The following is a 72,089-nucleotide window of genomic DNA, read 5'->3' as shown; positions in this document are numbered from 1 at the left end:
GGTTGGCCCCAGGCATGGGAGCACCCACTTGTTTCAGACATTGGAAAGTGGGTCAAATCACCTATGTAGCTGTTTGAGAAGCACAAGTCTTCTACAGCTGACAAACCCCAAAGCCCACAGGGTCACACACACTGTCAACACAGTCCTGCCCTGTGAGTGCACCCTGACCCCCTGAAGTGGACCCAATTGCCCCAATACAGAGGCTCACACACTCCACTCCACACACTCTGCCTACTTCTTGTGCATGCTCTGACTCACAGAGTCAGACCCACTTGCTGCAGAAGATCCACGCACCTTGCCTATGCAGGCCCACAAGTTGCCGGAGGGCTTGCTATTGGTTAGGGCCAGTCCCTAGAGCAGGCTGCCTGCCCTAGCTGAGCTGGATTAAATCTGTTCTCTTGTTGGTGGGACAGACCCTGGGCTAACAGGTCAGGGGAAGAACTCCAATGGTGTCTGCCAATGTCTGTGTCAGCACACCTGTACTAGGTCACCATAATGGCTGCTGTTAATGTCTCAGTCCCTGGCTAGGTGTCACCCCTCACCAAGATGCACCCAGAGCCTATCAGGTAAGTCTCTTTTCACCAAAGGACAGTGTACCTTTCTTTCTGGTGATTTTAGATTGCTTTCCAAAATGGATGAACCAGCCTTTAAGAGGCAGTTTTATTTTCCCTTATGTCTGATAGCCTTTCTGGGGATGTTCCCCATTGTTATTAGTAGCCAGCAAAGCAAGATATTATGACACTTATCTCGATTGTGCTGGGTCAAAAGGATGCTTATAGCAGAAACTCTCCCCCGCTCAGATCCCCCATTCCTCTAGGGAAGGCTGCATACTTGAGGATTTCTCCCTGCCAGCTGCAAAGTGCCGTGGCTTGTGTAGATGGCATTTTTTCTCTCTGGAAAGGAATTTCTGCCTCTTCCACCTCAGTCAGGACTGTCCCTTATTGCAAGGATTCTTTTTATCCAGTTTTCAGTTCTCTTTCAGGGGTAATTGTTTGCAGAGCAGTTGTAAATTTGTTGTATTATGGGAGGAGGTGAGTTCAGAGTCAGCCTATACCACCATCTTGACCTGCGTTCCAACATTTTTTCTTAATTATAGAGGTTAGATGTAGTAAGAACAAAGAATTTTGTGAAGTACAACAAACTATAAAAAAATCAACTGCAAAAAATTTTGAGCACTAGAGATTTTGATGTAGTTTTATACTACTCTCCATGCCTATTAATTTATTACATTGTTGAAATCATGTTTTATCTTTCTCTTTAAATGTCAGTCATTTAAAAGACATATGTTATTAAATATTATTATTAAATATAATTTTAATGACCAAAGATTCTTTCATGTTGATTTACTCTAATTTAGTCATTCAACCATTCCATTATTGTAAATATTTAATACACCCAGCTTATTTAATACTATGATTACTAAAAATGTAATTATCTGTATGCATTACTGTATCTCTATATTTTATACTGTTGTTTTAAGATAGACTCTTAGAAGCAGGGTTATTAAGAAGTAGAAACACTCAAAATTAACTTTTGAGGTACAATTAGCATATAATATAAATGTGCATAACTTGCTGACTTTTGATACCCATGTTATCACTACTACCTTCAATATTTAGAAAATGCCTATCACTTCAAAAGTTCACTTGATCTCTTTGTAGTCAACTCTCCTCTCCATTGCCAAGAAGACACTGCCCTGCTCCCTGTCACTGTGAATTATTTTTACCAGTTCTAGACCTTCATATAAATGGAATCACACACTGCATTCTCTTCTCATACAACTTCTTTAGCACATCAAAATGATTTTGAGATTTAGCCCTGCTTTTGTGTGTATCAATAGTCTCTTCACTTTCATTGCTGAGTAATCCTTTGTTTTAAACATATCATCATTTGTTTATTAATTAATGTTTAGTGGAAATTTGTTTTTCAACCCAGTTTATGGTTATTATGAATAAAGTTTCTCTGAATAGTTCAATAAAAGTCTTTTGATAGATGTATCTTTTTACTTCCCTTGGGTGACAGCCTAGGAGTGGAATTGCTGAGTGACATGTTCATTGTGTGTTTTTCTTTACAAAAAGCTGTTAAATCTTTTCTAATGTAGTTATAGCATTCTACACTCCATATACATGGTACACAGTTCCAGTGGCTCCACATTTTTTGTAACATTTAGTTATTAGTCATTTTAATTTTAGCTGTACTTTAGTGTGTGTGTAGTGATATTTGATTTTCTTTTATTTGCATTTCTCACAGACAACTTAAGATTTTGAATATATTTTTAAATTATAATTTGGAATATCTTTTACATGTATTTATTAGCTATCCACACATCTTCTCTTATGAAATGTCTGTTAAATATTTAGCAATGAATTCTTGCAGCTTTTATTTTATCTGAAAGTGTCTTTATTTTTTAAAGATCTAGATATTATTTCCTTTCAACTATTCAAATTTATTTCACTGTCTTCTGACTTTCACTATTTCTCTTGAGAAGTCTACTGTCACACTTATTTACTTTCATGTAATATGTCTCTTTACCATGAGTACTTCAAAGGTTTTCCCTTTATCACTTTTTTCCACTGAAGTTATTATCTTATCCCATGGTGTAGCTTTCTTTCTGTTTATCCTGTTTAAATTTTTCTTAGTTTCTTGGATCCATGGGTGTATAATTTGCATCAAATTCTGGAAATAAATCAGTCATTTTATCAAATATATATTTTTGTACACCTATCTCTGGGACTTCTATTAAAGGAGCTTAGTTCCTACAAGCTTTGAGTTTCTGCTTCTTCTTTTTTTTTTTTTTTTTTTGGTCTTTTAAACTCTGTCCTTCAATTTGTATAATTTATGTTGCTATTTCATCAGAATTATTATATATATTTTCTTGAAGAGTTTAATATGCTACAAAAACTGTTAAATAAATTATTTCAGATAATGTTTTTTTCATTTCTACAAGTACTATTTGTTTCATTGCTTTAATTTTCTCACTATGTTTATATTTTCATTTATATCCTTAAAATATTTATAATAATCTTTTAAATATGTCCATTAATTCTATTGTATTTTTCTTTTTTTAATCTGAATTTCCCCCATCTTGATATGGTTCAAATTTGCCTGCTTCTTCACACGTCTAAATGATTTTGCTTGGATACTTCTCATTGTGATATCGTGTTGAATAGTGCATAGACGCTCTTGAGTTTCTCTGATGAGTCTTGTGTTTTGTTTTGGCCTGCAGTTAAGGTATTTTTCAATGAGTATTATCATTTCAAGGCTTGTTTTTTGTGCTTTTAAGAAGACGCGTCTGATAGTAGCCTTTACAATAACGTTAGTTTAATCATTATATGATAACATGACTGTGTGGTTTCTACTGAATACCCTGGATATTTAAAAAAGTTTCTCCTGTCTGGCTCCTCAGAACTCAAATGCCAATTGACCCTGCCCGAACTATAAAAAATATTCAGTTTATGCTGCCTGGTAGTTGTTCTTGATCCAGTAAGTGGTCTCTGCCTGATCTTGGAGAATCATTCTCTATGAATGGTAAACTCAGCCAAAATGTAAGTGGACCTCCACCTCATTTAGAGTTTAAAGACATGTAGGCAGAGATATTGGTGGAGCCTGTGTTGAAATTCTGAAAATAATTTTCTGTGTATCTTTCTCCTCTCAGTACTCTATCCTACAGATTCCTGCTGCCTCAGTTTCCTCAAACTCTCAGTAAAAACACTGGGATTTGTTTGTGTTGGCCATTCATGAGGCACAGCTAGAAAAATATCCTTAGTCAGAAGGCTAAAGCGGTTGCTAAGCTCACTTAGTTTGTTTCCTCTCTTGCAGGGATCACCATAGTGTGCTACCTGTTATCTAATATCTGAAAACAGAATTTCCTTTTAGATATTTTTCCAGTTTTCTAGTTGTTCACAGTGAGAAAGTATGTCTGATACCAGATACTTTGTCACAAGCAATAGCAGAAATATGTGTAGTTTTTAAATGTTTTTAAAATAAAAGTAATGTACAAAATTTTGAAACAGAATAGTATGGAAAAAATATACAAATCTCAGATAATTACACTGCTCACAGATAAGCACCTTTTACATTTTGATGCATATCATTTAAGGTTATATTGTCATGCATACAGTACTTTTATCTATGTGTGCATTTATAAAAGATTCTGTGCTGGGTTGAATATTGTCCCTCCAAATTAATGTCCTTCCAGCAGCTGTGACTGTGACCTTATTTGGAAAGTCTTTGCAGATGTAATCAAGTTAAGATGAGGTCATATTGAGTTAGTGTGGGCCTTAACTATAATGACTAGCTTTCCTTTAAGAAGAGGAGAATTTGGATATAAAGATGCAAGAAGTAAGATGTCTATGTAAAAATAGAGGCAAAACTGGAATAATGCAACTACAAACCAAGGAATGCCAGGGATTGCCAGCAACCTCCAGAAGCTAGAAGATGTGCATGGAATAGATTCTCCTTCAGAGCTCCCAAAACAAACCAAACTTCGATTTCAAACTTCTGGGTTTCAGACTGTGAAAGAATACATTTCTGTAGATTTAAGCCAGATAGTTGGTAATAATTTGTTACGGTAGCCCTAGAAAGGTAATACACATGATATTGAGTATAATATGTAAAATACATACTATATATAACCATATTTTATAAAATAGATTTTATAATCATTTATAACCTTTTTTCAGACAATGAATATTTAGTCATTGTCTCAATTATATGCTATCATATGATATTTACTTGTTTGAGAGTAATTGACTATATAGACTCTAACTTTAAAAGAGTAATTCATTCTATTATCAGTCACTTATTATTAGATGTTTGGATAGCTTTCAGTTCTTCTCTTATCATAACCTACTAACCAACACAAACTACAATCCCTTATATTATACTTTGCTGCTTTGATAATTGAATGATAAAAATGAAAAGTCACTATTGCTTTGTCATGCATTTCTTTGATTACTAATGAGACTTAACATTTTTATGTGCTTTAGTGCAATTTCTGTTTCTATATGTCTGATTTATGTCGTTCTTTTACTGAAAATTTGCGTATTGGGTAATTATTATTATTAATTTGTATTATGAAAAGTTTTCTTTTTTCAATGTTGGAAATTATGCTCTTTTGATCATTGGAGTGCAAAGGTATAACAATATTCTTTTTAAATTGGTAGACTTTCTACTAAATGTGGTGGCAAATTTAACACAATTCAAGACTTAAAAGCACGAACAATGATTATATTAATTCCATTTTTATTTTTTGTTTAATCTTGAATTCCAAATCATAAGTTCACAAAAGTGTTTAAAGCTATATTTCAACCTTCAGAGATTGTTTGTGTATGTCTTTGAGATATTATGTGTTTCTCTGTGTAAATATACATACACATATATATATGCATGTATGTAATTGACAGTAGAAATATCGATAAAAATGGAAAATGCACCAATTACTAGACAAGAAAAAGTCATCTAGTCACATTCAAGACAGTGAAGTCAATTTAAGGTTCAGGATGATTTCCCTTGAGATCCATTTTGATTTGGATTACTTTGAGTGTATAGTATTCAGCCATATTCAGACATTTTCCATAGCCAAGGCAGTGTTGTATGTGTATGCAGATTGATTGATTAGAACAATTTTATTTTCAAATTTCCATTTGAGGCTAAATAGACTCAAGAGAAATATGGAATACTGATGCACTCATATTAATTGTTAGCTAACAAATGAGTTCTGCATAATATTTTAAGGATACATTCACATGAGGTTGTGTACAGAAAGCTTATGCTAATGGAATATGTATAAGAATGATAACAATCCTCAAGTGTGCCAAGTTTAACTTTTGCTCTGGGGAAACAAATGAAAACTACAAGTTTGGGGTAGCCTAAAACAATAGAAAAAAACGAAAAACAAAATTAGGTCTTCTACTAAGTTTAGTAACTGATGTAATATACAAACTGCTGCATTTGTATATTCATTGCGTTAATCATATCATATCTACAGATATTCAGAGGATTAAAGTATCTTCTATAGGGCTCTTTTAAAGAGTTCTATAAATCTGTATCATATGTACAGATTGTCATTAGTCCAAGACAGTCCTCAGACACCATGCAGTTTCAAGACATTTGTGTTGGTTTATATACTATAAGGAGCTCAGTGTGTTCTACTACGCCCATTCTCATGCTATATTCATATCACAAAGGTTGAAGACAATTCCGAGACTATGTGTACATTTTAAACTATGAATACTGAGTGTTTTTGTCCAGACAATAAAAGAAATAAGCTCAAAATTCATAAATTTGGAGTTCCTTGGTAGTATGTGAATTTCTTTTGAACTACCATCTAAGAAATAGACATTCTCACTATACGCATGGGCCTAAGTATGAAATTCACAATTTATTATGTACCTCATGTTTATGCTCTCCAAGAAAGTCATTATATTTTTGGAAAAAATGCTATGATTTATCATCTTATATTCATAAGATAAAAAAGGAAGAAGGATGTTAAATCAGCAAGGCTAATGTTAATTTAAATTTGTAGCTTCTACATTGTCTCTACAACAAAAGAAATATATGACCTTTTATAAAGTAGGAGAAAGTATATCAGGCCCATAATTCTAATTGAGACAGTTATTAAGAGACCATACGGTAAAGAATATCTTAAATTAGTAGTACTGTGAGTCTAAATGGCAAAAATCTAAGTCTTCCAAGTGGGAAAACTTAGGACAAATTTTTGAGCTTTCTTTTTATGTACCACAACTGATGAAAACTTACTGAATTATTCATTAAGTAAAACCCAAGGGTTATGGAGAAGCACATTTTGAAATTTTACATGTGTAATTTTGTAAATTAGATTGGAATAAAAAGGTAAAGCATGTGTCAACTCTATATTGAAATATGTGTCCATATATAATAAAAAATAAAAAATATTATCATAGCCAATGTATATTAAAGACTTACCATTGTTCAAGACAATGTTTAAAGAATTTTTCTTGGATTATGACATTTAATCCTCACGGTGAACTATGAAGTAGCCCCATTTATCCTCCCTGTTTTACAGGCAGCTAGTAAATTATAGACTTGGGACTTAAACAGAAGCAATCTGACCCCAGGACTTGCACACTTAATCATGAATACATGAGGAGATATTCACACAATTTCATATAACAGTCTCAGGAGAGAGTGTAGATGCAAAGCTAGCAGGTCCTGCTTTGATTCCATGTGAGAAAATCGGACTGGAGTCATTGGGGGTGGGCCAGATAGCATGTGTCTAAGTGTGGAGCAGAGAGAGCACTGTAAAATGAGACCTCTCATCTTGGGGCTGTGTGCCATTACATACCAAAGGCTTGGCACTATACCTAGCATATTAAAATGCACAATCTGTCCACATCCTATTCTCCATGATCTTTCAGTTGGTCTTCCCATACAACATAGAGGTCTGTCCTTTTCTTGCTTTCTTGTTTCCTCATTTTCTTTGCCAAATCGAAGAAAACTTTCTTTTTCCTCTAATAGGTTCTCATCTGCTTTTTCATTCTTGGCTTAAAATAAATTCTTTAGGGGCCAGCCGCATGGTCGAGTGGTTATGTTCGCACACTCCAATTTGGCGACCCAGGGTTTCACGGGTTCATATCCTGGGTTGGGGACATGGCACCGCTTGTCAGGCCATGCTGAGGCAGCGTCTCACATGCCACAACTAGAAGGACCCGCAACTAAAATATTCAACTATGTACTTGGGGGATTTGGGGAGAAAAAGCAGAAAAAAAAAAGATTGGCAACAGTTGTTAGCTCAGGTTCCAATCTTTAAAAAATAATAAAATAAAATACATTTTTTATTTATATTTAATCATACAACAAAAATATTTCAATATCCTGCCTTGCACACCCAATAGGAGATATTGTATGTAACATTAACTTATATTTACTCATGTGTTCCACACTCACCCAATCCCTTGGCCTCTCTCTAGATTAGATGAAGTAACAAGCATCCTGAATCTTGTTATCAAGTGTCTTTTAAAAAGGCAATAGTTTCTACTCTGATTACTAAGGTAAAAGAGAACAGATTGACCTACAGACTCTTGAACACTTGATATTGTTAGATTCCTTATTTTTTGCCCAAAATTTTAACAATACCAATAATTGTGGCAATGATATATATTTCCCTAATCATTAATAAGGTATATATTTAAATATTTATTGTCCACACATGTTACCTACTCTGCAAAATGTCCTTCAGGTCTTTTATCCCTTTTTCTTCTATTGGATTCCCTCCCTAAGTAATTCTGTAGCATATTGTCAACAAATATCCTGTTATGATTAAACAACTTACAGAAAGGCTGCTATAGTGTAGTAGTAAAAAGTTTGTGTGACATCACACTGTCTAGATACAGAACACAGCTCTGTCTAGACCATGCATGTTTGAGTTGGACAGATTATTAGCCTATCAGTATCTTCTTTCTTCCCCTATAAAGTTGGGATGATTATAGTATACAACTTCTAAAGTTGTTACAAGTGTTAAAAAAGATACTTCATGCACATGCTTAGCATATAACTGGCACATTTTAAGCAATCAATACATGTTGGTTATTATTATTATTGTTAGCATGTAAAGTAGCGGGAGTTACTGTAAGATTATTGTCGAAGATCTTAGATGACAGTTAAATGTACCTTACTTATTTGAATCTAGGAACAGGTGAATTATCATTTATTGTCTTATCCTTCCTCAATTCCCGAACAAAGTCACTGTTACCTATCAATATTACGGCAGCTAACCCAACATTTGTGTTGGATACTGTCTGATAGGATGTTATTGATATAATGCCAAACATTTGCTTGTAAGTTGAAAGCCAGGTCCTGCTTAGATAATATACCAGGTTAAATGGGAGGAGAATCCCACCTAGCAAATTTGGAATTCAAACTTTAGGAGGGATTTTCTTCATAAAATGCCATGAGGATATTTCCTAGTTTTAGGATGTTTCTTGAAATTACTTCTCTAGGAATGTGATTGGTTTCAGTGGACCTGGTTTGAATTCCTAAAAAGTATTTATCTTTCAGCCTGCATGTATTATCACTCTAAGAAAGTCTCAATTCTAGAAATTAAGAGTGGGGATGAGGTACATCTAAATAGAGGAGGGAAAGACATGCATTCACATAGTTAGCTCTTGGAAACTAAAAGCCATTCCAAAAATATGTACCTGATGAGGATGCACACATCTAGTGAACAAATAAAACAAGCAATGAAGGTCAGTGGGCATAACCGGACTCAGTCTATAAAACCCAACAAAAGCATGAAGAACCAAGATGCATAAGCTGTCAAAATGAGGTCTCTGTATATTTTTTGGATAAATATTTTAGCACTAGTCTATTTCCCCATATGATAAACAACAAACATTTGAAAATATAAAGACTATTTGCTTGTATTATCAAGAGATTCGCAGGTAAGGGTACTATACAATAATTGGGGATTAATCAGTTTGCCAAGTGTTTCTTCTTCACACTGTTTTTATGAGATCTGGGCTAAGGGATATTCTCTTTTCTTTAGCAGATGGTTTTCAAGGTCAACGTTCCAGCTAGAAGTGGAAATGAGTACAGAAAACCACAAAGGAAGCTTTTATGGGTTAAGTCTCAATTAATGCATAATAATCCTTTCTCATTCTATTGCCTAAAATTCTGTTAGATGGCCACAGTCAACTAAAGGAGAACTAGGAAATATCACATCCAAGAAGAGAACATGGATTTTGTTGAGCAGTTGACAATTAGCTAAGTGTGTGGTATATTTTGAGAGATATTGAGTGTGATTTCTTTCCAAAATATCCCCTCCTATTATTATCAGAAGCCACTATTCATCTTTTAAGTATTAAAGATTTAGGAAACCACAAGAGTATCTTATTAAGTATCTGGAGAAGATATCGTTATCAACTGATAACACTTATCACATCTTTCCATAAAAGAAAGTTACAAAAATTGAAGACTATGATGGACAAGAAAACTTTTTCTACTGTAAAATTTGTGTAGGGACCTGAGTAATAAACTAATATGGTAATTACAAATTATCCATTATTTAAGAGAAGTCTCCAAGCAGCTTTTATATTCTAACATTTGGTAGCCTCATTGGAGAAATGACATACCTTTACAAAACATTAATCTTCACGTTGTTCAAAGGGTTTAAAATTCTAAAATCTAAAAATTTATGCTGGCCTTTACTGTACTGGAACTGATTAAGGAAGATTTTGCATAACTGTTATTTGCAGTTCACAGTTGAGTATGTTGACATGCAAAAAGGTGAAATAATTTTCTTCAATTTGTAGATTATAGATAGAAAATCCTCAAATCCCAGAACAACTGAATAATTTTAGTTTAAATTAGTGTACTGGGGTCATGCTGTGTTTTCATAATGAGCATAGGCATACTCACTTCTACCAAATGTGTAAGGTAGGGAAATCAAAGTTCTAGGGTTGTTTTATTATTAAAGAAATGTTTTAGATAAGAATGCATCAAAATTATTATAAGTATTGCAGTTAATATACTACATCTCAAAGGCCAGTGTAAATTGAATATTACTTTTTAATAGTAATTTTTCTTAGATATTTGCAAATATAGGTACCACTTTATCAACATTCCATTTACTGAATCTTGCAATCTTTCTCTCATGCTACTTCACAGATGATAGCATACCTCATTTCCCACTCTGGAATTATAAATATCAAATAGTTCCTTATCTACCATGACGAATAAGGATAGAGTACTCAACTCAATTTAAACTAATTATTAAATTTTGAGATCCTACCTTGTGTTAGGATTTGAGGAGAGTGTCATGAGTAAAATAAAACATTTCTTCTCAAGAATCACACCAGTTGAAGAGGAGAAAAACATATCCACTAATAGTTAGGATATGGCATAATGCTGTATTTATGACGGCAGTGAGTTTTCAAGCAAAAATTTGGACACGTGGTCAGATGATAGAACGGAATATTTGTAATACTGTTGTCCTGAAAATCCAGGATATATAGGTGTATAAGTTATAATAGGTTTTAATATACCAAGAAATAAGAGAGAAATTTTATTTGCTTCCTGTGTGAACAGACTGAGCTGGAAAAAGGAATGTAATTTAAACAGGTTTTGAAGAATGGAAAGGAGTTTGCTGGTGAGCCAGAGAAGCCTTACAGGAATGGGGTGAAGGCGTAAAAAAAAAAATTCTTTTTGTTTTCTTAAAGATTGGCACCTGAGCTAACAACTGTTGTCAAGCTTCTTTTTTTTTTTTTTAATTCTTCTCCCCAAAGCCCCCCAGTACATAGTTGTAGATTCTAGCTGTGAGTGCCTCTAGTTGTGGCATGTGGGACACTGCCTCAGCGTGGCCTGATGAGTGGTGTCATGTCCGCACCCAGGATGCAAACTGGCAAACCCTGGGCCGCTGAAGCAGAGCATGGGAACTTAACCGCTCAGCCAAGGGACTGGTCCCCCCAAAAATTCTTGATGCAAAACATGTAGCTTGAAAAACGTCAGTAGAGTAAAATTTGGCAAGTGGTAAAGGGAGTGACTCTGGAAGCAACCTACTTGGTGCAAACCCTCAGTCTAAGACTTTCTTGCTGTGTGTCCATGAGCAAGCTATTTAACTCCTCCAAAATATAGTTTCCTAACTTACAAAATCAGAAAAACAGAAGTCACTAACTCAAGGAGTTGTCGAGATGATGGAAATTTGTTAAAACATTTAAAGTGTTTAACATAGTGTCTGGAACACAGTAAATGTCAACATACAATTATTATAAAATCATGACATATACATTTGGAAAATACAAAACATTTGCATCAGACAGAGCCTAGGTTTAGGTAGGTAGAAGAAAGGGATGGGGAGTAAGGAAGTAACAAGAGAAATGGAAAAGGTAAAATTTAAGCCAGATTGTGAAGTATGTTTCCTTCTGTCCTAAAGACTTTTGATATTATATTGAAAAGAGCACAATTTATATACATATGTTTTTGAATGTGAAGTGATATGATGTTTTAGTAAAATAATTTAGGTGCTAATGTGTTGTAGCATATACTTGAGATAGGAAAAGAATATGGAAAACCTGTAGATCAAAAGGAGAAGATTTATGAGAAAAAGTTTTAGAGTTTGGTTACTGTTTCAACATGGGAATGGACAGTGGAGGGAGCAGGTAGGGGAGGTGGTGGCTAGTAGGAATTCAAGGATGATTCTGAAATTTCTGTTTTAAATTTGTAGATGCTTAGTGATGCTGTTAACGGGTGTAGAGATTGAAGCAAGACGAGAGATTACTAAATCATTTTTATACATCTTCCACTTTAATGTTGGCAGGACGTTAGGATGATTTCTCATGAGTCTTTAAAAACACAGGTGTGGAGCCCAGAGAATTTTTTGAAAAGTCTCCATTAGTGTGAAGGTGATAGTTAAATCAATAGGCACACGAGAGATGGCAATCAGACAGTATGTATGGAATGAGAAGAAAAGAGGACAGTTCTAATGAAAAGATTATTATACTTGGAGTTGAAAAGTTTCTAGTTTCCATTTTACCATTTGTGTTTTGTAATGAGCAAATTATTCAATATCTGTCTGAACCTCAGCCCACTTATTGAAAATGCTTCTGTGGATTCATCCTCACGGAGTTATTTTAGGAATCAAATGAAGTAAAAACGATGAAAAGTACATCGCAAAATGTAAATTTCCCAACAAACCTTACTTGTTAAAAGCAGTGTGTGATAAGTATGGATGCCTCAGATAACCAATGCTGTTGGCAGGCATGGAACAAGGAATTGTTTCTTTTGGCACACTCTCTTTTTACTTTACTTTGAGTATATCCATGAGCAGCCATGGGTGCTGTGTCTTACTTCTAATAGGAGAAAAAAGTCAATTTTATGCACAAATTACCAGAATTTAGCTACTAATAATCAGTATGGTATTTAAATATTTATGTTATGAGTTGAATTTTGTCTGTCCAAAAAAGTTATGTTGAAGTCTTTATCCTCAGAATGTGATCTTATTTGCAAATAGGGTGGTTGCAGTTGTAATTAGATAAAATGAGGTCATATTGGAATAGGCTGGGCCTCTAATCCAACATGATTTGTGTCCTTATAAGAAATTGGCCCTGTGAAGACAGAGAGACACAAGGAGAATGCCATACAAAGGTAGACGATTGGGGTGACACACCTATAAGCCTGAGAATGCCAAAGATTGCTAGCACGCCACCGGAAGCTAGCAAGAGCAGGGAAAGATTCTTATACATGTTTCAGAGGGCGCATGGTGCTGCTGATACCTTGATTTTGGACTTTTAGCTCCAGAACCGTGAGATGATAAATTTTGGTTGTTTTAATCTACACAGTTTTTAGTACCATCATATGGCAGCTCTAGGACACTAATACAATTTATAAGGCACTTTCCAGACTACAGAATGTTTTTGTGTTTGATCATCATAGGAATGAAAATAGTACTACTCACAAAAAGGAACTAAAGTCATGCAAAAGCACACAGTAGATAGGAAACCAAAAAGGCCAAGTCATGTTTTATGATTCTGAGCCCAGTTTTCTTTGAACTAATAACATGAAATGATATCACAAAACAGGCATTTGTGGGCTTGTCTAAGTACCTAGCCATAGTTTATCTAGGCAATTTTCTTCTGAATCCAAACTATGGTTTTTCAATTAGGCTTTTCAATAAAACTAGTTTGGTAATTCTGGATTACCCATGTCCTGGTCCTTGATTCTAGATCTACAGAACAAAACAAAAACAAAAACAATACAAGCAAAATACACTCATAGGTAAACAGGCTAATGCTTATCTTTCCTTCCTATTTATTCTCAAATGCAGGAGAAAAAAGATAAGGAACAACATTGAAACAGCGCTTAATACCACCCATTCTAGCTTCTGTTGGTGCATAAAATAGAGATTAACACAAATAAAGCGCTCAATGAACTTCTGCTGAATGAATGAATGCCCTATCCTGTTACCCCTGGATCTGTACTTACACTGGCTTAGAAAAGGCAAAAATGAACTCTCTCTAAATGCTTTGGAAACAGAGCAAATGCAATTCAGAAGAAAACGAGCAGGAATGAATATATGGCATATCTATGCGTTTTTTTTTTGTTTTGGAAAGGCATATTTTAAAAACGGAATATGAGATGTTTTCCGCTATATATCAGTGAGTTCTAGTTATGTAGATGACAGGAAAAGTAAAATGAGTACTAGAAGAGGAAATAGAAACACTTTTATGTGGGAGTTTATGTTCTGTTTTGTGTCTATAGTTGTTGTCAGATCTCTTAATAAACCAAGTCAGTGTGTATCCACATTTTCCCATCATGCCATTTAACATAAAAAGCCACAGACACATGTTCAGGAAGGCCACCTACTTTCCAAAGCTGCTAGTATGAATATATGAAAGACGAGTAAGAGCAGAACCTTCTCTGGGGTCATAGGAGTATTAATTCCAGCATAACGATTGTGGCTGGTATTCACCAGTTAGAAATGCTTTTATATGCAAATTCCTAGCACATATTCAATATTTGGAATTGGAGCATCCATGACTGCTCAATTGAAAGCAGAACTCTATTTCCAGTAGATCTAATATCTCCAACTAAGCATATATAGAAAAGGGGTAAATCAAAATGACACTTGAAGAAAAGTTTCAGTTGCCCTTTTTCTCTTCTTCAGTAACTGTTTTACGCCATGACCTCAGTATTACAAAAAATAACTGAGCAGAACACTGGTTGCAAGACATTGTCATGATACTTCCTATGTGCAGTGGCTAGGCAGGAAATTTTCATTTCATAGACCATTTGAGCCTAGCTGACGTGATTTCACAGAAGTCAGCAGGCTTTGAAAAGTTAATGATAAAGAAAAGCATTTGTTTTTGTTATTTTAAGAAAATGCTTGAGTGTTTAAAACTAGAACCTATGGAGGTTGATTAGCCATGGGGAAATGCAGATTCATTTCATTTTATTTGGCAGTGCTTATATTTATATCACATCCAGAAGAAAGAAGTACCACTAAAACAATAATATCACAATGGAAATTGTATCAAGAATGATATTAATAAAAATATAAAATATGAACAAAATATATGATATATAATGATTCATATATCACTTATAAATAACATATATTAAACATAGTCTACTTATAGCCATTTAATATAACAGCCATTTATTTTTTGCATGTAAATGCATAAAATTTGCTGTCAAGTTTCTTTATCTATCCAGTCATTCTAAAGATGTTTATTAATAGCTTGTTTCAAGAATAGGAAATATTTGAACAATGGAAAACACAAATAGAGCTGTAATTTATAAAATTATGTTACATAATGGGTAGTACCCTTGGAGATTGTTTCTATATTACCTGAAGAAATGTTCTTGCTGCTGTTTTTAATTAGAAGGCCATAGAAATATGAGTTAAGAACCCAGTTTTGATATTCTAACTTTGACTTAAAAACTAAAACTGGCGATTGTTTATTACCAGTTTTATGTCCTAAATGGATGTCCTCAATATGAACTGTGCCACTGCCTTGGTCAGACCACAGTCGCTTTCTTCTTGACTCTTGCTACACCCTGACAATGTCCTTGCATTCATTTCCTCTTTTCTCCTGACCTTCCCCACTCCCAGGTTTTCAGAGACATTATCCTCTAAAGAAAAATAAAGTACTCTTTCCTAACTGAGGTCTGCATTAGCACCAGCTTTCCCATAGAATGACACTTCTCCTCCTTACTTGGTCTAGTTTTTCACAGCCACGCCATTTAGCATCGTCTTCTGTCACTCTCACTCCTTATACCCTACCTTACACTCATCAAGTCCTTTAGGTTCTCCAAACACATTCATGAAAGTCCTCAACACTCTTTGTACTCTATTCCCATACACATGCTTTCTCGTCTTTTTAGAATTTTACCCCCTTTTCTCTAGAAAGTTCCTATTCATTATTTAACACCCAGGTCAAATGCAAGATCCTCTGTGAAACATTCTCAAATTCTCCAAAAAGGAGGCATTCTGCTTTCTGCTTACTGATAAAGTTTTGCATCTATCTCTAAAGTATCCTTGATCATACCATGCTATGTTTAACTTTCTCAGTTTTTCCTCTCTATTAGCGGCACTGCCCTATTTTACTTTGTATCCACATGCAGCAGCTAAGATGAAAGCCGTAAAAGAAATTTTTTCATTTCACTAAACAATTTTCTTCTATATTTAGTGAAATCACCAAACCCATTTTTATTTCATCTTTCTCTTATTTATTCTATAACCAAAACTGTCACATTAATAACTACTGCATAATTAATATTGTGGCACATACATTTCATGGTTAATCTTTTGTTTTTCAGTGCCAATTTAATTGTGTGTAACTACATGCATTTGATATAAGACAGCATTGATGTTTCCAAATATGCAACTGTATTTATAACAGACACATGTTACTAAATTGATTTTCCCATTAAGCAGATTGAACAATTTGGCAATGACACTCCTTTTTCTTCTTTCATCTGAAAGATTATCACAATTTTAATATTTTCACATTATCTTCTCTGTTGTGGGTGGAACTGAGTGATGGCAACAGATATTGATTAAAAAAACAAACGAGATCACATAAATGTAAATTTCAGAAGGTCAGTACTGTGAAGGAAATTGGCATGAGTTGGAGAAGATGGAGTTGGCATGAGCAAATCTAATTAGATTTGGTAACTAAGAGAAGGTCATACCAAAAAGATGAGTTTCAAATTAATAACCCAAATAAGACATGGAGCCAAGGTAATGCATTTGCTCCAGGAATTTTCAGATTTCAGGAAGAGCAAGCCAAAAGATATACGTGGGTGAATTTGACCAATTAATATCTGCTTTTATTATATATTTTCTGGGTAATCTCTTTCTGGAACTCTAATAATTTGAATACTAAACTTTCTAAAATGATTCTTTCTCTCTAGAAGACAATTACAAATTTAAATTAATTTACATATTGCCCAATTAAATTTCTCTGAAATAGGCAATTTTAAGGACTAGTTTCTGATTTTTTTGCTATCACTTTCTAGACTGTCTTAAATTGTAATAGAAATAACTTTTTCCTAGTTCATCATTTAGTTGCAAATGCATTCTAAGTTTTTTAAAGCTATTTTTGAACAGGCTAATTATGTGTTGAAGCACATTTAAGATTGTGATAAGTGCTTAGGTGGGAAGTGTTCCTATATGGTGGAAAGAGAAATACTAATGGGGCTAAAGTTGAGAATGCTAAAGTGAGAAAGACAGAAGCTAAGATGGGGGAAATCTCTCTTTTAGGTAATTAACATATGTTAAGAACTACTGAAATTAAACCATTAGCTCATACCGATGTAAAAGATGATATTGCCACTTTCCCTTTCTTAACTCCTACACATTAAGTTGGTTGGTGGGAGACATGGAGTTGGGAGCAAGAAATCATAAACTTCTTCTGGGAAAGTGATAGCAAACCTGAAGTGATTTCGCTCACCCATTGCGCAGCAGGCAAATCTCTGACATTAGGTGTGGTGGAAGAAAGTAGGAATTTTGTTTTTGCACAGCGCTGAGCAAGGAGAGAGGGTAGCTAACACTGAAATCCCAAACTCCCCGAAAAGCTAAAAGTAAGGGTTTTTATTGGGGGTTTTAGGTAGAGGAGGGGGAGCATATGGCCTTGCTGGTCGGAGCTTTCCCACCAGCCTGTCTTTGGCCTTGAGACTACTTGCAGAGAGGAGGGAGCCTGTGACCTTGCTGGTCAGTAGCTTTCCCACCACCCTGCATGTCTTTGTGGGGAGGAGATAATCCAGGTGCTTGTCTTTGATGGTGTCTGTCTCCATGGAGGATAGTGGATTCTGGAGCCAGGAAGCCAGAGAGTAAGCAGGGAATGAGTGTTTTGGTTTTAACCCCATATATGCTGGGTTTAATGTGGGGAAACTGATATCAGGATTGATATCAAAAGGTCTCTATCAGCAGTAATCTATTAATGAATATGGTTTATGGGAAATCTAACATCATAGAGTAAGAGTATAGTGAGGTGTTTATGGAGGAGTTAGGGGAAATGAGTAAAAGGTTGTTTTGTGAAAAATTCAGTTAGTAACCTTTTTTTCTAATTACACAGATATCTGTCAAAAGATGTAAATATATATGATGAGGATAATTGATGACTAACTAAATATTTCCTGGACCCAAAGAGTTATTGAAATGCAGAAAAGGGCTTATGTTCTCAAAAAGATTGAACATTATTATGGTTACTAGAGAAATTATTCAGTTTCAATGTTACAGAATAAAATAGTTTTAAAAAATTTTGTTAGATCTGAAATTTTGTATGTTTATGAGAAGCAAGTATCCATGATCGTAAGTTACTACCACTTCATCATACTAGCTGCTACCAAGGAGCTTTATGATATTAGCTACAATGGGATTAAGTGTTTCCCAAAGTGATAGTGGGTCTTGGTTTTTGTTTTTAATCTGTGGTTATTTTTAACAGGGAGTTTGCCATAAGTACAAAATTATTGATAGCAATTTTAATGATTGATCACAACATTCATGCAAAGAATTCATGCATTGATCCAGGCCAAAAACTAAGGTAGTAGAAAATGAAATTTATTTTACAATAATAGCCATACAGCGATGACACTAAGGCTGTACATGGCTAGTTGCTACAACTCCTGGAAAAAGAAATTTGTTCTTAGGTACTCACCATCTCCCTTTTAGCTGCCCATTACTCTCATCCTAAAATGTTCATTTAACTGCCACATGGCCTGGAAACACCATTTCTATTTTTCTCCTTGTAAGGACTTGAATATTCTTGAAAAATAAATGACTTGCTTCCTTTTTGTTTCTTACTTAATAGTTTACCTGAGGGAAAGATAGTGATATGTATGCAGTTAGAGTTGACTGGAGGTCAAATATTCATATGAAAAGTTCAATAATTATATAATACACTTGAATCTCTTAATATGTGGATGCAAACTTGTTTAATTGAAAGAAAAGTATTGTTTTTATACCATATGCTCATTTAATTACATTTTACATTGTATTTCATTTGGTTCCTTACAAATATTTTCCCAGAGAGCAATCTTCTCTTTGTATTATTGAGAATAAATTTCTTTCATGTTTCACATTTGGTATAAAATGATTGAGTATAGTAATATGCTACAAGTTTTAAGAAAATAGTTTGCTTTTGCAGTTTCTGGTTTCACAGACTTTACATAGAAAATCACAGTGGATTTACTTCTTACTTATGAAAATACTAAATTTAACAGTGTGCAAACAATTATACGCACTGTGCTTAATATTTGGAGTGACATGAATTTTTGCTTTATTGTATCCATATACAATGTCATTAAAAGTGTCATTTTGCACTTCTATCTCAGGAAGTTGGTTCCATTTCCATGATTTTGGCAAGCTTTTAATGAGAACTAATAAATAACAAACAAGGGCACTTTCAGAAGAACATGAATTCATGAGGTGCTAGCTGGACTTCCAAAGGGCAAAATTATGTTAATGTTTAACAATGAAGTTGAAATAAAGAGAAGGATTTAAATATCTAATTCAAAGGATCAAAATCTTTATGCCGAAAGACACAGTCCAATATTGTTGATGATGATGAAAATAAAAAGACTATTTTAAGTACTCAATATGCAGCGCATGCATGATGACTCATTAGGCAGAGAAAATTATTACTGCCCATTAAAGAATTAGCTTTCACATAAATGGAAAAGTTGATTAGTGCACCTCAGAGTGGCTGGTTTCTAAAATTGTAAAATTAATGAATGTATGAAATATTTAATTTCACACATAAATATCTGTGAAGAGAAATTAATTGTTTCATACAATAAAAGTCATTTATTTTACATGCAGGATCAACTATTAAATCTGAAATCATAATATACTTTTTGACAGTATTTGTTCATGCCAATTTTGTAGCAGAGATTATAATATTCCTCTGGATTTTCAGAAATTATTTTAAGTGGAAAACATAATACTGATGGGCGTATTGCTATTAAACTAATAATTTTTGTACCTAGTAATTGTATGCTGAAGATATTTTTGAGGTTCACATGGTCAAAGACTTTGGGTTAGATATCCCAAATTTGTATTGTAGAATTATATAAGAAGACAGATAATAAAATATGCTGATTAGATTTAAGTACATTGTATTAGATGATAGCCAAAATTATAGAATGTTTAAGTAAATAAATTCAGTAAACCACACATATTTTATCCATTGTATACCATAGCATACAGTATAAAATAACACTTATCAGAATGCAAAGACTTTAATCTTCTAAATTGGAATGACCACACCTGGGCTTAATATAATGTGTCATCATGGAATGCTTCCTTGCATTTAACAGCGAAGTCCAAGGGCAGGATTTTGCGTCATAGCATCTATACCAGTGAAAGTTCCATAATGCAAAGACGATTTGAAATGCCGGAAACATCATTAGTTATTGAAGTACAAATTTGTGTTTTGACAAGTTAAAGCCACTTCAGTTTATTCTGTAAATTAGAAATAAAAATTCTTATCTCACAGAGAGGAAATGAAATATCTTAAGAGAAAGCCTTGAGGAGTTGCTTGAGTATATATAGAAAGATCGACATATGCTATATATATAAAACAATCTATCTACATATCTATCTATAGAACATATAGAGAGACATCTATCTATCTATATATACTATATATAAAAAGTATATAATACATATGGTACATTCTACATTCTATTCAGATATATACTATATATATAAAACTATCTATAGATCTATCTTTCTATAGTACATATAGAGAGATATCTATCTGTATATGCTATATTTATAGTACACATATACTATATATAAAAAGCATATAATATATATGGTTTATTCTATATATAGATAAATGGTTTATGTGTATGTGTGTGTAATAATTATAGTATTTACTTACCATAGATTACTTACCAAGATTATTTTCTTACCATATCAATGTCAAAAGTTCTACCCAGTTAAGTGGTTTCTATGTCCCCATGAGATCATTTTGGGATAATTGGGTCTTTCTTGAGCAACTCTCATTAGATCAGCCTTGGAACCGAGCTGATTAAGCCACCTCAAATCCTTCTGCAAACTGATGACAGAATAAATTGCATTCAGTCTGATCCTATCCTATTATGTCACCTTGAGAATTTAACCAGTTTCTATGTACTCATGAATTATGAAGTTATAACATAAAATGATGGAATACATGGAAGCATTATAGATAATGATCCCTTATTAACCACTATATAAAATAAAACAAACAAAACAAAAACCTAAAGAACCTTTCTTACAAGTTTAAGCAAGTAATAAATCATGAAAGAATTCTCTTATTGGAGCATGTTGGCAGTACAGATGAAACTGAGACTCAAAATTCTGTCCAGAAAACTGGTACTGACATTCTGTTTAGTTTCCCAATGGATAAAACAAAGCTTAATGGGTCAATGTTTTCACTAATATGGAGGGACCATGAAGGAAGATCATACAGATTGTTAGGAAGTGAGAGACATTCTCTACGCAAAATATCAGGTAAAGAAGGCACCCAACGTGATGCGTTAAACTTACTATACTCAGTGCAAAGAAGAAAGACTCACTTCCTTTCAGTAAAAATGATGGGAACTTGGCTCTTTTTGGATATCCTCTGTATATTGTTGTCTTTCTCAAAGTATAATTCTAAAAGAAAATAGGTGAGAAGAGACAAAGGGATGAGACTATTAGTTTTCCAGGGCCGCATTACTGGATTACTGCTTCCATTACATACAGAGGAGAATAAAAGGAAAAGTCACACCTTAGTTGACTTATTTTTCCAAACATAACATACTGAATAAATAATAATATATACACTAAAACTTTTTTATTCCTAAAGAAAAAGCAGACAATGATAAAAGTACAATATTACAATTTTTTTATTGTGACACAATCTCCATCCAAGAAAAAATTATTTAAGATTATCCTTCAAATGGAATCTTTATAGAGAAATTTTTATTAATTGGCAAGACATATACTTACATATATGCATTGACATACTCATATATAACATATTTGATAGAGATACAATCTTTTAGCCTTAGAATGTTCATTTGATATGAATATAAAAATAGGATTCATCTTCCTTAAAAAGGTGATTGTCTATGACTGTGACAAATATCCAAAACTAATTGCTGCATAAAATTGAAGGATGTTAACTAATCCATCTATTATGAAAATACTATCTTTTTATCATTTTCCAGAATGTACTAAAACAAAAAAGTAAGAAAAAAGATTCCAAACACAGTAACGTATATTTTGAACAGATATTCAATAATATCAGGAGTTACTCTTTTCTATGGTAAATATGCTATTTAAAAAAAATTTGCTGATGACTAAATTTTGGATGATACATTCACAGACCACATATGCTTTCTGAGAGTGGTGGATTTGCACTGATTTCTGAGAAAGAATTGCCAGCTGAGAAGGAATTGCCATTCTTTCCTCTGAGTTTTAAGTAAAGAATCTGAATAATGCTTGAAATTTTCAAAAGAATGTAAATAAAACAAAGCTGGCTTAGAGGTAATATGCTTACAGCCAAAATAGAAAATAAACTGACTCAGTGATGAAAATCTATGTTCATTTCCACCTAACATGGGATTTATCAGATAAAATTTTAAAAAGCAAATTACAGAGAAATTCATATATATATAATACATATAAAAACTATGCCCATATTGTAGGGTTATTGAGACCAACTTGAGGTTATTGAGTTTCAAATACAAGGAAAACGTGTGCACCTTCATTCTTCTTTCTTGCACAGAGGTGCCTCTGCCCATTTTAACCTTTTATTTCTTTCTCACTTTTTTCTGTTTGTATGATTATTGTAGGACTGAGGTTCTATGCCATTCAGTATTAAAGTAAAAAAAGTAGGAAAAGGAAAGAAAGAGAGAGAGGCAGAGACAGAGAGAGGAGAAAGAAAAATGGAAAAGTAAGATTTCTTCCTTTCAATATTTTATGACATTTATATTTTACTAAATAATAATTCTTTTTTTCTTGCTTACTTGCTACCCGAGGAAACATCATTTATTGGATAAATGCTTCAAAGTAAACGTCTTAAGATGGAAATTGTTAAAAATGATGGTACCAGGGCAGTGTACTGGAGCACTACATCAAACATCCTGCTTTTAACACCCCTCAAGAATGAATTGCCATATTGAAATTAATGCGCAAAACAAATGCTAAATAATTCCAAGGAATTATTGTGCCTACATTATAACTTTGTGTTTTAATACAATGCTCAACCGAGTATTTTTTTTCCCTGTTCACATATCACATTCACTATATTAACTAACGAGGTGGGGATAGGGTTTTCCTCAACTGCTAACATTTCACAAAACTTTCTAATGATCAGGCAGAATAGCATTTCCCACTTATTTAAAACTTTTTAATGATCATTTTTTCCCTCAATGCTTAGCAAAACAGCTGTTTTTCCCTGAGACTAAGGCTTATGCCAAGTTTAAAATGTTAATGTTGTTGAACCATGTGCTCAAGCATTAAGTATCTCCAATTTCTAAACTGAACCATCTTGGCAGGTCTCACTCACTAAATAAACTCAGAAAGAGACGTATAACACTAGAGGAGAGAAAAAGAATCCAGCCATTTCTTTTCCTCGACTTTGTGACCTCCCTAAATGGCCAACAATACTAAGGATCCTTTTAATAATAATTTAAAATTAGTGGAGTATTGATTATAGTAGTTGGCCTAGATGGTTGGTTTTTAAATTAACAAAATTAGATTACTGAGCAGGATGAAAAGAATGGACAATTATAAATAAGAATGCACAATACCAAAATGAGATAAGTAATATTATAAAAATAAGTAATGGTTTCAAATAAGTTCAAGTTTCTTAATTTTGATAATTTTGTGTAAGCTATAAGATAGTCTTTCATATTTGAAGATTACTATAATTTGCACAAAATTCTTCTCATTTCCAGGAAAAAAATCCCCAGCCTCTTTGATGGTTATCTTACACTTGTTGTGTCTTCAAGTTTTTTTTCAATTATCATATTTTAAAATTTACATTTTGGCATATTTTTGTATGAATTGTAACACATGTATAGATTTGTTAACCAACTGGCACAATAACGATACAAAATAGTTCCATCACCCCAAAAAGACCTCCTCTGTGTTACCCCTTTAAGATCACATCTCCCTCAACCTAGTCAAAGACTGGATTTTGGGTGATAGAGCAAAAGATGGATAGAGGTGTCATTTAGAGAATGTCATATAAATACATCAACGTCATATAATATGTAACCTTACAAGACTGGCTTCTTTCACTCAGTATAAGGCCTTGAAGGTGAATTTAAGTTGTTACAGATATCAATTTTGTTTTTAAAGATTGTCACCTGAGCTGACATCTGTTGCCAATTTATTTTCCTTCTTCTTCTTCTCCCCAAAGCCCCCTAGTACATAGTTGTACACTATAGTTGTAGGTTCTTCTGGCTCTGCTATGTAGGACATCACCTCAACATGGCTTCATGAGCGGTGCCATGTCTGCACCCAGGATCTAAACCAGTGAAACCCTTGCCACTGAAGCGGACTTTGGGAACTTAACCACTTGGCCATGGGGCTGGCCCTCATATATCAATATTTTATTCTGTTTTGCTGAATAGTATTCCATTGTATGGACATACCAAAGATTGTTTATCACTTGTTGAAGGACATTTGGGATCTTTCCAGTTTTTGTTGATTGTAAATAGAGTTGCTATAAAGATTGAAGAATAGGTGTTTTTATGAACATACATTTTCATTTCTGTACGGGAAATAACAGGAGTGGAATTATGTCACATGGTTAAAAAGAAAAAACTTACTGGGTAATCCCAAAAGCAGGACGGAAATGACAGAGGAAATGAGTCAGAAAAACGATTGAGAAAAATTCGGAATAAAATTACTTACATCAGAGATGAAGAATTCAAAGAAAATGTTTGAGATGTTGTTGCACCTGACAAGTAGAAAGATCTCAAAAAATGTTAGTTTCTACTGACACATGACAAGTGCAAGATATTAATGTTAACAAAAGCTATTAAAAACAATGATTTCTCTAATTCTCACAGGTTCAAAAAAAATCAAAATGTCTCTAAAGGAATTTAAGATAATATATTCAGTTCTCACCTATGTATAATTTTAACTTATTTTTATTTTGTTTCAGACAAAGGGGGGATTTTGGGGTCATCATTCTTAGATTCTCTAAGGCAGTTTAGACACCAAATGTGAGAGACTCTATTTCTATAAATTTGATATTTACCAACGTGAATTTTGGCAAGTAAACAATCTAATATTAGATATCTTTATTTTTGAAAACAAGATAGTCATTTTTAGTTCATAGATAAACTTTATTACTATTTTTGAGGGTTTTTTAATACCCTAGTTTAACGGAGTTCTAACTTCTTACATGTATTTCACCTTTCCCTCTGTTACCACAAAGGCACTAAGTTTTGTTCCAATGCTATTTTCTGAAAACATAGTAGCACATATAACATGTCTGAAAATCCCTTGTTAATGTGTGCTGATTTTATAAATGGACAGTCTTTCTTTATAAATATGCTTTTTAAGTAAATTTTACCGGTGTTTTGAACGGTTGTGGGAAACTTGGCCAGAGCGCTTTTGAGACCAACAATATCGCCGAAGGAACTGTCCACTTGGAAACAGGAACCAAACCTGGCTTCCTGTGCATCAGCATTGTTTGAGAAGGCTTTCTCACCGCTAACATTTGCATGATAAATTTATGGATTCTGGCTCTACCAGCTTGATTGAACACATTGCATTTTGCTAAGAACAGCATGTCAACGAGCACAGTCAGCATCCATATACATCTGGGAAAACTGCAACTGTTAGAATTGTACCATGGGACTGAAGACAAAAAAAGCTTTGTCAGCTGTCAGTTCCACATTTTCCCACACTCTTTTACAGGTGATGAATGAAAAGTGTTGCTAATATTCAACGCAGTATTTCATATATTTCTCCTTGGACTCTAAATGCTCCAGAGGTAAAGAGAGGGGTCAAAAAAAGGCACAGGAATAGGAGATATACTCACTTTTAGTCCTAATACCTGAGGAGATAAGAAACAAAAAAAAATTATGAGCATAAAAAGTGAGTCTGAGAAAGGAGCTAGAGGTTGGTTGACAGGGAGCAATGCAATATGGCAATGATTCACTTTAGAAAAGATCATTAGTTCCTCTGTCATTTCCAAAAAAACAGAGACAGGATATTTCTTAACAACGAATTTTTGCATTATGCGAAATAGTGGAGTGATCTCAACGCAGTTTTGAAGAGTTCAGGGGTTTGTCCACAGGTAATTCAGTTTAAGAATTAACTTTATTATCCATGTAATTTAGACCGGAAATTTTGTCTAAATGATCAAAAACATTGACTTTTCAACTTAATTTTGCATGGTAGAGACAGCATTCACACTTAAAATATGAGATTAGTGGTCACAATGACTGGAAATGAGAATATAAACTTTGTTAAAACAAATGAAAGAGAAAGCAAATGAAAAGAAAATTAAGCATGTCTATTCCAGAAAGTGATTAAGAGGGCGAATTGGGTATGTGATTTTGAATAGCTATTTTGCAGTTTGATGTGGCCATTGTGACACCACTGATTTTGTTCCTGGATGTTTCAATGCAATCTACAAAGGAAGACCTTAATGCTTTAAGTCCTTAGTACCAGTGACTAGCTGTACTGCCTTAGAATGGAATGGGACAAGAGCATGGGGTAGCGCTCAGGAACATGTAGATACTGAAATATGTAGTTGGGTTAAGAGAAGGCACAAAGCTCAGTGATGGTATGGAATTTCGATTTGCAGTCATGTCAGAAGTGCCTGATATATGTTTGCTTATTAAATAAAACATTTTTCATCCATGGTGTTGCTCTTTTAACACAGGCATCACAGATTTCTTTACACTGTATAACTCTTTATGTTGTAGAACAACTACACAACTGACAAGTGTATATATTTCCCCTGTGTTCTCATGAACACTTTTGGAAAGGAATTCACTCACTAATCATGAGACCAGCTCACTTATATTTGTATTCTCCTAGAATAAAAGAGACATATAAACCCAGTGAAATGTCTCCCACTGAAGACGAATAAAACAGTTGTAGACTTAGAGGGAGAGCACTATGCCCAGTTGTCAAATCAACATTTGAGTGTAGTTCTGTCAAAATCCTTATCAGAAAGGGGAAAAGAAAGCTTCTAGAAAGCAACCCAGTGAATATGTTAACAAAGTCAAATCAAGAATCAATGTTTGGAGAAAAAATCCAAATTGACATAGTATTGAAAACAAAGCAGAAAGAAAAGGAAGGCCTTTGACCCAGGTATCCAGATGTCAAATTGCATGAGAATAGGATAAGGATGCTTTAGATTGGCTCCAAAGACTAGTTCTGTGACACTTTCTTGCCAGGTCACGCGTCTTGTACAAGCCTATTCTTCCCTTCCTAAAGTTTTGTCTTGCTGTACACTGAAGCAAATACATTGCTGGTTTGTAGAGTTACATGCCATCCTTGACTTCTTAGGGATGGTATATTTGTATAATGTTAGAGGTCCTTTTCCACTGTTTTCAGGAAGTAGGTTGCTAGTAACCAAAATATATTTACAAACTTTTAGAATAAAGTCATCATGAGGCATCATGGGTGAATTTTTATTTGAAGAAAGGAAATCACTGTAAATATTAGTTTCTAAACATTTATTCCACCTCTTTCTCTCTCTCTCTCTCCTTCTTCCTCTTCTCTTTCTCTCTGTCTCTGTTGAAATCACAATTCAAATTTAGCCTTTCTTTAAGATACACAATCTCTGAGACTCTTCACTTTTGGAGTGATTTGTTAGTGAATCCTCTTCCTGCTGTGGATGCAAAGGGGACAGGAGATTTCTCTTATTTAGGTAGCATGGCTCTTCAAAGCTCATGCAACCTGCAGCCCAGTACACTGGAGTAGCAAATCACATCGGAGTTGAAGGGAAAGACCTCACTTGCAATAACAAGAACATTTGCCTGGAATACCCCTTGAGATATATAGCTAATGCTTAAAATGGTAGATGTCAAATATTTTTCACAGCAGTAGGAGTATTATTATTTCCTCATTTGATAGATGCTGACTCCTGAGTCTATATTAGTGAGCACAAAATTACCCAGACAGATTTAGACTCCGGCACTGGGTTTCTAAGTCCATTCTTTTATTTTCCATGCTCCGCTGTCCAATTTTCATTTAATAGTTATTGGCTGTCTTGCATTGTTCTCAACATTTTTACATGTATTAACAATTCAAATCTTCACAGAACCCTAGCAAATAGGTGTTATTAATATTCCCATTTTATAGATAAGTAGACTAAAACATATATCTAATATGCAATAGATATGGGATACCAGCCAAGAGAGTTTGGCTCAAGAGTCTTGAATACCTCAGCCTTTAGGAGGCTGGTATTTAACAGTGGAATTTAGCTTTTGAACAAATGAGAATACATCTAATATGTACTTGGCATGGAAAACTTAAATAAAGTCATATAATCCCTGACTTTAAGGGATTTATAGCCTACTAAAAACAATTGTTATAGAGAACATTTGGAAAAAGTGTTAGATGGGATAAATCAGTCTTGAAATTTGTATACACACTCTAGAAGGGATAGTTGAGAACAAAGTTAGAATTTAGTAGTTAGGAAAATATCTTTGCCAACATTTGCCCTTTTACATTTAAAATTAAAGTGCTATGTCTCAAATATTTTTAATCCCACTCCAAAATTCTTTGTTTTAACAAGAAACTTCAAAGTATGAGGAGATGTTGAAACAAGTGCTCTAAGAGTTGAAAATATTGGATTAATCATTACTCTTATTTAAAAAGGAAGGTGAAGAAAAGAGTGAATTTTTTAAATTAATATTCATAAAGTTTGCTACTTTTATACTTATGCTCTCTCCTGTCATTTAAAAAGTTGAGTTTATATCTTAATCTATTTACTAAAGAGGCAAATACCTTTCTCACTTTATTAAAATGATATTTTAGTATCTCCACGGACCGTTGTTTGGTCACTTTGAGGCTATTATGCCTATAATAAGAGATTTCATTTGTTAGAGTGTTATTTTTACTTAAAAATTCTTCACTTAAAGGTATAAGTCATTGCAATTTTTAAAATAATTAGTCAGTTGACTATAACTTTAAGGATCTGGCTCCACTTAACTCAAAAAACTTAAATATTCCCTTAAAATTAGATGGATATATAAAATTGCTATTCTCCCTTGTTAAAAATAAGTAAAATGAAAAATTGACCCAGAATCACAATCAGAAACTTGATTTTCCACAATATTTTCAACTGGCAGTGACCATTGTTAGACTTCACTTCAGTGTGATAGGGCTAAAAAGTACTGAAGGGTTAACCAGCTTCATGCTCCTGATGTATCAGCTCAGAGATTAATAGTCAGTTAGAACTTGTATCTTTGAGAGAGAACTCCTCATTGAGTGGTACAAATCCCAGTGATTTCTGAAGCCACTATAATTTAAGAGCTACTGTTATGTGTTCCCCACAGGACATCATCTAAGTAAAAGATATTACTCCTACATGCAGGCTGGCTCTTCCTAAAGAATGCGTCTATTCAATTAACTATATTTCTATTTATTAATGTGGCTTAGTGCTGGTATATATTTCTGTATTAACACCTTAAAATGATTACTCAACCTGCTTCAGCTAACTTAAAGTTCCTGAGAACCAATGATAAAAAGCTAATATACATTTCAGGGCCTTTGATGTTCCACATGAGTTGGATGAATTACCTCTGCTCCCCAAACTACCTAGCTAGGTGAGAAACCTAAGACAGGCAGGGAAGGAAATAACCAGTCATTGTTATTTTCCTTTTTTGTTTTTGTTTTTGATGAGGAAGATTGGCACAGATGTTAGCTCAGGGCCAACCTTCCTCTATTTTGTATGTGGAACACTACCACAGCATGGCTTAATGAGCAGTGCGTAGGTCTGCACCCGGGATTTGAACCTGCGAACCCCAGGCCTCCAAAGCAGAGTGTGTGAACTTAACCACTAAGCCACCAGGCCAGCCCCTGAGTCACTGGGGTTTTAATCCAACTCTCTTTAGGAGAAAGCCTTTAGGAGGCTGTAACTTGACATCTTATTGCTGCTCATAAAAAGGAGATATAATTTGCTTATCTCTTGTCTTAATTGAAGTTATTAGAAAATAGATTAATCCCATAAAGCTGCTTTTCAGATTTCACAGAAATGTGTGAATACTAAAATGGAGAGAATACACACACATACTCACCTTTCAGATTTACTTCAATTCTTGGAAATGCCAATTTTCTCAAATAAATTTATACTCTTTCTTTGGAATAACAAAGTATTAAAAGAGATACAAATATTACATAAAATAAAGTTACACCAGTCCTAAAATATGTCCCTCTACAAAGAGAAATTGATTGCTAAACTATGTGTTAAAGCTAGAAGAATATTGACATGTAGGTTGTTTTTGTGTTTCGATGCTGGTATATTGAAATATTAAGCTATACTCTAATAAGCCCATAATGTTAATAAGATACCCAGCTTTCAGTCCTGCCTTTACCATAAATTATGTGATTAGACAAGTCATTTAATTTCCCCAGACCTCAAGTTCATCACCTATAAAATGAAACACTTGATTAGATGATTTGAAGCTCACTTTTATCTTGGAAAATCTCTGATTTTATTAGAATAATTACTAGTGGGTATTTGGATCCATGTACAAAGTATCTATTCAGTGAGACCAAAAGTGGTGAATCCTGGCTTGAAACCATTTTCACTATTTGTAATATATTTATTATTTGGATTGCACATTCAGTTGCAGAAATCTCTTAACAGATGCCCGAGTCAGCCTTGCATAAGACAATTACTGACTGTCTTCAGGGAAGGAGATTGCCAGGAACAGGATCTTTGAATCCACAACACTTCCTATGGCCACAAGTTTCCAAGGGTTTTATGCACAGAGGACATACCAGATTCTTTTTATGACTAGCTAGAGTTTGGTCATTACAGCACAATGACAGAGATGGCAAACTTAGATGCATTCAGGGACAGGCAGATGATGAAGGGACCAAATGCAGAACATTTGGAAGTGGAAGGCTTATGGCTAACCAGGAAATACATGCTCCAAGAAGATATTAAATATAAAGTTTAAAATCTTGTGCCATTCAAATAAATTTCTTCTGCCATCTTTAGTTTTCTCCAAGGAGCTTTTCCATCACAGCTCTTTCTATATGTGAAATACTAAACTTGAGGACTTTCTGAATTTAGAGGGAGATTTAAGTCTTACTTTTGCATTCCAGTTTTTAGACATTGTGAAAAGTCTACTCAACCTCTTTTTCCTAGACCTATAAAATTGGCTATGTGAATTTTACCCCAACAACTTAAATGACAGAGAGAGAGAGAAAGGGAGAGGGAGAGAGAGAGAAGAAAATGAGCCTAAGCCACACAGGAGAAAGAGACATAGAAAAAACATTTGTCTCCCTAAGTTTGCACAAAACCCTACTATATATATGTCTCCCATTAAAGATTTCACCCTGTTACTCCAAGGCTGTAGTGGATTAATGATAGCCATAATTTTTTTGACCCCCTTGCCTCAATAAATTTGATCTCTGTCTCCCTAAAAGTTGAAATTCTCTGTGATTTCTTTGACCAATGGAATAGAGTAGAAGTTATGCTGTGCCCGTTTCTGGTTCAGGTCTTAAGACTGGCACTTTTCACTTACTGTCTCTTGGAACACTTGCTTTTAGGACTCAGCCCCCATTCCACAGGGAGCACAGAAGTTCTGTAGAGACTCTCATTTGGAAAGGAATGAAGACTTCTGAGTGACAGTCATGGCTGAGACACCAGCTGACAGCCTCCATCAACCACGTATGAAGCCATTTTGGAAGTCAAACCTCTAGTCCCAGTTGAGCTTCTCCAGCTGACCTGCTTGAAATGTAGACAAGTTTTCACACTGCCCAAAATGCAGTTTCATGAACAAAATAAATGATTTTTCTTTTAAGTCACATTTTAACAGGGAAGTTTATAATGCAGCAATAAACAAAAGGAACAAAAGTCTACCAAGGTAGGGAAAGCTTCCATGCTTACTTTGATTTTGTCTTACTTTATCGGTATTGTAACAGGAAAGGAGGGAGAGGATAGAGAGAGATTCTGTACAGAAAGTTTGTGCCTCAAAAATTTTTTTCATCTATTTGTGTCTACCACAAAAAAACTTCATTGCTTGGTTATCCTGTCCTATTTTGTGTCCCTGATGATTTCCTTGGATCCCTGAGAATGTCCTCAAGAACATTAGCACGCCTCTTAGTCTTAGGTCAGGTAGGGGTACGACTAAGCTCTCTCCATAGACTAAAGTCAGTGTGCTAAGCTATAATGTCTTCCTTCTTTTCTTCCTCTTCTTCCTCCTCTCCACCAACTTCTAATTAAAATTGGTTATATATGATTGTTTTCCTGATGTCATTGAGTTCCTAAGTGTGTCCCAGACTCTTAGTTTCTTTATACTCTAAGAAGCTATGTATTGCATGGGAAGCTCTTGGTTTTCGGAATCCTTCTGATCTGGGTTTGATATTGTCTTGTGCCATTTATTATCTGTACGGCATTTGTCATTTACTTAACCTTTCTACAATCAATTTTTAAAAGTCTGTTAAAAATTTCATCTGCAATTTGCTGTGAGGATTAGATAAATGAAAAATATTTGTTGCTAACAAAACTTTCCTTGCAAAATTGGAGTGAAAATTAAATAAGAGAATTTATCCAAAGCTGTCAGTAAGCATCAGACAATGAACAAATGGTAACTTTTGTTACTCTTGCTTCTGATAATAACAATATCTTCTACATGTGAGTAATGATTAAAATAGGACAGCAAGGTGACTTCTTTCAAAGAATTTGTTTTTATGTTGGTATTTCCTATTTTAGAATGAATGGAAATATAAATTATTGAATCTGACAATACACAATAGAATTTAGATACAAGCAGAATGAAAGATTCATTTGGATTCTGCTATTCAGAAGACTGAAAAACTGATATGAAATATTCATAAACCTTAATTTTAAAATGATGTTCTACACGGCAACTCTGAGAGTCTCTTGAAAGGACATGTTTATGGTGGGCAAGTTATGAATATCCAATACATTGACAAGAGATCCAGTTCTAAATTCTCATTTTAGCCTCCTAAGACCACTCCAGCCACAACTGTATTCCATGGGATTCCTGGAACAGACCAGGAAATGGTGGTGCAAGCAGAAGTTCTGTTGTGAAGTGCCCTTGGGATATACATTAGTAAAGAGGTAAGAAATTGAGCATTAGGCAAATGAAGACATTGACCAACAATATGGCAACAATGGAAGATTCAGCTGATTCTATGAGGTGCTCTGGAGTTGGGGGACGGGCCTTCAACATGGTCCCAAATTGAGGCATGGGAGTTAGACTTTTGAACCTCTCCCCTCCCTGGCCAGCAATTGGCCTGAGGCTGCCTTGCAGCAAGCACATCTTCCTGAGCTACTTAGTTCCCTATTGCTGAGGGCAATTCCCAGTTGAGTGATGCATCTGTGAATGGTCTCAGCTCTGGTATTCCCACAAGCTGGGGAAATCGGGGTCTTGGAGACCTTGAAGTGGAAATCTGGACAGTTTCACATTATTCGCTACTATAAGCTGGATAGAAAACAATTTTAAAATATTTATTATGGTTATTAATTTTTTTCTAAGACGCATTTACAAAAAGTATAAAATAAATACTTTTGGTATAATTTAGTAAGAAAATACTCAAAATCAAAATTAGAAAAAAATCATGTGACTCTTATACAATTACAACTGTATTTGAAGTGGTCAGCAATGTAAAACAAATCTCTAAAAATTTTTTTGTCCCCAAACGAGGCCCCAGTGATGTACTACACTGTAATTAACACTGAAATTCTGGGAACTACTTTATCATTTCCAGGCACTACAGTTCCAAAGCTGGGAAGTGAACACTGTACGTGAGATGATTGATTTCCTGCGGATTACAACAGGCTGAAGTTCCCTTCATTATGCAAATTAATAAAATTCAAACTATACAACATATATATTAGTCACTGATGATTAATTCATCCATATCTGGATACTCAGAGTCTGGGCTACTTAAGGCACATAGATATTTTAACCTTTTCAATTTAGAAAGACTTCGTATATCCACATTTTCCTTCAGAGTTATATTATAATTCTAGATTGGTAAAAATTATAAGAAAACTCTAAAACTTTCACATAGTGTGAAAATAACTCAGTATATATGTATAATTTTTGATGTTTGAAATAAACAGAAGGACCTCTAACAGAGATGACTTTATTATATTATTTTAGAAGCAGCATAAAACAAATGTTTTAAAATAGTTATATAAAAATAAAACTACAATTATTTTTCTCTGTTTCGAACAATAAAGAACAAATAAGCAACAGAAGATTCTACTTTGTAAAAAGTGCTCTCAAACATTTACAGTTAATAGCTTTAATGGTAGAGAGAAAGAGACACCCTTCAGCAATATCCGCAATAACTGTTCAAAGTGGCCACCACCAGGAGTTCCTTTGAAATGCCCCACTTTGACAGTATCCCTGGGAGCTTCGCGTCCTCCTCCAAACTAAGCTGAAAATAAAGCAAATCCCACTACAGCTGTCTTCAAACTCTCTAGTAAAATGACCCCGCAGGAAGATGATCTTTGGCGTTAACCCCTGTCAAAATGACAGTTCTCCAAATTGAGAAGTCAAATCCCAGGAACAACAATAGAAAATGCAGTTGGAGGTTAGTAAAGAATAAAATTTTAAGTGTTAATTGGAATTTACCTATTGAATACCATTTTAATTATCTAATGTGACCAATCCATTCACCAGGGTAGTTATAATTAGTGATCTTTAGCACAGCACAATGCCATTCTTCCATGAATTTGCTTCAAAGAGAACTGGAGTTATTCCTGTATGTTATTAACACGCATAACACAAATGCCATCAGCTTCTCTTTGTGCCTATGGTGCTATGGACTGAACACTCTTTGAAGAAGATATATGTTTATCTATCCATCTCTATACCTATATCTGTGTCTGTAACAATATCAACATCTAAATATTAGTAAGCTTATGAGACAGTGACATTGATAACAATACCTCAAGTAGAACTAAGGTTTTTTTTGAGGTCAGAAAATAGAACTATGTTAAATTTAGCTCAGAACATGTGACTATATAAGGATGCCTGAATTAGATTATAAATGAGAACTGTAATAAGTGGGTTAAGCAAGCAGTTTCCTGGCTGTTATTTTATCAACTGTATACCCCTGTCACATATCACAAAGGTCTTAAAAATCTAGCTTAGGAAAATGGAATAGAAGATTGAAGCAATTGTTTAGATCATCCAATCTAAAAGAAAACCTCATTGTCTCAATCTTTTGGTGTTTCAAGTGCAGTGTGATCAATGTTCCCCATGATTATTTCTATTATTATTACTGTTATTATTAATTTCCTCTTTAATATTCTTGTCTGAGAATATTTATATGTATATATTAGAATCCTGCTAAATTGTCTGTGTGTGTAAATTCTGGATATTGCTTACGTGATCTAAACTATGTAACTGTTTCAGTAAAGAACTAACGTTTTACAGTTCAGACTAAATTTTATTTTTAGATTTTTGGGAGTTTTTTAAATAAATTTGCAAAAGCTGCAAAATAGTTATTTTCTAATATAACCACAAAATAAGAAGTTTATATCTAAAGAAAACATGTAATTTACTAATCTAGAGTAATGAACATATTCTAAACACTTTTTAGAAACAAAAATATGTTCCTATCTATCACAGCATATAATTTTTACCATTTTTGCATATGTGATCTTTACTATTGAAACATTGCTATATCTTCCTATATTTCATTTCATTGTAACACAAAACATTCTTGTCAATTAAAAAATAAAGTAAATACGACACAAGTAAATAATATAAGAGAAGACTTACTTCTGTGCCTGTGATTCCCATAACCGTGAGAGTTATGAGGACAGTAATAATTTCCTCACAAGAATACACATTAGATAGTTGACCTTGGGGCTGGTCCCATGGCTGAGTGGTTAAGTTTGAACACTCTGCTTTGCTGGCCTGGGGTTCACTGGTTGAGATCATGGGCGCAGACCTACACACTGCTCATCAAGCCGTGCTGTGGCAGTGTCCCATATAGAAGAACTAGAAAGACCTACAGCTAGGATCTTCAACTATGTACTGGGGATTTGGGGAGGAGAAAAAAAACAAGAGGAAGATTGGCAACAGATGTTAGACCAGGGCCAATCTTGCTCACAAAAAAGAATAACTTAAAAAAAAAAAAGGTAAAGAAAACCTTTAGAGAAAGAAGAAAGCTGACATTTGCTTTCTTTCACAGATGAAGCCTCGTCTCCATAACTGTTTCCTTCATAACGGATTTTCTATTTATCAATTTGCTCCATAATCTACTTAGTGTAAAAGAAGACCACAGCAACTCTACACCCAGCTGTCAAAGGCAGAAAAATGCATCTCATATCCCCTCCTGGAATCTAACCCTTCTTTATACTGTTGGTGGATAAAGCCAGTCTCTGCCCAAATTCACATTCTGCACCGTTAGTCAGGAAACAGTGAGTTCAGAAATCTCTTAACTCTTACAATTGCGTAGGAAGTTTGCCTCCACTCTCCCATCCCGGGTAGTATCAGGAAAGGGGTTGTAATTTCCTTTCTAGTCTCAAGTCAGCTGCAAAGCCTTCTCGTCAGAGGGAGAACCATCAGCACTCATGTAAGCAATGGGTCTCTGTGGAGGCAGCACAGGGTGGTGAAGGGGAGCATGCCTCTCTAGCTGTATCTACCTGAGTTCAAATCCTGCCTTTACAGCCTATGATGTATTCGGAGCCAAGTGACACTAGAATTTCTATGCTGGCAAAATAGGTTAATAGTAAGACGAGTCCATTTAAAGAAGGGTTAACTGATGAGCACTGGGCATTTTGCAAGGACTCAAAATTGCTAACTGTAATCATGATCTTCCTCTCCTCTATTCCCAATAATAAATCATCGTTTACATTTGTTAAATCAAATAAATTTAATTTGGCTTTTGTGAAACAACAAAATTATGTTCCAATTGTCTTTAGATATACAGAGGAAACGTCTTACAGCAGATAAAGATGTATATTCTCTTCTCTTTCCTTAAAACTTATACTGACATTCACAAAAAAAAGGGATATCCAGTGCGATATTATTCGTAGATCAATTCTGCATAGACAGACAGTTGAGCTAAACATCCAGCATTTATTTAAAAGAAAAGGATCCTCTCACACTTTGCTGATGCTACACAGTTGTTGAAAGCTAGCATTTTCTAGGCTTTTCCCATTACACATCATGCTAGATTGTAATTTCAAAGAGGACAGGGACTTTGTCTTTTTGTAAATTGCTTAGCACTTGGCCCTTAGAACAATGGCTCCTCAATAATTATGTGTTGTCAGGAAAGAGAATTAGCAAAGTACTTAGCAAAGTATCTAGCAAATGATAGATAAATAGTATCAGTTGGCTGTTAGTATTTTTGGATACCTTCAATTTGCCTCAATTTTCTCATCTGTAAAAAGGGGATAATAGTATCTACCTCACAGCAGCATCAGAGAGGTAAAAGAGTAAATATAAAGTCCCCCAAATATCAACACTGTGACTAGCACACGGTATGCACTGCATGAGTCTTAGAATTCTTATTATTGTATCTTTTCTTTCTTCAACTTGTTACACTAAAATTCATTTTTTTCTCAAATTTTTTTTTCTCAAAATCTGATCTCCTGTGTTCCCACTATACTAAACATCTGTCAACTTTACTTACAGATATGGGTATTAAGAGAACCATAATTTTCCTTTGCAGACTCAAAATTCTCCCGTATAGTCCAAGTGAGTTTGGGGTCTCAATCCATGTGTGACTCTGTAAATGGTATAAGATCCAGGCTGGAATGGAGAAAATGACTTTCATGAATTTTGCTTAAATTTTGGGGGAATATTTTCTTGTAGAGCCTGATGAAGCAGGAACCAACATGAAAGCAAAGCGAACGATACAGAGGTATTTGATAACACTGTCTGAATCGCTAAAGCCAAATGAACACCAGTGAATTTCACTGTTTTGTTTTACTTGAACGTCAGTAAAGTTTTTCTATAAAGGGCTAGATTGTAACTATTTTAGGGCTAGATTGTAAATATTTTAGGCTTTGTGGACCACATGGTTTCAACTATTCAACTCTGATGGATATGGCTGTGTTGCAATTACACTTGAGTTGCACAAACAGGTGGCAGGCACAAACATTTGGCCTGTGAACCATGTAGTTTGTCGACTCCTTCCTCACCCTGACAAAACCGTTTTCTTTAGCTGGGCAACCGAAACAGTTTTAACTAATATATTCTACATCAGGCAATAGATTAACAGAGTTTCAGACCAGAAATCTGAAAATCATTATTTACACCTTTTCCCTGCCTGATTCCTCTCAACAATAAATCAGTAAGGGCCAGAGAGTGTCTCTCCCAAATGTTTTTCTAATCTAGTCATTCATTCCAATCTTACCTCTAAGTTGTTATTCCAAATCATCATTATCTCCTGCTTGGAGTTCTACAAAAACTTTTCATGTATTTCTCTATGTCCAGGATTGATCTTTCAATAATTTTCCTCACTGAAGGTGTTATGATATTTCTATAATGCATATATTGGCATATCAATCTCATATCCAGGTGACCTTCAATGAATTCAATGAATCCTCAATTTAGTTATATCTCCTGTCATAAAATACACATTATTTGATTTATATATTACATAGTTGCTCTTGTTGCTAGGATGTAAATTTGGTGAGAGCCAGAGCAATTTTCTTGCTCGTGGCTTTGCTCAATTGTCTATGTATACACCTGATGTAAAGTGGATGTTCAATATGTGTTTCTGGAAAGAAGAATGAATGATTCATCAGGGAATGTAAAGATAAAAATAATGCATTTTTTCCTGAATAAAGACATACTTCAACAATATAGCTTCTGCATTTTTAAAACCATTAAGGTCTGTAAATATGTATTTACTGTTGTATGGTAATCTCTTGGTTTTCTATTGGGGCAACATTACCAAAATTTTATTGGAATGAAAATAGAAGAGTGATTTTTAAAAAATATTTATTTCAAATACTTAATTTTCCAGTTGTCTTTCTATTCTCCTGCATTTCCAAAATATACTTATTATTCACTGTCTAATTTAAGTCCACATTCTCATTATATTTCTGATTTAGTCTCGTAGGTCTATCCTGTTATTCATAGTATGTATTTTCTGTATCACACATTTGTATACTTCATGTTCATTTAAATTGTTCCTTCTTGTGTGCACTTATTTCTTTGATGCTCATTGCACAATGAATGTTTCCAGAAAGTAAGAGATGTATTTTACACTTTTTTTTGAAATTGAAAATTTCAGTAGAGAGCAATGTACATAGAATATATTCACTAAACACCTACTAAATGAGTAAATTGCAAAGGAACCAAAAAATGGATGATCATAAAATTGCATCTGGAAGAAACACCATGCCCAGAAAATCACTACCAACTGCACACACAATGTTTGCTCGCATTATTATGATCGCAGCAAGTGAATCACAAAAACACGAAACACAGCCGATGGTTGGTTTTCACTTCACATCACTCACTTGGTATCTGGTGTGGAGAAATTATTTGATGATAAATTAATAGCACTTTTCCATGTCTTTATTTGATCTTTAAATAATTTATTGATATGGATTACACAAAGAGTATGTTATGAGGATATTTTGCTAAAAATATTTGCTACACTGAAGTGCAAAGAAGTAAAGAGAATATGGCAGACTTGTCAGAAAAAAACAATATAGAAATGTAATTGACCAAATATTCAAGATAAACCAAAAATGAAATGCTATTTTCAAATCCTTTTTAATATTATGTGGTCTAAAATCATCAAAATTGACTCTAGAAGAAATCAATACTAAAACACTAATGATACTAATAAGCAAATTAAAAGAAGAAGCTTATCAAAGAGTTACCTCTAATAAAACCCCTAGGTCCAGAATTGAGATTTCAGAAAGTAAGAGAAAGAGCACATAATTCCCTTAATATATAAACTGATTCAAAACAAATAAAAATGGGGGAAAAACTACAAATTAGTTTTTATAAAGCTAGCATAAACTTTAAAAATGTGTGTCTGAGTGTGCTTATGCATACACATGAGGGCATATGTACATAGGTGTGAGCGCACGCATACATACACTAGACTAATCTCACTTAAAAATACGAATGCAAAAAAAATCTAGTAACAAAAACACAGCAGAAATGAAAATCATCAAAGGATTATCTCAGGAAGGTAAGATTTTCAGCATCAGAAAAACAAATGTATCATGTTAAATAGCCCAATGACAAAAAATTTGTGATCATATTACTGAGGACACAGACACAAATGGTTAAATCTCTGGACATAATTAAGCATTCACACGGAACGGGTCTACATATAACCAGATAATATCAATGTGTTGATTTGAAAGACCAAATTTAACAAAATCTGAACGATAATACATATATTGAGTCTTAATCTTCTCTTGCATTACTTCATTTTTCTATTCCAGAAGTAATATTTTGTTTTGAATTCACATTATCATATATTTAGATAAATAATGTATGTTTCTTAAACATAGACAACGATCTTAAGGTTGGTAAAACAATGTATTTTTTCGAAAGTTTCTTTGTAATTCCACCTCCTACTCTATCTAGTCTTGCAGATAAGCTTTAGAAATAGGTTATCAGCTTCCAAAAAAATCTTAGTGGGAACTGATTGATACTGCTTTGAATTAATAGCATAGACTGGAAAGAATTGAGGTATTTAAATTTTGATTTTTACCATGTATTAAAAGTAATTCTTTAAATTTTTGCTTCTTTAAATAGTTTGGTAGATTATTTCTATATATTTCTTGTTAAGTTTATTCCTAGGTTGTATGTACACAGATACATATTTTCTACTGTAAATGAATTTCTTATATAACTTTCATTTTGGTTTTAATAATGTATAAGAAAGATATTATTTATTGTATGCTGATCTTGTAATTAGCCATCTTCTATAATTTCTTATTAATTTAAATAATCATTATGACTTCTGAAAACAATGAGAATCTTGATCCTTTCTGTCTAATATCCACCCTTTCATGTATGTTCTAGTTTTATTGTTCTTATTTAATTGGCAATTATCTCAGATTTGACACTTAATAGTAGTTATGGTAACTGACATCCTAATTTAATCTCTGAATGTAAAGATATCCCTCTGACATTTTTCTATAAACATGATATACAGTATGTTTCTCATACATGTTATTGTGGATGCTTAGATCAATGATTTTGTACCTCTCTTCTTTTTTGCTATAAGTATGCAAAACTATACGTTTCTCTTTAAGCATTGCTCTGTTTGCATCCCACAAGTTTTGATATATTTTAGTATCATTATAGTTTATAATGATCATGTAGTATCATTATCAATATTGTCTGATATTTAGTATCAACTATCGTCTAGTTCAAAATATTTTCTAATTTCCTATGCTTTTCTCTTTAATTCATGGGTTTTGTAAAAGTGTGAGAGACTGCCCTTGTAGGAAACACACACTGATAGATACATGGGGATAAAGGAACACCATATTTGCACCTTATTCTAAGGAGTGAGACAATGATAAAGCAATTATTAGGAAATTTCAGTTTAGAGTAATTATTAATACTACTATGTCAACTTTTCTGTAAGTCTGCAATTATGCCAAAATGAAAATTTAAAAGCAAAGAAGTTTGCTAGTCAATGACAAAGATATTTATTTCAGGAACACAAGGGTAATTAAACACTAAGAAACTATAAGTGCATTTCACTATATTAAAAGATTAAAGGAGAATAAATATATGATTATCTCCATAGCTTTAAAATTACTTATTAAAATTAAATATTTATTCCAAATAAAATATTTATTCCAAAAAATATACGTAAATAATAAATATACTTACTGCTACTTTGGGGCACTCATTCGATCAAATAATAATAGAAAGGTGTTAACCTCACTTTAAATTATGGGCTTGTCTGTTCTTTCTTTAGTCATGTCAAATTTTACTTAATATATTTTGAAATTCTATTTTTTTCCTTTTTCTCCCCTAAGCCCCCCAGTACATACTTGTATATTCTTCGTTGTGGGTTATTCTAGTTGTGGCATGTGGGATGCTGCCTCAGCGTGGTTTGATGAGCAGTGCCATGTCCGCGCCCAGGATTCGAACCAACGAAACACTGGGCCGCTTGCAGTAGAGCGCGGGAACATAACCACTTGGCCACGGGGCCAGCCCCTTGAAATTCTATTTTTAAGAGCATACACAATTAAGATTATTTTGTCTTCTGGATGAATTGATTTTTATCATTATGAAATGCTCCTTTTTATCCCTGGTGGTCATTCTTCCTCTGACATTTCATTTGGCTGATATTCATGTCAGATTTCTTATGCTTTTCTATCCTTGGGTCTTCTCCTTCCAGCCAGATGGAATAATAAGGTCTAGATTTATACTCATGCCTTGAACAACTAAAAATTTTTAGATAAAATACACTTATCAATGGCTTTCAGACACTGAACATCAGAGGATACAGACAGTGACCCCTGAAAGAGGAGAAGCCAAAGATAGGAGCCCCATGATTGATCTCTTTTACTGCCTTTTCTGGTAATGGGATCATTTTTCTAAGGTTGGATTAATAGAAGTATGTTCACAAAAGCAAGCAAACAGATAGAACATATTGCGAAGACATTAAATTTTTCTGCACAAGAAAAATATCAAAATGAATTAAATTCTTGAAAAAATGTTTGAAATCAAATTACAGATAGCAAAAGATCAATATTTTATTGACTATAAAGAACTCTTATTCATTCAACAAACATTTAGTTAGAGTGCTCTAATTTCTAGGGAATAGGCACTAAAGGCTGGAGGTAGAATACTGAAGAAAATAGCCCATGTCATCAAGGAAGGTGTACATCTATAACACATGTATTGATTAGAATAAGTTAATATATTAATAGATAGTGGGACAAAGACCAATTAACAATAACAAAAGAAAATTATATAGATTATTGTCAAAGTAGCTGGTAATCGAAATATTACCTTCGGCTGCCTAATACTCCAACAACTTAAAATAAGAACCATTTTATTTAGCTCAAGATTCCTTGGATCAGATGAACAGTTCTGATCTGGGTTGGTTCAGGAGATCTCTGCGGGCTCTTTCATGCTTCTGTGGTAGTCAGTTAACAGACTAGCTGATGGCTGGATAATTCTGAATAGCCTCACACACATGGCTGGCAGTTGGTTAAGTGTCCACTGGGCTGCCTCAGTTCTCTATATGCCTCTCATCCTCCAACAGGTTAAAACAGGTTCTTTCATATGGTAGCCTTAGAGATTCAAGTGCATGAAAAGAGTGAACCTCAATGGGCAAGCATTTTTCAAGACTGCTTGCATCATGTTGCCTAAGGTTGCATTGGCCAAAGGAAGTCACGTGACCAAGACAGATTCAAGGGATGTGAAATGGATTCTACTTGTTGATGGAAGGATGTGCACCTTCACATTACAGGAGCATAGCTAAAAGGAGGGAGAATTTGTGACCTGCACAAAGATACTACTATAAGCACATGTTGCCATTTTCACCTATTAATTTAGGAGATAGAGAAGTAAAATCTTTCAATTTTGTCAAGGTGTGGTGAATTAAACTTCAATATATTTTGAACATCTCTATCATTGCATTTGGCTTCTTGTTTTATAATTCTCTAATCTTTTAGATAGTGAACTCTGAAAAAAAAGAAATATGTTATATTTGCCTTGCTTTCTAAATACATAGCTCAAAATCTTGGCATGGGGTAAGTACTCAGACATTTATAAAAAGAATCAATCATTCCTCAAAAATCCAAACACAGAATTACCACATGACCTAGAAATTCTAGGTATATACCTAAGAAATTAAAGTAAGTATGTTAGTTACCCGGGCTGCCATTATGAAAGACCACACGCTGAGTGGCTTAAACAGCAGAAATCTACTCACAGTTCTGGAGGCTAAAACTCCAGATCAAGGAGTGAGCAGAATTGATTTTTTCCGAGACCTCCCTCCTTGGCTTGTAGGTGGCCATCTTCTCCCTTTGTCTTCACCTGGTCTTCCTCTGTGTCTGTGTCCTAATTTTGCCTCTTCTTATAGGAACACCAGTCATAATGGATTAGGGCCCCACCCTAATGACCTCATTTAACCTTAATTACCTCTTTAAAGACCTTGTCTCCAAACACAGTCACATTCTAAGGTACTGGGGGTAGGATTTCAATATATGAATTTGGAGTGAACGCAATTCAGCCCAGAACAGTAGAGACTCCAACAGATATTCTTACATCAATATTTATTATGGCACAATAGCCAAAAAAGGGAAACACCTTATGTTTGTCAAATGAATGGATAAACAAATGTGGTATAAAACACAGATGTTTCTTACGATATCATTTAAAATATCGAATAAATGGAAATAGTGTAAATAGCTAGCAACAAAGGAATAATGAAACTACAGTACATAATATCCACAAAAGATTAAAATCTTTGAGAATGTAAATATAGGGTATAGGGTATAGATGAGTTTATACTATTTCTATGATAAAATAAATAACACATGTATACCAGAATATGAATAAGAAAAACTACATAGAAGATTAGAGGGAAAAAAGCAGGGCTGTTCTTTCTCACCCCAAAATATTGTTAAAATTTTCATTGTTTTCTGTATTAGCTAATTAAATGTGCCGAAACTAGCACAATTGTACTTTAAACCATCTATAACCGACGTTGATGACTTAAGTTTGCTAGTCTGTAGAATGATTTTACTTTTGCTTTGGTGCATGGAAAAATCCCCAACCACAAAACTGGAAAACAAAACAAAACACACAAAAAAAGAATTTATTGCTTTGAATTGATTATATCATAAGGATAAGGATTTTAATTCCTCAGGGAGATTTACCTTCTTATGTGACATATAGCTGTTCAGTGTTACTGTCTCTAAGGAAAAATACAGATAAGGATTAAAGAGAATCAAAAAACCCCAAGATTCACTTATTTTCATTGCTGAGAATATTAAATTTCTAGTTTCATTGGATGAATAAATCCTAGCAATTCATAGGCAATGCAGCAAGAAGATTTACCTTGTGAAGTCTAAGTCAGAGTAAAAAGATACAGTACATTGAACAAGCAGTGACTTGTTCAAAATACAAGTTCTTTGGAATAATATTGCTAACATACCAGAGACCTGTTAAGTCAACCTTCAGAGACAGCAAACGGAGGAAGCTAGAAATAACAATATCAACTTCCATAAAGTAAAACCACTATTCACAAATCACATAAATAAGCATTCCTTATTATGAAGCAGTTTATAGTAACATTTAATATGAAAAGCAGCCTGTGCTTTTTCCCCCCTTTACCCACATTCTTTGACTATTGTTTTAAGTTCTTCTGTTTTTATAAGGTCTTCTGTTAAGCTACCAGTTCAACTTGAAATTTTCAAAAATACATCCAAACCAAAAGTTATCTACTTAAATATCACTGTCTAGATGTTTTAATCTACTGGTGTTTTCGTTCCCTTTTTCTCCCAGTCCTTTTTATGAGATAATGAATTACTCAGTTCTTTCAGCACCTTTCTGAGTTAACATCATTTTGTAGTCATTAAACCAATAGGTCAAATGAGGCACAGAAAGGTTAAGTGGTGTCTTACAGTGTCAGGCTTTCTACTGACTGAGTTATGGGTGAGCCTGGAAACTCAGTCCCGTGGAGTCCTTTGCTCTAATCAACTGACAGTAGAGAAGCCTTCTGAATTCAGTTTGCATGATGACATGAAACAACTGTTTTGTTACCTACATTCATATCATGGTTTCTGACAGAACAATCACAGCCTGTTTAATGCCATGTGAGATATCATTAAGAGCATTTCCGTTTATAACTAGCACACCTATAAATATAGCAAGGTTAATTTCAGTAGTCATGTGAATCGCCTAAAGGCAGCTTGGCCCAGTTTTTCAATCTTCCTAAGTTTCCTAAAATCTCTAAAAAGTAAGTACTGTTATGTTTATTTGGTCATTGATTTTGAGTCGTGAAATGGTTCACACTTCTTTGATTAAAATCAACTCTATTGCTCTCAATTCTACATAAAGAGCTCTTGAATGTCCCTTTTGTCTAATGCACTTCTGAATATGAGAGTGCTTCAGGGTCCATTCTGGCACCTTCTTTTCTTCTCTACCTACACTCTCCACTTACAATATTTTATCTAACCCTATGACTTGAATACTATTTGTGGTTGATATGTTCCAAATTTATTCCTTCAACTTCTACTTTTATCACCATACTTGTATATTAAAATGCTAATTTTAAATTCCTCTTAGATATCTAACACATTTCAAAATTAACACATAATAAATGGAGTCATTGACTTTCTCTTCTGTAATTCATCTTATATCATGAGGTAGGCACTGTGTTAGTGATCATTTCAACAGAAGCAGAATGTAACCATGCTAATATTGAGGTGATGAGTAGACAATCAGTTCAATAAAATACCTTAAAGTAAGGATGGATAGAGATTAGGGTAAGATCAAGAAGTTTGAAGGACACTACCATTCCATGGAATTGTATAAGCTTAACGAGGAACAAATGGGGGAAGAGAGAAAAGAGATGGAACATTTCTTCTACTGGTACCTAATGTAAGACATATTTGACATAAACAATCAAACACTTAAAGCAAAAGAGAAAAAAAGTAAAAATTACGTTTTGAAAAAATTGTCCAGTTGGGAAGCAAGCAGCCTCAGACAAGACAGGTAAAAGTTGGAACATGGGTAGAAAGCAAGTTTCAAAAATCACCTTTCCTTTGGGGCTTGCCCAGTGGCATAGTGGTTAGGTTTGCATGCTCTGCTTCAGTGGCCTGTGGTTTGCAGTTTTGGATCCTGGGCATGGACCTAGCACCACTCATGAAGCCACTCTGTGGCGGTGTCCCACATAAAGTGGAGGAACATTGGCACAGATGTTAACTCAAGGTCAATCTTCCTCACACACACACACACACAAATATCACCTTTCCCTTTAGTATCTGCCAACCCCTGAGACCCTATGTGTTCTTTTATTTAGAGCTGTATGAGGTTCTGGAACAAGGAGATAAAGGTAAATGCTATCTTACCTTTAAGTCATCAAGTAGGAGATCTTTCCCAAAACACAAAACACCATCAAATGGACACCACCTTCTTCTAGATAGAGGCTTGCTGCCCAAAAGGAAACTTGTATGTCTCAACACTGAGATGAAAGGTGTGAAAAATATCTCCCTTGAAACTTAAGAATTTGAAACCTGTCATTATGTAAGTTAGCAACTGAAGTCATGTTACCTGTATGTTCTGAAAAACCCTGTAGAAATAATTAAATTATTACGGCCCTGCGTTAGAACTCTCAGGCAACGAGCAAACGAAAACACAACTTGTCTCTGGAAAAATCTAACTTTAACCCTTAGATAGAAGTCTAGGTAACATGGACACAGTGTTAATAATAATAATAATAATATATGGAAACAATGTACCATAAACAAGAGCCAGCAGAACCAGACAAATGAATGCTTCGAACATTGGCTTCCCCTTTCACTGATAATAAAAGTGAAATCCTATGTTTCATGATATAAAAAGGAAGCTTGAAAATAAGGAAGAAATAAATGTAAATAAAAATCACCACAAAGATTTGAAAAAGCTCAAAATTTAGAAATTGATTAAATAATATTAAAGTAAAAACTAAATGGATATGTTAGTCACCATATTATATACACCAGAAGAGAGAATTATTGAAGCTGAAGAAAGGTTCAAATATGTCATCCTGAGTAGATGGTAAAACAAGTAGAATCTACAAGGAGAGAGAGAAACATATTAGTGTCGGAAAGTCTAATAACATGATTCTGTATATATTAGGGTAAACCACATGAATATGCCATTTTTGGGGAGCAAAAATGATTGAATATTAAGGAAGTTTTTATAGTTAATCCTATAGGAAATCCCATGTAAAACACTCTTTAGTTATCTAGTATTAGTAAGTGAAACTAGCGAGATTATTGGATGCAAATCATTATGTAACAGACAACTGACTATCTATATAGCAGCAACAACCAGTGCAAGATTGCGATTAAGCAAATTATCATGTACAAATGGAAACAACAACAAAAACTTATATCTGGGGATAAACTTGACAAAATAAGATCAGCATTCTTATGGAGAAATGCATTAAAAATTTATGAAAAGTATTAATGAATTTCAAAATAAATGGAAGGGCAAAGTTTCTAAACTGATCTTCTCTCTTCCTTATCTTTCTCACTCTGCACATGCATATCCTCACACACACGCACAAATACACCGCAAAATTAACATTACAGGGTGAGAAAACACTTTTATCCTGACTTTTACACCAATCTAGTCCCTATCCTTTTCCTACCTAAAAAGGATATAGGTTGATTCCTTTAAAAAATTACATATTAGGTTTCTTATGCACTAAAGTTCATAGAAACTCTGGATTTTTTAAAGATAGATTTTAGATAGAAAGGTTTTAAAAATAAGAATGAGCATATGGAGAAAATAGTGAATTTTTAAAAACTATTCAGAGTGCTTGTTCACATATTATAGATACACATACCATGTGATCCAAAAAATAGTTGACAATATAATAAAATATTTAACCATTTACTTCTTGGGAATACTCAAGATATATGGCAGCTGTATTTAATGAGTTGCTAAGATTTTCTTCTTTTAGCTACGTTATTTTCTGAAAAGGGTAAAAATAATCTTAATATGTATATCCTTCAACTTTTGACTTTAGCGTAGTTTAGTTGTCAAAGAATAGTGATCTCTTGTTATAAGGATGCGCCCAGTTATAAGTAACACTTGAATTTAATTTTGACAGCCGAAAATCTGATGGGAGAAAGTTATAAGCAAGCGGCTACATGGTTGACTTTATACCATCATTTTAAAGATCGCTTACCGAAAAGCTCACATTTTTTCTATGTATTTCCTACCAGAGTGTGTATTAGTCTATTTAAAGAGACATAGTTGGCATTCCTGATGAGGGACCAAGCAGAATCTGAGGTCCCATCATTTAAGCACTTAACACTCTATCTGAAAATATTCAAATAGCCAGGTCTCTCTGTGAACCTTTTTATTGCACATGGAGACTTCTCCTCAACACCACATGCTTCTCCAGCTTCCTTTCAGATAAGATTCAATGTTTGCTGTATAATGCTTTCCAACCAAGAAATTCTACTTCAGCAAAACACAGATGTAAAGTGTCGTGTGAAACTCTATAAAAAGTTTCCCAGTAAACGGTAACAGAATAGAATAAATGAAGGTAAAATCAACACTTGACTGTACCACACATGTGTGATGCTTTTTTCAGAGTTAAGTTCCACCTAGCCCATGGCTGGTGAGCCAAGTGTAGTTGAGGGCCATCATGCCCTGTAAGTACAAAGGGATTTAGTTGTTAGGAAAGTTTAATTTAACCAGTTACAAGATTTAAAATTTCATAGAAGTCATCCTTATTGTATTTTTTCTTATACTTACAAAAAAAAATAAAATGAAAGAAAAGAAAGTCGTGCCATTTGGTCAGAACCAATCTCAAATTTCTACATGATCTTTAAGTAAGATAGATAGAATGCCACTTCAAATTAGTTTATTCTTCTTTATATGGAGGTTTCACAAAGTGGCTCTATTGAGATTTTTGGAATGGGTTTTTCTTTGTTGTAGAGAGCTGTCCTACGCGTTTAGATACTTACCAGCGTCCCTGGCCTTGATGACTCACAGGATGCTAATTGCACACTCCCCAATCCAGTGATAACAATCAAAACTGGCTCCAGATACTACCAAATGTCACCTGGAGCAAATGTTCTCCTTTAAGAGCCGCTCGTCTATAAGGAAGCTCATCATATGAAGGTGTTTTTTTTACAACGTAATAGTTCTGACAAATTCTAGGCATTGTGGCTATAAATTTAGATGAGCAGTTAGTGATTTTCCAGTTTTATAAAGAAACCTGTCTGCAGGTCTTCTGTGAACTGAATGTTTGTGTCCGCCTCACATTTCTATGTTGAAGCCTGATCCTCAATGCCAACGTATCTGCAGGTGGGGTCTTTGGGAGGTAATTAGGTTTAGATGAGGTCCTGAAGGTGGAGCTCCCATAGCGGATTAGCGTTCTTAAAAGAAGAGGAAAAGACCAGAGCCCTCCCTCGCTCCAACATGTGAGGACACAGCAAGAAGGTGGCCATCGGCAAACCCAAGAACAGGGTTCTCACCAAACACCAAATTCAACACAGGACTCTCCAGTCTCCAGAACTGTGAGAAAGGAATGCTTGCTGTTTGTCACCCAGTCTACGGTATTTTGTTACAGCAAACCAAATTGACTAAGGTAAAGTGTTATTACTTAAAATACAGAAAAAATGTTATAGTTTTAGACTTTATTTCAGAATGGCACCACAGTTTATGATCAATAATGTAGATCATAATATAGCAAAAAATCAGTGTAGTTAATGATTTTGAACTATTGATTAAACAATCAATAAAATTTCTACATATAAATCAACTATATACTAATTAATACTTATCATAAAGTTAGTCAATAAATTCGACCATGTTTATTCTATTCTGTTGAAAATCAGATAAAGACAGAATAGGAGTAGCAAAAGTTCTTTTCTACCACAAAAGTATTAACATTTCATCTTAAATGTATGTATTCCTGATTTTTAAAAAATGACTAATTAGGAACAGAAATGTTTCTATAATGTGTAAATAAATGCATCTCAAATCAACAGCAAATATCTAACTTACTATGAAATAGTAAAGTTATCACTACATTATCACTAAATTATCACAAAATTATCACTACATTAAGGAGAATAAGGATGTTGCACTATATACATTTCACTTAATATTGTACTCAATAGTCTTAACACTGAAATAGGAGACGCGAAATTACAATAAGAATGGATGAAAAAAGTGGAAACTCAAAAACAACTAAAAAGGACTAGACTTGTGTAGTGTGGGAAGTAAAGAAGATAGCTGCAGTATAAATATATGAGAATCCATATATTTTCTTTATATTAACATTAATCAACTTGAATACATAATAAAAACCTACATTCACAATGGCAAAAGTAACCAGAGATAAAGATAAAAAGAAATCCATTGATCCTAGAGAAAATAAACAATAAAATTGCTGAGTTATCAAAGGAAAAAAATCTTCAAAACAAAGAGAGATATTATTTTCATGGACAGGAAGACTAAATGATACAAAAATTATATTACAATAGCAGCTTGTACATACTGAATACATTTTATATGCTATACACTATGAATATTTCACATAAACTTTCTGTATAATGTTTATAAAAATTCTACGATGCTGCTACTATGCTGAAAGCAAAGTTTAGACAATTAAACCTAGAAAATCCCTAAGTAGAAGAACCAATCTATGAAATTAAGCAAAGTTTGAGCTCCTAGTCACTCCTTTATTGCTTCCCTATTAGTTTTTTTTTTCTTCTTCTCCTTCTCACCAAAGCCCCCCAGTACCTAGTTGTATATTCTAGTTGTAGGTCCTTCTGGTTGTGCTATGTGGGATGCCGCCTCAGTGTGGCCTGATGAGTGGCGTTAGGTCTGCGCCCAGGATCCAAACCAGCGAAACCCTGGGCTGTCAAAGCAGAGCACTCGAACTTAACCACTCAGCCACAGGCCGGCCCCTTCCTAATAGTTTTTAATCACAAGATATTGAGAAAGGAGAAGCTTTTACTAAATTCTGTAATAACAAGATATATTTATTTTCACTTAATCCGAAAATGATTATAATTCTATAGTCAACACACATTCATTGTCAAATATGACTGGCACTGTGCTGAACTGGGAGGTATTTGAAAAATAGTTATGGGCTGATTTTTCCTTTTCATATAATAGTTGTTTTAGAACCACATTTATCCTCTATACAGATTTAATTTAATTATCTATAAATAAATGCAATTAGGATAAAGACAAGCTGAATTAAAGGTAAACATCTAACAGTGCATATAAGACAGCATGAAATTGAAAACTTCATTTATATATTTCAGCTTTTAAAAATAGTTTCACTTATTTTATGTTTTCTCAACTGTAATATTTAGCCATAGGAATCTCAAATATACATTTCTGTCACTGATTCTTAAAAAATTCATATATTCATTGCCATTATAACTGCTTTTTTCAAACTGAAATATTAAAAAAGAAAAATACAAAATGAAATAAAACTTGTGGGGAAAGTGTGAATACTTCCATACCAACAAGTAAGAATAGAACCACTGGCATATGTTTTTCCTTTGATTTAATCTGCATTTTTCCCTGTGCTCATAATATATACTCCTAGAAAAAGGGAGTATTTAAAACAGTAATAATTGTGTGAGAAACATGAGGATAAAAATCAAGAAATAAAATAAATTCTTCAAGGAATATTTATTTTCACTCTAACTTGAAAATTGCCTGACACATTTGTAAAGTTTCTTTTGCCTTGTACCTCAGTATGGTCCTGAGAAATATTCTGTTAAACTTAGATGTAACATTATTTATGTCATTGTTGGTACAAATAGTTTAAAATAATATTGCTTTAATTAGTTTAAAGATATGTCTCTAAACTAAAACCAGAGTTTTATATAATTAAAATAACCATATGCTAATGCACATAGTATTATAATACTTAAAAATTTATACAAACTTACTTCAAAATTTATACAAACTAAAGTTTTGTAAATAGAAGCCTATCAATCAGAATTTTAAAAGTTAAGACAATTTTTGTTACTAAAATGATAATTAAAAATTTAAACAAAGTTATGTTAAGGCCAAATGACAGTAGGGACAGAATTTGCCTTTCTGTGTCACTTTACTGTCTACCATTGGTACCAGCCCAGATGCCAGCAGAGTAGGAGGACATAATGTGTTCTCTGATAGTTGAAATTCGATTCTTTCTTATAATTCAATCCGATGGCATTCCCCGTTGGATGGTGGAAGCAAATTCTGTGTTTCTCCATAAAGTTCACCTGCCTCACTAGCAACACTAGCAAAACTTCAGAGATAGAAACAGGTAATGGGCTCTTTCTTGTGAGGTCAATGCCTTCAATTAGGATTATCGAGTAATGCTGCTATAAGAAATAAATAGTTACATTTTTCTTTCTGTATTGTTGTTTCCAATCAAATGGAAAAATTTTTCAAATATCTTGGTAGAAATCCTACTATGATATTTATCTGCTGTAACTCCCAAGAAAGTTTATTTGACTAAATTTTTTATAAATTACCAAGAAATAGCTTGAAATTTGTTCAATAAAAACGTCCGAAATTGAAGGGAAGGAGCAGAGACAGAGATCAAGAGACAGTGTTAATAAAACACAAATATGAGAATTTTGAGAAAATAGACGTCCATATTTTTGAGTGAAGCTATTAGCAAGTGTGAAAAATATGTAATAGATTAAATAACAAGGATTATTAGCTCATGATAAAGAGTAGTAAGTTGAATAATTTAGTTTAATTAGGTTTGTAATTATGAAAACTCATAAGCAGGTAAATTTTATTTTCAACTTGAATTTGGAATAATTCTGTAATTGACAATATTTTACATCTATCTCTTTTCTAGAGAAGTTTGAATACAATATTTTTCTCGTATTTCTAAGGTTGTCTACTCGTGACAGAGTTGGTTGTGATAAACTCATTTTTTATATGTCACTTCCCAAGATTTTTAAAGGAAATATTGAAAATGTTTCTGATTTCATACTTGAACAAGAGTAGACACATCAGGAAGTATCAAACTTCCCAGATCTTTGAGTATCTGATTCTAAAAAGGACAAAGATCATTTCCTTAACAAAACTACTAATATTATCCTCATTTTACATATATAGTGTGCAAAGCAGAGGGAGATTAAATAATTTTACAGCTCCACCACAAGTAGGATGGGTCCAATTTGGACAAAAATCAATCTACTTCCAAGCTCTATGCTCTCAGCCATTATACTATGCTGTCCTTCTACATTTTGCAAGTAGCACAATGAGACCTAGAGAAACAAATTTACTCATCAAAGTTCATAAAGTAAGGAAGTGATTTATTTGTTGTTAAAAAATATGTAATTCTGATGTCCCATTATTGCATACGTGTGCTCACCACAGTCTACTAGTGTGGGTTTCAGTACTGCACAAATGCCATATATGTCCTGTGTCTCAACCAACATTTCTGTCTCCTAATGGTTTTCATACCAATCAAGAAATACTTTAACAATAATTTAAGTTTATTTAGCATTCTTTATGAAGGATGGAAAAGTTGACAGAAAAATCGGCATCCAAATTATTCCATCCCTTTCGTAACTGTGGGAGCAGATTAGCTTTCCGAAACTATCTGACAAGGTGCCCAGGAGAACTTAGTTTCAAATTGTACCTATATGTCAGTTGAAACTGGAGCTGTCACCAGAAAATGGTGTTTCTTTTACCTATTTGACAAGAGATAAGATTTGGTGTACTTTATTGAAGTTCTAAATTGCCAAATTCATGTAATTTTGGTCTCCTGATGCAATAACACTCTGGCGCTCTCCCCCTCAAAAAATGTCTTTTTGGAGTTTTTCTCCTCAAAAAAAAAATGATACTAGTTTAAGGGTTTTATTTTTAGCACCACCACTTTTAGCCTAAATACTATAGTAAATGCCAGTGATAAATGCATTACACTTTGTGATTGTTCCTATTCGTAAATGATAAATGTGGTTTTCCTAAAGAGGTGATGGGGCAATATTTATAAAGTCTATGCATTCCCCTGGTTCTACCACCCCTCGAAATGATTCTATAATCTGAGCCCACATCCTGCTCTTTTCACTTTCACCTGCCTGTCAATTGTCAGTTTAATCGAGTCAGCTATATATATATTTTCTTCTATTCTTCCTATGAAAAACGATGGAAATTTTCGCATGACAGTTAGTAATTGCAGAAGTTCCACAGGGACTAATATTCAGTGTGCTAGTTGAAGCAGGAAAGTCTGGATACAATTATTGAAGTCATTTCCCAGTGCACCACGGGTATCCTCTAAAGATGAGGGGGGAAGAGATTTATTTATTGCTCTCATCCAAAACCTCAGTTTGATGAATAAACCAGTTTGCATCGGTGTGAAGGTCTCTTCTACACTAGATTCAGCCTCTGCCTACTCCATTGTCTAAATATAGAAAAGAAATTCTCTTTCCCCTCTCCTTCAGCTGGACACTAAGGCACATCGGACTCAAGATGCAATACTTCCATTAGATGCAGATCCATTATTATTTGATACAGCTCCCACAAGTCAAAGAAATAGCCCAGATATCCTAGTTTATTTGAATAATATAATTTAAAACCAGGGATTCAACAGTAATAATTAAGTTAATATGAGTAGAAGAAACTTGGCAGATGGAGATTTTTAAGGCAACAATCTGATGTTGACCAGCTCAAGCTATGGGACCGGGGGAGGGGGGTGGAGTGAAGAGGAAGAGTACAGATATACCATATTGTGACATCTGTTTCATTCCACTGAGTGAACAAGACATTTCAAGTAACTGCTAGGTATTCTCATTGTGAGTCAAAGTTGTCTCATGAATTCAAAAAACAATTGAAAATGAGATACATCCTACAGAAACTCCTTGCATTCAGAGAATGTGTTGGCATGTGAAGCAAAACCCATGCAGAACCAAACAAAACCAACCAAACAAAATAAGACAAGGATATTTCAACCCAGCCTGTGACTTATGATACAATTTAGAGTATAGACTATAGAATCTAATTAAGTAATGGAACAGAATTAGCATGCACTATAAATTATGCGTTGTTCTTGGTTCATTTTCTTTAGATGCAATGGAGAAATAACTCACTTTCCTTTACTTCTTCTTGGATCATTGCCTTCCAAAAAACAATAGCTAAATATACCTGGAGTTCACAAAATATAAAAAAGCAACTGAATTTTTATTAGCATTGGTATAGATTAAAACGGTTTCAAATTTAGTTTCAGCATTGTGCTCTGAGACTAACTCACTTGGCTTTTACTGTGTCAGAGAATTCAGAGTGCCAAAGATCTACCCTCTGTTCCAAAAACGGTGAAAAATATAATTTTCTATTTCCCTTCTATCAATTGTGTACGCTTGGAAATCGTCTCAGATGTCATTTCATCAATTTCTTACCTTTTCTCTCTGCATCCGCAGGTTACTTTTATTATTTCCACCATGATTTTTGCTGAGATCATTTATTTTCCTAGTTTTCGGTTTTCTTAGAAGACAGATTTGTATCAGTATTAGGAGTTGGTATGGTTTTTGAAAGACCGCTAACAGTCAAAACAGCTGGTTTCTACTCCTGGCACTGGTCCCTAAGAGCTCAGTTGTTGCCAGCACTCCGTCTAGTACACCTGCTATATTCCAAGCACCTGGCATCATTCCTGGAACATAGCAACTGCTCAACAAATATTTGAAGGGATGAGGGAGGGAAGGAAGAAGTTGGCTCTTAGGAAGTAATTTAATTCTTTTCACAAATTCATTCTAGTTGAGAAGCAAGAGAATGATAAAAACAAATATATAGGCAAATAAGTTAAGAGAAATATAATATGTAAAAAGAAAACAAGGAATCAAGAGAGACTTAACAGGACAAGATATAATTTAACAGGGAAGCAGGGTCGGCTTCCATTTGCTGGGAACATGTAAGTCATGATCTATTATATCTCTTTAACTGTCAACAAGACACTGAAATCATCCCAGACTGAACCCCTTATCTCTTTCCTACGACATCCCCAAATGTGCCCTCCCTCCTATTTTACCTGTCCTGGGAAATGGCTCTCTCGTTCATACAGCTATGGTAGCTGGAAACTAAGGAGTCATCATTGCCACCTCACTCTCTTTCTGCTAACATGCCCAGTCTATCACAAAGTACTAAAGATTTTGCTTTTTATTTTCTCCTAATATTCATTTCCTTAACTCTCCATCCTCACTATTACCTACACCACCCTTTTAGAAATTCACCTACATTTTAAAAAATTCTTCTCTGTAGCCACTTTGGTCGTCTTGTACTCCTTCACCCTCACAGTAGCCAAAGTACTATTTTCAAAGGTAAATCTAACTATACCAGCTTTCGACCTGAAAACTTTCAGTGCCTTTCCATTCCTCTTGACATAAAGAAAAAGAAATCTCTTTATGATGCTACCAAAAAGAACCACCATTCTGCTCTCTGCTTCTATGAGTCTGACTATTTTAGGTATCTCATATACATGGAATTGTGCAGTATTTACCCCTCTGTGACTGGCTAATAGTGGCCATCAGAAGGTAGGTCTCCACTAAGCTCACTTCCACAGAGATAAAGGTGTTCAGGCTTCTGGGGGCGGGGGAAGACTCATTTGGCACCCACACACATTCCAAAGATGTTTCCCCTTAACACTTGAAAGAAAGCATGGTAATGTAGAAAAAACCTCTGGCACAAAAGCTAGTCATGCTCCTTTTTAAAGCTGGCAATTAAAAGAAAGAAAAAGAAGCAGAATCATTTAGGAGTTTAGGATAACTTTAAGGCTTGTTTTCTTTGGCTTCAAGAAGAGTAAAAGTCACTCTTGAATTTCATCCATATGTTTCTGAAAATGGTTATCTAACATGGTGCAATATCCAACGAAAGCTTTTTCTAAACACTATAGGTAGGCCCAAACTAAGATACATATGGCCAGATTCTGAAAAAATAAACAGAAAGAGAAGAAAGCTGACAGGAAGTAATATAATAGGCCATCAGGATGGAATAGGAGTCAAATCACGATTAAAATCCTCAATGCCCACATCCCACATGCTTATATGGGTCAATTAAACACAAAATAAATATATGGAGAATTTTTTTAATTTTAAAAATTATCAAGAATATATGGAATCACTTGAGAAGAGGTAATATATCTAATCTTTGCTTATGCCCAGTAATTGCAAATGGTATGAATGAAAATATACCTGTTTATGGACATGGATGATGAATAAATAGGAGACGTTTTTCTTCTTTATAAAAAATGAAGAACCTTCTTTTTAATTAGTTATATGCGAATTTCAGGGCACAGTGTGTTAAAACAGTTCCTGAAAGGAAATATGTAGATAACTTTACTTAGATAACATGGGTTCTATTTTTACTCAGTTGGCTTATATATCACAACTGGTGATTTGTCCTAGCTTCAAAGATATAGCTTGAAAATATTTAGGACTTCTTTAGAAAATTTTCCTTAGATAAAAATCAATTCAAGTTAGAGAATGTGAACTGTTATTCTAATTATTATTACTTAATTGATTTATTATTTGTATTATATTTCAAATTTCCTAGGGATTAGATGCAGCATTGTACAGATTTTATTTAAATCAAGCAATGGTAAAAGTTCAGCAGAAGGTTAGCCAAATCTGGTAAATTGCAATAAGAAACACAAAAAGTCCAAGAAAAGTTGGAAAGTATGTACATTAAGAAAAAAGGAGCAATAATGAGAGCTTTAGGTCCTTAAGGAGAATTCTAAAAGTTGCTAATAGAAAAGAGGAGAAAGGAAATGATTTTCATATTAGAATACTTGAGAGAACTTCGGGAAAATTTCTATTCCTAAGGCAGTTTTCATAGAGCATCAGATGGTGCCCTTGACAAAGATTGACGTTTAAAATGAGAAAGTTACAGAGCAAGTAGAGTAATTCAAGTCCAATAAATCACTAGGACCATATGGTATATATCCAAGATTTCTGAAGAAAATAAGTGTGAAATAGCACAGATACAGAGGGAAAAAAAACAGTGTGAAATATAGCCTTAATGGTAGCATCTGCTTTTAAAGATTGGAAGATTACTAATTGGTTCCCAGAAAATAAAGAAAAAAGTTTCAGAAGAATGTCAAATAAAGAATATAATATATTTTGCCTATATTAACCAGTGATGTTGGTTAATCTTGAATATTTTTGTACTATTCTTTATCTTTCCTGGATTCCATTTAAAACCAAACTTTTCTGCCATCTCTCTTCCTGATCTTGGCTGTTCTTCCAACCACACTTTGCTTAATGAGCAGGTGGTTAGAAAACACGGATTCTGAAATTTATTCTCACCTATCCGGGGCAAGAACAGGTTAATTAGTTCTGATATTACACTAGTCCTTCCTCTGAAAATTCAGTTTTGTGTTGTTTTTTTCTTTCTCGTGGTTGTTTGTTTTTTGTGGTTGTTTTGTTTCATTTTGCTTTCTTACATTACAATATGTCAGAATATTTGATATCAAACAGATCAGGTATTGTCGTATTTTGTTTTTCAGCCATTAACTCATTCTGTTACATGGCTTTGGAATCCAGTTAGGGCTACTCAAAATATCTATTAATTTGCAGTCTAAGAAAGTGAAAATTTAAGCGAATTTGTTTGTTTACTTTTTATTGAAGTACCACTTATAGAAAAGTGTGCTAACCATAAATGCATAATTTCAATGACTTTTTACACATATACACACTAAATGTAACCTCCAGCTAAATCATCATAAAAGCACATTGCAGCCTTCAAGAAGTTTCCCTTTACCCTCTGCCACACAGTATTACCCCAAATGTAGCCACTATTCTGTTCTCTAATACCATAAATAGGTATTGGCTGTTCTTAAACGTTAAACACGTGAAATCCTCCAGATGATTGTCTGGCTTCATTTGTTCCAAATAATGTCTCTGAGATTCATCGAGGCTGTAGTGTCTATCAGTAGATTAACCTTATTTTATTTCTAGGTATGATTCTATTTTATAATATACTATATTTTATTTATCCACTCTTCTGATGATGGAATTTGAAGCTATTTCAGTTTTTGTCTCTTAAGTATAAAGCTGTAATAAATGCTCTTATATTCTTGTCTTTTGCTGAAATATGCACTGTTTTCACTTGAGTGCAAACATAAGAATGGAATTACTAGTCATAGAATAAGCACTTAATTAAATTTAGTAAATAATGCTAAACTGTGTCCCAAAGTGTTGATACATTTAACACTCAAATAGCAATATATATCAGTGTCCAGTTGCTTCACATGTTCACCACCAGTTGGTACCATCAATCTTTCACTTTTAGCTATTGGGTAAGTGGATAAAGGAATCTCATTGTGGTATTAATTTGCATTTCACTGTGGAGTAATGATGTTAACACGCTTTGTGATGTTTATTGGTTTTTTGAATATCCTCTTTTTTGCTGTATCTATTAAGTTTTCTTTTTAAAAAAAATCAGGTCTTTTATCTTTCTCTGACTTCTAAGAAATCTTTATATCTCTGGATTTGAGTCCTTTGTTGAATCTATCATCTGTTTATTTATCTGTATATGGATGTTATAAATTTTGCTGATGTTCAATGACGTTTATTTTATGCTTGTGATTTTGAATCCTTTTTTAAAAACCCTTTGCCTACATCAAGATCATGTAGATATTTTCCTATAATTTACTCCAAAGCTTTATTGTTCTGCAATTCACATTTATATGTATGATTCTTCTCTAAATATTTTTGCTGTACAGCAGTCCCCTCTTATCAGTGGTTTTGCTTTCTGCAGTTTCAGTTACCTGGGGTCAACCATAGTCTGAAAATATTAAATGGAAAATTCCAGAAATAAACAATTCACAAGTTTTAAATTGTATGCCACTCTGAGTAGTGTGATGAAATCTTGTGCTATCTTGCTCCATCCCGCCCAGGTCGTGAATCATCCCTTTTTTTGATCCCCAACCGTGGACATTGTTCCTGACATTCAACCATGGACATTGTTCCTGACATCCAACCATCGACATTGTCATGGCTTGATAATCCTCCTTCTGACGTATGTAGCCTGACGCTACACCACAATGTCTACATCATTCACCTCACTTCATCTCATCACATTGGCATTGTATCATCTCACATCATCACAAGAAGAAGGGTGAGTACAGTACAACAAGATATTTTGAGAGATACCACATTCATATAACTTTTATTACAGTATATTGTTATAATTGTTCTATTGTATTATTAGTTGTTGTTAATCTCTTATTGTGCCTAATTTATAAGGTAAACATTATTATAAGTATGCATGTAGAGGAAAAAAGACATAGTACATATCGGGTTCAGTACTATTTGCAGTTTCAGGCATCCACTGGGGGTCCTAGAATGTATTTGCTGTGGGTAAGTGGGGATTATTGTACAGCATGAAGAAAAAGGTTAATGTTCATATTTTTCCAAAGGAAAGTCAAACTGAGCCTGCACCATTCACTGAAAATACCATTTTCCCTCATTGAATTTCACTGGTTTCTTTGTGGTAAATCAAACTGAACTGAACCTTCTATAATATTCCATTATTCTATCGCCTTTCCTGTGCCATTGAAAGAAATTTAAGTTCATAGCCTATAACTTCTTGTGGGTCCACAAGATCCTTCTAAATATTCCACTGTAGTTTCCAAATATTACTTAGGAAAACAAAACACACACACACAAACACGCACATGCACACACACACGTACATGCACACACACACAGAATGAGGGAGAGATTGAGAAAAAGGGAACACTTACTGCATTCATAGGAATGCTTTTGCCAGTTTATATCAACCATATAGAAGAAAAGTAAAAACCTTTGTCCACATTGCAGCCAGAGTAATCTTTTTAGCATGTATCAGATAATAATAGTCCTCTGATCTAACATCTCCTGTGGCTTTCCATGGCACTTGCCCCAATATTTTGCCATATTATGGTCTATGATTAACTCTCCAATCTCATCTCAAACAACTTTCCTATGGCTCTCAATGCTGTGTCCACACTAGCTCATTTTTTCTCAAACAAGGCAGGCTTTGCCCTTCTTACAATCTTTGAAATTCATATTTCACCTGGAATGCTGATGTCCAGGTTTGCACTCTGCTGAATTATTTCTATCATCCTGGTCTCAAATTACATTTCCAGTCCAGAGATATCATGGTTTATCAAATCTAAAATGCTCCGCACTCACACCTACCAGCCCCACCCCACCTCACCCACCCCCGTCTCTTTCTATTGAATTCTCCCATTTTATTCTATCAAAGAATTTGTCAACCTCTGACAGCATCTCATTTATGTATTCATTTATACTCATCGATATTTTTTATTATTGTCTACTTGTTTTCTATTCATTCATGCATTTTTCTAATTTTTTTGTATAAATTAAATATATTTTAGTATGTTAATATTTCTTGTAGGTCATATTTGTTGACAATTTATGTCTTTATTCAGGCCCAAGAAAATATAATTGTGGACTATAATATATTGAATACTGTCAGACTGACTTATTTCAATAAAAAGATAACGGTGGATTTTTTTCTACAATACACTGAGATGAAAAGTAAATCAAATATAAAGACTTTCTAATCATTTTAGGCTTAGGTTGATTATGCAGAAAGCTTCTGGAATCTTCCTACCTAGACACTAGACACTTTAAAATAATAAAGAAAAGTATCAATCCAGAATGGTTAAATCCTGTACAAATGGGAAACAAACAAACAAACATATAATCCTGTACAAATGGGAAACAAACTTAGGATTGTTGTCTTTGTCTTTTTAAAGGATGTGTGTATGTTTGCACACATGTTCATGCATGTGTGTGTGGGTATGTTTCCGTTTAGAATCTAAGCTCCTTGGGAGCAGCTATGATTTTTATTCTGAGGGTTAGGTGGAGCTTGACATGTAGAACTTGCTAAATAAACATCTGTTGAAATTATAAATCAATTGAGATCCTAATTTTAAGTGAATTCTAATCAAAGTGAACAAACTAAATATTACTTAACATGCTTCTTCCTACACATAGGCTGACCAAAAAAACTACAATTCTTTTTCTTCCCTCCATGTCCACTCTGTTTCTTTCTACCATGAAATAATCATATGCTAATTTTTCAACAATCTTTAGATATCTCAGTGAGGCTCATTTTAATTCTCATCATTAAACATATTCAAATATCCATTTCTTTCTTAAAGATATGCGGTAAGATCCTTAAAGTCCCACTTTATGGAGAGAAGACAATATACTGTAGTGGAAAGAGCTTATTAACAGGATGAACAAGATGAAACTTGCCTTAGCTTTCTTATGTATATAAAAACAGGACATTAGACTCTCTCTTCTCTAGTCAATTACCGCTGTAACATTCTATGAGTTTTCACATTTAAAATGAACAAGCTACTTAGTGATATTCTTCATGACTAAGTTGAACATTCACTTTGGATCAGCAGAAACAATCCTGGTGGCTTCAAATCTCCTTCGCAGGGAGAAGGCTGGCATTTCTCCAAAAATGGCTACTGCTCCTCCCTGGGATACAAATATCTGACGGTGGCCAAATTTAGATGTCCCCTTTACTAAAGTTCCAACGATGTGTTTCAGAGTCAATGACAAGAGACACATTCATCAGTGGTAGTAACTTCCCGGCAGCGACTAGAATGAGTCAATTAGGTCCTTAGTGGTTTCTACTAACACAGGGAACTGAGGAGCCTCTGGCAAAGACAGAAGATATTATAGCCAGCCAAGAAGTAAGAAGATCTTACTGTACAGGGGAAAGGTAAGTCGTACCTTTCAGTGCGAAAGACTTGAGCTGGATGGTGAGGGAGATGAAGCTTAAGTGACGTCTAAAATGTGCGAAAAAGATACTTCTACTCTGCCAGTCTCCCGAGTGTGATGCACAGCAACAAGAGAGGATAGCAGCAAGGGACTGCTCTCCAGATGTGATAAGAAAGAAAAGTCAGCCAGAGCAAAGTACCATTTTAAGACAGAGGTTTTTATTTTTCCATCCATTTTTCTTTATAACAAAGAGTTAAGCTTTCTGAGTAACAGCATTTTAAAAATTAGGAAAACTGTCCTTCGAATGGAATAGTTTAAGTTCATCTTGTCAGATAATAGGCACACTATCAGGAAACTGAAAGGCTTCTGTATGACTTTTTACACCAAGAAATTTGGATACTATATTTTTTGTGTTTTCTTAGCAAATGGTAATCATTTCTTTGATGCCATAATATAGAGCTTTTACTAGTAATGCTAGGAAATGTCTCAGTAACACAAGCAGAGGATAAATAATTCATCTTGATTCTTTTCTACATATTAAACAAAGTATCCAGTGACATTGATAAAAATAAGTATTAAGGGGGCGGGCCTGGTGGCACAGTGGTTAAGTGTGCATGTTCCGCTTTCGCGGCCCGGGGTTTGCCGGTTAGGATCCCAGGTGTGGACCTGTGCACCACTTGTCAAGCCATGCTGTGGCAGGCATCCCACATATAAAGTAGAGGAAGATTGGCATGGATGTTAACTCTGGGTCAGTCTTCCTCAGCAAAAAGAGCAGGATTGGTGGCACATGTTAGCTCAGGACTAATCTTCCTCAAAAAAAGAAAAAATAAAATAAGTATTAGGGTAGCTTCAGGTTTCTTTCAGACAGACCTTCCAAACTGAGCTTGCTCCACTTAGACTGAAAAGTCATCTGCTAACCTTTAGCAATTTGGTCAATGCCTCGTTTTAGGCTACTGGTCCCTTTTGGAGATTGGGGGATTTAGAAAACAATTTAAATATAAAGAAAAGAAGAATTTATCATTGCTAAAGATTGGATATCACAAGTCAGTCTGACTTAGGGAATCTCTAAAATGTTTAAACGCTTATTAAGAAATTTGTTTAAAAATTATGATTAGGGGAAGCTGACCCTGAAAAATGAGTAGCCTAGAAAAGAAAGTAAAAAACATAGAATAATTTAAAAATATGCATTTTAATCTTGCTTTGGTTTTTTCCTTTAAACTACAGTTGGGAAAAACAAATATTAAGCTAGATAATTTGAAAAGTCAAGGACATCTGTGTGAAAGTTCTCCTTCTCTAAACACATCATTTATTCTCACCAAAGATTTCTCTAAACAACATTTCCCTGTTACCAGTGAGAGGCAGTATAATGTAGTAGAAAGAACATTATCTTGGATTTATGTCCTTGATATGTCTTATCCAAAATAGGTTAGCTCTGATCCTCCATTTCTTCATCAATACATGTGGGAACATTAATCCTGCACTTAGGTAATACTAAATTCTTGTAAAGATTTGGTATCATGGAAGTCAAATGTAAATAATCAATAAATGGAATTTTTTTGTCTTTCTTTTTTTGTATTCACTACTATAGTAAAAGCAGTGGCCTTTTATTAAAATAATGAATAAATTTAAAAATTGTAGGAAACTAGAAAAGGAAGAGAAAATTAAAACTGAAGTAAGCAGAAGAAAATAAAAAGAATTAGAGCAGAAACCAATGAAATTGAAAACAAAAAATGAATAGAGAAAAATCAAAGAAACCAAAATCTGGTTCTTTGAAAAGATCAATAAATCAATATGTCTCTCGCCAGGCTAACCACGAAAAAAAGAGAAAGAACACTATGAAAAATCTTTGCAGAAAACATAGACGTAAATCTGCACGATCTTGGATTTGACAAAGGATTCTTAGATATGACATCAAAAGCACAAAGTTACAACAACAGAAAAATAGGTACATTGTACTTCATTAAAGTTTTTTAAAAAGATATGTTTCAAAGGATACCATTAAGAAGATGGAAGGCAATCCAAAGAAAAGAAGAAAATATTTGCTAATCATATACTTGATAAGGGACTTGAATCAAGAAAAAGAGCTGAAAAAAACAAAACCAAGAAAACTTCCTATGACTCAATAGTAAAAGGACAAAAAGCCCATTTTAAAAATGGGTAAAGGATCTGAATAAACACCTCTCTGAGGAAGATATAGAAATGGCAAATAAGGACATGCAAAGATGTTCAACATCATTAGTTGTCAGAGAAACGCAACTCATAACTTTGTGAAATACTGCTTCATAAGCATTAGGATGTCCACAACATAAAGCTGGGGGCCAGTCCTGTGAATTAGTGGTTCAGTTTGTTGTGCTCTGCTGTGGCAGCCCAGGTTCACTGATTTGAGTCCTAGGTGCAGACCTACACTACTTGTTGGCCATGCTGTGGTGGTGACCCACATAGAAAATAGAGGAAGTTGGACAGATGTTAGCTCAGGGCTGGTCTTCCTCAAGCAAAAGAAGAGGAAGATTGGCAACAGATGTTAGCTCAGGGTGAATCTTCCTCAGCAAAAAAAGAAAAAGAAAAAAAAGGAAAAAAAAGTGAGATTGTAATAAGGTTCAGTATGGAGAAATTGGAACCCTCATATCCTGCTGGTAGGAATGCAAAATGGTGAAGTCATTTTGGAAAACAGTTTGGCAGTTTCTCGAACAACTAAACATAGACTTACCATGATCCAGCAATTTCATTTCTTGGTTTATACCCAAGAGATATGAAAACATATATCAACACGAAACTTGTATATGAATGTTTATAGCAGTATTATTCATAATAGCTAACATGTATAAACAATCTAAATATCCATGAATCGATGAATAGAGAAATAAAATATGGTATGTCCATAGAATGGAGTATTATTCAGCCGTTAAGAAGGAATAAAATACTGATATATGATATATGAATGACCCTTGAAAATGTTATATTAAATGAAAGAAGTTGTTCACAGAAGACCACATATTATCCAAAGCCTTTTGTATGAAATGTGCAGAACAAGGAAATCTATAGAGGCAGAAAGTAGATTAGTGGTTGCTTAGGGGTGGGATGGGAAATAGTAGGATACGAGGGTGATAGCTAAAGGGCACAGGGTTTCTGTCTGAGAGGGTGAAATTGACGGTGGTGATGATTGAACATGTCTATGAATATGAATATGCTAACAACCATTGATTTATAAACTTTAAATGAGTGAATTGTATGGTATGTGAATTATATCTCAATAAAGCTATTTTTAAAAGTAACAAAAAACAAATTACATTGAGCTGCTGTAATATAAACAAAACAAAGCAAAAAAGAAAAAGAAGAAAAGAAAACTCTCCCAAATATATATAAAATAGATGTTAAAGATCACTGGCATGGTGCAGGCAGAGGGTCTCTGCAATTCAAAGTCATTCAAAGACCCAGATTTCTTCCATTTGCTGTTCTGTTCTTTACCATGGTGTTTTTCTCATCTGTATGGTTAAATGAGCTCGTCTGCACTTAACCAGTCCAATGTATAGGAAAGGCGAAAGAAATTTAGAGCAAAGAGCCTGAATTCTGAGAATATGATGAGGAAATTGCACAGATTACTTTCACTTATAAGCCATTGGACCAAATTTCAATGTCCAAAGCTACCTGTGAGGGAGGTTGGGAAATCTAAGTAATCATACGCCCAACTAAAACGGGGGAGGGCGGGTTCTGCTGTCAATAGGCGAGAGAGATTGAGAGGGAGGGAGAGGATACTAAGAGGCAATCGGTTATTTGTGTCATAACTTCTCTGTTTCAAATCTTAAGATGATTTTTCATTATAATTATGGTAAAATATAAACTCCAAACCAAGATCTAGAGGACGTTTTGTTTTCTGGTCTCTGTTCATCTCTCTAACCTTATCTCCTACCTCTGTACTCTCTTAATTACCCCAAATCAAACCAACTTTCTTTCTATTTGCTTCTATTTCTATACCAAGGTTGTTTTTAACTTAAGACTTTTGTATGTTGTCATTTCCCATTGTTTGCTTTGGTAGACATTTTCTTTCATATTCTCCCGTGGTTGGTTCTTTCTCCTCATTCAGTTTTCAGCTCTTTGAAGATATTTTCCCTGACCACCCAAAATAATTGTATCAATTGCTGTTGTTCTCTTTAATCTGGGTTTTTTCCTCCAATAGTAATAACCACTAACTGTAATTACTGCTTTCAATAGTCTTATTTGTTTATTTATTTTATTTACTTAATATGTAACCCACAAAAAGTAATCTCAGTAAGAATAGAGATTTTGTCTTTTTCAATAGTCCTGATGTGACACAAACAGTACATGATTACTTGTAGAGTGAGTGAATAAAAGCAACAATGAATGTGATGGTAAAGTAGTACACAGGGAAGGAATACCTCGTCCAGGGCTGGGAGCTGGGGGGAAGGTTTTATGAATGAAATGCCCAGAGACCTAAACGATAATTTTAAATGTATCCAGCTGAAGGAAAGGCAAAGGAAACAATTGAAAAAGTTTAAAGATTAAAAAAATAATAATAATAACAACCCTAATTCGTTTAAGGATCTTCAAGAAGTCCCCTGAGGCCTTATTATATACTGCAAGGAAGGGAAGGATAAAAGTCAAGACTGGAGAGGTGGAACAACAAAATTATTTACAGAGTGGTTGCCTCAATGTAGAATAAATCCATCCTCACCACGTGCTATATTCCTTCATTTTACTCAGACCATTAAAGGACTTAGTTTAGTTTAGTTTTGTTTTGTTAAGAGAGCTCTCACAAATGCAACTATAAGCCTTTCACAATTTTAGACTTTCAGGTAGCAGTGCTTCACAATGTCTTGGTCCTTTATTGTCTTATTTCATCACGAATGGTCACCTCCAGGTGTTTACAGCATAGAACAAATGCTAGAATATTCCCTACCAAACATTATAAGGGAATAAGTTTCAGCACTTTCTGCCCAAGTATGGCCATAGAGGGCCTGCGTATAAAATGCACAGTGCAATAGGTGAGAGAAAATGTCTCTGAAAATATTACACATTTAAGAAACAGAATCCCTGAAATCTCAAAATTTCCATGGCAGACATTTAATTTGCCTTTTTTCAATACCAGCTTAATCTTTGAATACCTGTGTTTCTTTAACAATGCAGAAAACTGTTGCGAAGCCTGGGCTGAATGGTGTCCTTCTCAAGATTCCTGGGGAGAACAACTCCTAATAGCCCAGTAGTGATGGAGGGTTTCTCTCAGTTATTCAGAGCCTGAGGCTTGAATCTCAGCAGGAGGAGCTCACCTTTTATCCCTCTGATGGGGAAGCACCATATCCCGGCTTTGCATTGCTCTTCTGAATGACATGAAAGAGCTTCACCTCTATTATGCATCCACATTGTAACTCATTTTTTTACTGCTACGGGACTCTACATTAGAGAGCATATTTTCAGACACATCAGGGTAGGACTGAAGCTCCAAAATAAAAATGTATGCTAACCTCACTGTTAAAACTTTAATTATTTACCTTCTTTATTTCATTATTTATCATTAGAAAGAGTCTTAAACGTTTTGACTTCAAATACAAGTTCCCATCTTTTTTAAAATTTTTAAATTTTTTTTTTCCAGGAATAACACTCCTTAGAGAGTTTCTCAGTCATTTCTGAAGCAATCACATGGGCCATCCACAGAAAGTCAGGACCGGGCTCCTCTGCTGTTATTGCTTTAGCCTCCTTCTCACCTGCCTTCTTGACCTGCAGGAGATCTCTGTTCTCCTCAGCAGGCAAGTCCTGCCATGAGGAAACTGCTCACAGCAGCATTTGGGGTAAGCCAGTAGGAGCTCCCCTTGTCTTTAACTCTCTTGCGAGACAGGCCCTTCTATTTAAACTCTCACAATACAGAGATGCCATGGTAGCTAATAATGGGGTTTTCTGAAAGTTCTGGAATAATGAAAGGGAACTATCACATGGGAAGCAACTTCAAACTACAGCGTGGGCAGGGGCTGGCTGTGTTGCCTAGTGGTAAAGTTCCCTGTGCCCTTTTTCAGTGACCTGGGTTCAGATCCTGGGTACAGACGTATACCACTCAGCCTCCACCATGTTGTGGTGGTGACCCACATACAAAATGGAGGAAGATGGGCATAGATGATAGCTCAGGGTGAATCTTCCTCAGCAAAACAAAAACTACAATGCGGGCACCAATCACTCTTAGGATTGTCTCACAGGCTTGATACATTCCTAAGTGCCAGGGTCATGTAACCCTGATCCACGGACATGGATATACTTCAGTCTTCCCTGCTTTCCAAGGTAGGCCAAACTATCTCTGAATTCAAAGTTAGGAAAATATTTTTTACTCTCAGTTTAAAGTTTTAGTTTTCTTGATCGTTATTGCCAACTTTGCAGATTAATTAAGAATAGGAAGGTATTTTCCCTTCCAGAAAAATCTGTTCTTTTACACACTTTGGAATATTCTCTGGACTTATAACTGCAGCTGAATATAGTCCAATATTAATTCTTTTCTCAACGTTTGAGTAATCTAGGTTTAAAATAAACTACCTGTAGGATGTTAGCAGCCCAGTTCAGCTGCAGTGCATCAAGCTGAGTCCAAATTTTTTACCGTCTCTCCTCATGAGAATTCTAGAAATCTTGAGGTCCAGAATCACTTGATTATTTTTGAACGTAACAGACTTTTGATGGATTATCATATTTTGTAGTTGATAATAATTAGCAACATGATCAATAAAACCCTCACCAAGATACATTCAATATAAAATGACTTGATTAATTCGCAGACTTAATGACACGTGCCTTCACTAAGATTTTGAAAACAATTTCTATTTAGAAATTTACCTTTCAGTCAAACCCTTTTTACATTTTATATTTCAGATTCCTAGGATGAAGTGTTTCAGTAAATATTCTGCTTTTGTTCTGAATACTTTGAAAAAGGAAGGATTCTTTCACTTCGAATGACCACCTGGATAGATAAGAACAGCTTTCAGAAGCTGTATCAATGTCCTGGAGGCCCTGTCTTTCTTCTCAGTCTCCCTGAAAAAAGTCAGCTGAAATGATACTTTATCAAGTATTTTAAATATCTAGAAGGATCATTTTCACATTAAAATTTTAGACCAGCACATCACATAGAAAGAATAATACCTTTCATCCATTTTCTTTAAAACTTACAAATGAAGTGTAGGGACACAATATCAATGTTCTCACTTAAAGGGGCAGTTGGTAGACCCAGTATTTCACTTGAAAAATAGAAGGAAGTCTTATAGATTAAAAAAAATACAGAGGTAAATATAGATAATGATAAAATATAAAGAAGTAATTCTTTTTTTGGAAATAAGTTTATATCAGCAAGTATAAAGAATGGATTTTAAAATCTCAATATTAAATAACAGCAATTAAATGGCTCATCACAAAATGCTCAAAAATAAGTAAGCAAATATTTATAGTTTTACAAAGATTCTCAGGATTCTCATGCATGAACTAGAGAATTGGCTCATATAGGTTCATATGTTGTCAACTATTGTCTTATCCTTTTGAAAGTTGAAGCACTCTGGTACAAAGGGTGTCATTGTGACTTGTGGATTCTGGGATGCTGCTTAGATAGACTGACCTAAATTGTCATTGAAAAAAATCCATTTTTTTAGAGTAACAGAAGCACTGTTCATAATTACACCAAGAAAACTCAAGAAAACCCTAGGTAGATCTTCCACCACAAACCTATACTCTTTCCTGCGAACAAGTCAGCTGGGATCATTCTTTTTCCACTGTGTCTCATATTAGCTACCATTTTAGCCTAATGTTCTCTGAATGCCTCACATTTTCACAAGTCATTACTCTTCTACCTCGCTCTAATATTAAATAAAATCCCACATGAAATACATACCATTCACGGTAAGGTTAATAACTCTTCCCTCATTCATTCAAGATACAATTATTGCTAGCTCTTCTTTAAAGATTGGAAGTAACTACCTTTTGCTAGAAAAGAAGAAAGTCAAGGATTCCTTGGGCTTCTTAGCACAAAATACAAGAAGATCAACATACTACTGTGCTCCATCTTTGCAATAGTAATATAAATACATTCATGCAATAATTATCAGTTAAGATTCTTCATTGTTAATAAACAGAAGCATCAGAGAAACTTTAAATAAATAAAGCACCATACAATAACTAAATACATACTGAGTGTTTGAATAAAATATTATAGTAAGTGCTATGAATAACTGAAAAAAAAGCCATAAGTCCAAAAGGAATTTTCATACTAGGAGAAAACTTAAATGTGTATATTATACAGTATAATAGCAGTAGAGTGGGATGCATTACCTGTGTGAATGTAGTCCTAAGTGATATAAAGAAATTATTTCTCTTGAGTGATACAAAATGTCATCTGTAATGGAATCTGCCTTTTGCCTTTTACAGTGTTTATTCTCCCTTCTAGTCACAGCACTCTGACTCTCTTTTGTGGAATCCTCTCTGATCTACTTTCAGTGTGCTCTTAGTAGGGTTCAGTCCCTTCCCCTGTTTCACTTTCTGCCTCTAGGAATAAACCTA

Source organism: Equus quagga, chromosome 3 (genome assembly GCF_021613505.1).
Source record: "Equus quagga isolate Etosha38 chromosome 3, UCLA_HA_Equagga_1.0, whole genome shotgun sequence".
NCBI lineage: Eukaryota > Metazoa > Chordata > Mammalia > Perissodactyla > Equidae > Equus > Equus quagga.
The sequence above is the reverse complement of the archived record's forward strand: the minus strand, read 5'-3'. Positions refer to the sequence as shown.